This window comes from Schistocerca nitens, chromosome 4, assembly GCF_023898315.1.
Source record: "Schistocerca nitens isolate TAMUIC-IGC-003100 chromosome 4, iqSchNite1.1, whole genome shotgun sequence".
Taxonomy (NCBI): domain Eukaryota; kingdom Metazoa; phylum Arthropoda; class Insecta; order Orthoptera; family Acrididae; genus Schistocerca; species Schistocerca nitens.
The window spans coordinates 469,434,648-469,506,736 of NC_064617.1; positions in this window are offsets into that span (position 1 = coordinate 469,434,648).

The window sequence follows — 72,089 nt, forward strand, 5'->3', positions numbered from 1 at the left end:
AACTTTTCTCATCACAGTTGATTCCTCCTCTGTTGGTGGTAAACAGCATTTTATCAATACAGTCTTGGCTATTTGGAACGTTATTGAATATTGTGTATCCGAGGAACCATTTGCAAGAGGTAATTCGTCTCATATACTCAGCGCTGGAGTAATATATATCAACGATTCTTTCTACTACACTTTCTTGCCTGTCTGTGTGTTAGAAAGCGAATCGAGCCCACCTAGTATTACTTGTGGCCCGATTCCGCGTTTTCGCGGTGACAACTGCTTCAAGGCCGCGCGCAGGCCAGGGCGTGCCTGACCGGCTTGGACATGTTCCAGACAATTGCGTAACCGCTAGCCGGGTAGGGTATAAAAGGCGTAGTGAAACTTTTCTCATCACAGTTGATTCCTCCTCTGTTGGTGGTAAACAGCATTTTATCAATACAGTCTTGGCTATTTGGAACGTTATTGAATATTGTGTATCCGAGGAACCATTTGCAAGAGGTAATTCGTCTCATATACATGCATATTTAAAGCTAGCTGAGGACAAACTATTGTCCGATGTTAGAAGTGGACTTGAATTTATGTTTGAAAGTATAAATGGTGTTTTTGATGTGCAAAAGTGTAGGAGTAGAAAAACGGCTTTGATATATATTACTAAATCGGATGCAGAACCAATATCAAATTGTAATGACTCAGCCTTATCATTCAATGTACGTCTTCGTAGATGGGCAGAACGCACTTACTTTTGCATGTACATATGCAACTATATATGTGTGTGTGTGTGTGTGTGTGTGTTCTTTTGCACATATCTGAAATAACGCTGTGCTGATACGCCGTACAAAATATTAAATCGAGTGACGACAAGCTGGACACAAAACGGAGTATAATGAATATTGTTAAACTTTAAATTTAAACTTTAAATTATTGAAAATATCATACCAGGATTCTGGAAATATGCATGTAATTAATTCTCAGAACAAGAATTTGTAATGAAACGAAATAATAAAAGATCCTTTAAGATAAATGTATAGAATGTATGTAGCAATGTAATTGTTCTTTTACTCGTTGGTGCAAGAAACCAAAAAGACCAGCGTCATTACATACATTCTCTGTTCTTGCCTTGAAGTAAACGCACGCTTCGGCGGCCATTTCGCATTGTAAGCTGTGAATTTTAAATAGTATATTGCAGTTTATGTTAACTCTGCATGTATATAGTGACCTTCATGCACAAGTGAAAATAAGGTTTATTTTCAGCTTTTCAGTACGCTGGATAAACAGCAAGAACGGCCAAACATTCGACCATTCTTGGCAGACATCTTGCGTAGGAATAATTTCATTGCTTTCCGTCGCCAAAGGACGCTTTAAAAGACTCGCATCATATTTTGTAAACACAAGAAAGCTCATCTATTCATTTGTTTGGTTTAAAGCAAAAACTAAAAACTTTCAGTTGAGTACAGACATTGGCCGCTTCTCGGCAAAACAAAGATTATTCCGTTCAAAAAAGCAAATACTTTCTTTAATTCAAAGGTTTCTTTTAATTAATTTCGCTACGGTAAAGATATCCTGCAGCAACATTTTAATGCGATAACACGAAATATAATCCCTGAGATTACGATTACATTTTTGTCTCTATGACCGCTCCACGTAGACATCAATTTCAACAGATTGTAAAAGCGCTTCACGCAATCCTATATTAACAAGACGGTTAGTCGCATGCTGTTAAATAATCAGAGTTCAAGGAACTATTTCACGAAAGTATACATTTCGATCCCCATATTATCGTCATTATTTCTTGTGTTCGCTCCGCCAAGTAAGTGCTCTATTCACGCTCTTGCCGGGCGTGAATATCAGTAAAGTTAGAAGTTAAGATATTCTTACACTCTTTTCGTCACATTCGTTGAGGACACCGTAAATATACTTGACACGGTGTCCGAACCTGGACGGTAGCGGTACAACGTACATTACATATATACATAACTGAGGAAAAGAATGCCAATGACGTCTTCAGTATCAATGTACACGAGGTTAGAACTCTTACGGACATCGGCGAAATATTGTGACTAATAAGAACAATGTGCAAGGGACACTACTTTAGTAATGTGTGGATAAATTCAGGATTTGGGTCTGACAGGTCCTTGCAGTATTGATGACCACTGTGTCCGGATAGCTTAGTGGTCATAGCATCTACCTAATAAGCAGGAGAATCATGTTCGAATCCCGGTCCAGTTCAAACCTGCAACTTTCCCTACTGATTTAAATCAACACCATTCGTAGCCAATGTCTGTTACTGCTTTATGTCTTAACTAATATCAGTGTTCTGCATAACTCGATAAAAGTGTAATTCACTGCATCAGCAATAAAATAAAGTGCACATGGAAGTAGAACCCCTTTCAGAGAGCGAAAAAGTGTTACATTCCTATAGTATTTGTAATCATCTATGGTAAATTCCCTGAAACAATTTACTTGTACCTTACAACTAAGGCAGTCATTTTACTTTCCTTGTTACAGTTTATCAATTAAAACGCCTTACAATGTGGGCTTAAGCACATGTAAGCTGGTTCATCATAAGGTCAACAGATGTCAGGAGCACGCATACGTGCTATAATCTGAAAATGGACAACGGTGGGCTTTAGGCCCTTATGACTCTCAGCGTCTCTATAGGGAGAAGTAGTTATTAAACGTAAAGTAGACAAAGTAATGTAGATAGCTGTTTGCAGATGACATCGCTATTTTCCAAAACAATGAAGGTAATCTCCAAGGATCAGTGTACCAGGTGAACGAAATGTATGTTGTACCACTACATCTTTACACGGTGGTTGAAGCTGTGGGCAAGCCAACACCTGTCGTCACCATGTTCTGAAGCAAGAGGAGTTCGCCAAGCCATTCTTCTGCAACAACCTGTTGACAGACAGGACTTATCGAGCAACAATCGCCGCCCGGGACCATACAGTAGGCAAAGGTGCCAAACATCTAGGTCTCGACACCTACACCAGGGGCTGCCCAGCTCTGACTCAGCAGAAATACGAAAACCAGACTGTAGTAAAGCCGACCAGGCTTACCCAATGTCCGGTCCCTGAGTCGGCTGCCTTCCTGCCCTAGTTGACAAGGAGCGCTGGTTCGGCATTTTAGCCCCGCTGTATCTGTCATAGCCTGCAGCCAGCTGCGAGAGGTACTCCACGTCAGCCATCGATCTGAAGTGGGACATTTTGTTGCTGCTGCTCGACGCCGCCTTCACTAGCTGCGGAACTATGAGCTGTGCCTAAGCCCAATTACCACAGTGTGCTCAAATTGTTCCAGGTGGTAAACCACCTACTAGCTGGCTTCTGTCGACTGCAGGACACCTACCTGGGGGCGCCATGTTTCGTAACTGGCCCGACTAACAACCAACAAACCTTGTACAAACACTCACTGCCGCTGCTGGCTTGCCTTGAGTGGGAACCCAGTTACTTCAACAACGTAGCTTGTTTCTACGACGGGGCACAGCAAAATTATTACCTGTAGTTTATTTCGAACCGTATAAAGTATTAACCATGAGCAGTCACTCAGGCAGAGCAATTAAATTATAGCAAGAAGTGTTTTGACAGTGTTAAATTGAAGTGTCCTTCTCGTCATACCGTTTTCTTCTCTTGATGTATTTTTGTTAGGTAAAGGTTGTGTAATCTCAAAGTCAAAAATACAGGGCATTACCATTGCAGAGGTGCTGCAAGCTTTGGCAGCCGTAATAACTCAGTTGAAAGCAGGAAAACGCAAACAAACAAAAGCGGGTGAAGACTGAGGAGAGGAGACAGGCCTTCGTTTGGTTTACATCCTCCGACCCTAGGTTCAGTTACCGTTAGCCTAGTTAATCATATTGAGAGTTTTATTGATAGAGCATGGCGAAGAAATGGATGGTTGAACGTGGGAGGCAGACTACTGATGAAAGGGAACACTGGTGCAAGCATAATGACGGGAAGACGTTAAATAACTTGACGGGAAGACTTGCGCAAAAGCAGTCAATCAGGATAAAGAAGTTGTAATTGGGAATTTAACTGATGCAAATGGTAGTAAGGCTGCAGAAACTGGAGGAAATAGTGTTGGACCAGCGGCTGCAATACCTTGTAAGAATCACAGCTATAGCGCCTCATAGTTAAATGCGTGTCATACCGGCATTAGCGAGCGTGTGAATTAGGCATTGGATCCTCCAGGAGACCTGTATGATTTAACAACATTGTCAGAACTATGATTCCCAGTAGACAAAAATACATGTAAATTTCGAAAACAGAGTTCTTTAGCGACTTTCAGATGATGAAAAAGGAGGAGGATTAGGATTTAAAGGATCGTCAATGATATGCCACTAGGCTCAAACCCGGTTCTGAGAATAAGTAAGTGGAAAATCGGTCAGGTACATTTCGAATAAAAGTTTCCAGCATTTTCCTGATGCGATTTAGTAAAACCACTAAATACCGCGAGCGAAACGGGATTTGAATCACTGTCCTACCAAACGCGAGGCTACTTCGCTCGGTTTGTTAGTGAGGCGTCATAACGCCTTTTTTTTTGCCTTAAGTCATGAGTCTTCTGCCTGGTTATTCTGTTGCCTAGGTAACAGAGTACCTTAATTAATCTTCTCATGATCATCGATAAGTTTCTCGCTGTTCTAATTTCTGCTACTTTCATTACTTCCGGCTTTCTTCTGTTTAATCTCAGTCCGTTTTCTGTACTGATCACGCTCTTCATTCCATTCAAGAGATCCTTCAAGTTCACTTAGGATAGCAATGTCATCAGCGAATCCTGTAATTGACATATTTTCACCTTGAATTTTAATTCATGAACTTTTCTTTTATCGTATAGAGTGAACAGTAGGGGCTAAAAACTACATCCCTGTCTTACATCCTTTTTAATGTTTGCCCTTCGTTCCTCGTCTTCCACACATTGTTCCCTCTCATTTCTTGTACGTATTGTTTATTACACATCTTCCCTGTATCTTTCCCCATTTTCTTAGAATTCCGAACATCTTACCCCATTTTTCATTGTTGAACGCTTTTTTCTTTCAGATCAAAACATACAATGAACGTGTCTGGATTTTTCTGCGGTTTTGCTTCCATTATTCCGCAACGCCTGAACTGGCTCGCTGGTGCCTTTACCTTTCCTAAAGCCAAACTGATCGTCATCTACCACATGCTCAATTTTCTTTCCCATGGTTCTATATATTATTCTTGTCGGCATCTTGGACGCATGAGCTGTTAAGGTGATTGTGCGATAATTTTCACATTTGTCACTTTTCTCACATTTGTCAACTCTTGCAATCTTCGATATTTAGTGGATTATGTTTTCCCGAAAGTCTGGTGCTATTTCGCCAGTTTCATACGTTTTACACACCGACGTGAATAATCATTTTGTTATCACTTCCCCACAAGATTTTAAAAATTCCGATGGAATGTTATCTATCACTTCTGCCTTATTTGATTTTAATTCTTCCACAGAGACCCTTAATGTATCCTTTCCACCTGTCTGCTTTCTCTTCTGTATTTAACAATGCAATTCCCTTCGCACATTTTATGTTGCCGCTTCTACTTTCAGTTTCACCGATGACTGTTTTGCCTTTTCTATATGCTGACAGGCATTGCAACAATAATTTCGTACTTGATTTCTTCACGAGGTTCATACTGCGATTTGCTTGCCTGCACTTCCTATTTATTTCATTACTAAGTGACTTGTATTTCTCTATTCCTGAATTTCCCTGAACATTTCTGTGCTTCCTCCCTCCGGCAATCAACTGAAGGTTTTCTTCTTTTACCCACGGTTTCTTCGTAGTTAATTTCTTGTACATAAGTTTTCCTCTCGAAATTCTGTGATTGTCCTCTTTATAGACGTCCATTCTTCTTTAACTGAGTCGGCCGTTTTGGCCGAGCGGTTCTAGGTGCTTCAATCTGAAACCGCGCGACCGGTGCGATCGTAAATTCGAATCCTGCCTCAGGCATGGATGTATGTGATGTCCTTGGGCTAGTTAGGTTTAAGTAATTCTAAGTTATAGGGGACTGATGACCTCAGATGTTACGTTCCTTAGTCCTCAGAGCAATTTGAACCATTTATTTCTTCAACTGAACCGGCTACTGAGCTGTTCATTATCGCGGTATCTATAGCCTCAGATAACTATGAGCGTATTTCTTCATTCCTTAGTACCTCCGTATCCCACTTCTTTGCGCATTGATTGATCCTGACTAGTCTCATAAATCTCAGACTACGCCTATATTTTTCACATAGTGATCTGAGACTTTGTAGACCCTGGGTACGCCTCACAATCGAGTATCTGATTTGGGAATATTTGCCTGACCATGATGTAATCCAACTAAAACCGTACTGTCTCTCCCAGCTTTTTCCAGATATATCACCTCCTCTTGTGATTCTTGAATAGAGTATTCGCTATTTCAATCTGCAATTTATCGCAGAACTCAGATAGCCTTTCTCCTCTCTCATTCCCACTGGCAAGCCTATATTCTTCCGTTACCCCTATTCTTCTACTATTCTTCCTACAACTACATTCCAGTCCCCCATGACTACTAGACTTTCATCTCCCTTTAGGCAATGAATACCACTTCAGTTTCCTCATATACTTCCTCTATCTCCTCATCTTCATCTTGCGACGTCGGTATTTATACATGATCTATTGTTGTCGGTGTTGTTTTGATGTTGATTCTGATGAGAACAACCCTATCACTGAACTGTTCACAGTAGCTCACGCTCTGCCCTTCCATCCTGTTCATAACAAATCCTACTGCCGTTACACCATTTTCACTGCTTTTGATACTACTCTCTACTCGTCTGACCAGTAATCGTTGTCTTATTTGCACTTCTCAACACTGCCCCCCCCCCTCTCCCTTTTATTTCCGTTTTCAGATTTTCTAGCCTCCCAGCCACGTTGAAACTTACGACATTCCACGCCCCGACTAGTAGAATGCTATCCTTCCGTTGTATATTCAGTCTTTTTCTCGGTGTCACCCCTCTCTTGGCAGTCCCCTCCCGGCGATCCGAGTGAGGCTCTACCAATAGAGAGATCATCAGGACACTTTTTCAATTACGGGCAAAATGTCCTGTGGATATACGTAGTGTGACTTTAATACAATGATTTCCATTGCCTTCTGCATCCTCAAGCCGGTGATGATTGCTGATTCTTCCTACTTTTAGGGGCAGTTTACCACCCCAAGGAGAAGAGAGTGCCTTGAACCTGTCAGCTCCTCTGCCAGCTTTGACAAGGTCGTTGGAAGAACGAGGATGATTTCTTTATGCAGGGAATCTTCAGCCCCCATAGCTGACGATTTTTGTTCACAATTTACGCAGTGACGGAGTTCTAACCTGAAATTATCACGTAAAAATTTCTAGAAGTAATTTATAGTCATTAAACCTGACTGAATGTCAATACCTTTGTAAATGCTGCGAAAGCGTGTTTATTATTATTTCGCTATTATAATTAAAAAGTGTTATTTATAATTAGAATTTGGGTGGTTCTGGACCACTGAGTATGGTGGAGTCTCCTCAAATAGAATCTGAGAGCGAGTGTATGTTTGGTTATTAAAAGTATCACTGATTGGCAAAAAAGACGCTGTAAAAGGGAGTGATGTGGGTGACGTTTTTGTTGTCATGAGACCGCGAAGAGCAGTTCTAATGCGCTAATCAAGGGTAGTGTAAGAGAAGCTCTCGCCGTATCGCTGTCAAAGGGGGCAGCTCGGTGATCGACCCCACGCCACGGCCCGGCGCCGACCCTGTAAGATGAGGCAGCAGCAGTCTCCCGGATCTCCATTATAAATGGGAACCTGCGCTGGGATCACGGCAGGCCGCCGCTATACAGCGCCGCCAAGCTGTCCGTTGCTCCCTACCTGACGTAGGCAGCGTCTGGGAGCTGCTGTCGCAGAGGCACCATGAAGGTCGCAATCGCAGAAACTAACACTATTACGTCCAGTCAGGTAACATCTCTCTTATCTTGCAGAATGTGCAAAGTACTCACAATTTCACTGAAGAGGCGTGTCTGCGGTAATTGGGTAGCACCACATGGAAGTTACTGCAAAAAATTAACTATTTTTAAAACTACTGGCAGGCAGAATTAATGATGCACTAAAGGCATAATGTAAAACTTTGTGGCGGTCGCTGTCCCCCAGTTGCTGTTAGAATGAAAGCAAGGTGTCCCAGCTAGCAGAAATGGTAAAGACCCCCAGGTCGCCGGGATTCTAATGACGAGCACATTCAGTAGTCGACCGTATGAGGCGTCGGTAACGATCCTACATGTAGGGGGTCGTTCATCAGTGTGGAAACAGAGACACTGGAGGGAAACCTCGTAACTCAAAAAAATCGCAGAGAAGATTTGTTGTATTCTGAGATTATAAATTCACAATATTCAGCTGATGGTAGCTTTCGCTGATGATAAATATAAATGTCCATTATAATTATCCGGGCTGTTATGCCGTCGTCTGTTGATGAATTCTGTGTCAATTCCCAACGTTTCGTCCCCGTCTGCGGAGGACATATTCAAGGGGGTCTGTAGCTCGATGGAAGGTCCGGCACACCCACTGGCTCGCTAATGACTGGGAATTGACACAGAACGCATCAACCGATCACGGCGTAACAGCCCGGATAATTATAATGGGCATGACATTTCCGGTCGTGAAAGTCTACATTTTGATAAATGTAAATAACACGTTAGTACGCAGCGCTACTTTAATGATATATCTATATATCTGACAGGATTGAACTTTTCTGATATTCTGGGCAACAGGGAACGTCTTCACTGTTCTTATGCTTACTTAATGTTTGTTGAACATCTGTGGTTTCACTCAGGTTAGTAGTTGTGAACAGCAGGCAACTACTGGAAACAACTTGACATTGAATTTAAACTTTTTTCTTTCTACAACCATGTTGTAAGGCCCATTACATTCACGACGAAGTCTTCGACTGCACCTGAGGCCACACATTGCTTACATGCTTCTTCTCCCCCACTTGAGAGAGGAAGAGTTACTCTCCCACCTATTTTTCGCATTCGGAAAATTATTAAAGATTTCATTACAACCTGAGGCACCTTGAGTGAACAGCCTGAGTAAACATTGTTGGAGCCTGGTAAGGCGCTAAAAGCATGAGGTATTTTTATGGTTCTTCGCTCGTAGAAACAGCCTGTTGGGAGTTAAAAGCAATTGGTGGCGAGCCCAACACTTAGTAAATCTTGCTGGATAGGCCGATATCCGTACATGGCAGACGTGGCAGCGCCTCGTTGAGACAGGGCTCCAGCAGAACAATATCACGCTATCTGCTGCGGCGCCAGCAGAAACCTGGGCTGGGGCAACGATATAAAGGAACGTGTCTACACAGTGGGGTCATAAACCACGCATTGAGTACAGAGCCACATGTAATAAAAATTTACACGTTTCCATGTTTGTCGATATGCAATTAGTCCAGTAAACCACTCCCCCCGGCTGCCTCTGTTGTATAAGAAAACTACAGAGTCTGAGAAATGTTTAGAAGTAGAATCTTTGTTACGCCTCATAGCTAGGACCAACAACCTCCAAAGCACGGGCGATTTAGATAAAGATCTTTGAGATTGTATCTGTTCGCTTTTTTCTGTGGGAAATGATACGACTTTGGAAAAGAATCATCTGTTCCCCCTCTAAAAATAAAAACTTAAAAAAGCCAGTAATGTGCGGTTTCCTTTGTTTTAGAGACACAGGTTTCTTAACTCTTGCCCTGGTTCGACATGAGTTTGTGTTATCATGTGGGAGTGGAGATTTGTCGCCTCCAGGGCCTTGTGATTGGCTCATGACAGGATGAAGGCGGAATCGTTCGTGAATTTTTCGGGAAAACGGAATTTTTTTTCTGGGGAGTTGGCAAGCACTCGAGTGCAGGACTTTGGTCTGGTAAGCTCTTCTGGTCGAAGCTCTGGCACGTGTGGGTGGTACTTGGGACCTATCCTGAGACTGACTTCACATGCGAATAGTGTAGACTGGGGAGCCTGTGGTGAAGTTTTTAATGTACCGACAGTGTGACTTCAAACGTCTCTGACTACTCATTTGACGAGGGGCACACCTATTCCTTTTTGGTTTACCAGTCTTGATGTTTGGAACCCTTGTGTGCTCTGTCGTATAAGTGAGCCATATTGGTCCTTGGCACGATCAGTGAACGAGTGTGTCACACAAACATAGAATCAATGTTTTACTGGTAGTTCCACTTTATCACAAATGCTACTGTCTATGTGGGAACGAATTGGGGGGTTTTGGCATCGTTTGCACTTATACTGTCGTTGTTGTTCGGCATGCTGGAAGTGACAGATAATGAGGAGATCCGAAAAGAATCAACTCATGTGGACGAGACCATATGCTCACTCTCGACGCTACAGTGACCCTAATCATCACGCTACTCCACCAGACACAGCATACTGTACACTGTACACTTTTGAAGAATTGATACTTGTATAAAATATCTGACGATAGCTTATCAGCCATTCTATTTATTTTTCTCCAGTAATACTGTCCCGTAATTTCGAATGTAGATTTGCCAGAGACTTACGAAAGCTGTAAATTTTACGAGTACATCTTTTTTTTTTTAATTAACTCTCTATACAAGGGCAGGCGGAATAACTGTAGGTATTTCCGATGAGATGTACAGTATTAGTAGAGTGTGGTTGGAAAGTAGAACTGTAGCTTACTCCTCTCTGTCCAGTTTGTATTCTAGTGTTTAAACAGGCGTTTGTAAGATAACATCGCCCCAGATACTTGGATCATATAGTAGTACACATTCCAGGACTGTCTTTAAGGTAGCGTTCACTATATTCGTTGAAATCAGTGCCTGTGTCTTCTCTGTGAGGAGAGGATTACTCCTTGGTATACCATCATCATGCATAAAGCTATTCTATAGTGCTCATTCATGTCAGCTTGCGTATGCACTGGCTTGCTTTGTCAGTGACATTAGCCTCTTGTTCGTAGCACATAGAGGTCAGTAGTAGGGAAGGAAATATTGGGACAGCGCGGGATTATCCGAGCGGTCTTGGCGTTGCAGTCATGGACTGTGCGGCTGGTCCCGGCGGAGGTTCGAGTCCTCCCTCGGGCATGTGTGTGTGTGTGTTTGTCCTTAGGATAATTTAGGTTAAGTAGTGTGTAAGCTTAGGGACTGATGACCTTAGCAGTTAAGTCCCATAAGATTTCACACACATCTGAACATTTTTTTTGAAATTTTGGCAAAGAATAACTCAACCTTAAAGGTGACAGCGTGTATAACGGTACTGTGACCCATTCTTGGGTACTATTCGAATGTTTGGATTCCCCATCAGGTCTAATTAAAACAGACAGTTCAGAGACGTGCTACTAGAATTGTTACAGGGAAGTTCGATCATTTCGCAAGTATTATGGAGATCCTTCGTGAACTGAAAAGGGAATCCGTGGAGGCAAGACGACGCTCTTTTCGCAAGGCAATACTGCGGGCATTTGAGGCCACCTGCAGAACGAATGTTCTGATCTCAGCTTACGTTTCGCGTAAGGACCATAAATGCAAGAAATTATGGCTCGTTCGGAGATTTTTAGACAATCGCTTGTCCCTCGCTCTTTTTGTGAGTGGGACAGGAAAGAGAATGACAAGTCGTGGCACAAGGTACCTTCCACTATACATCGTACGGTGTTCTGTGGAGGCTGTATGTAGATATTAATGTAGATGACATTATACGCCACAAATTAACGATTATGTTCCTAGTAAGCTTTCCTTTCGGTGGTCTTATACGCGATATCCGCAAATCTTTTATTCTTGCATAGAAAAAAAACCATCCGTTCCAGAAAACCAAGGGTTTTCTTTCCGTCTTTTAGCTCTAGTGAGTAGAAATCACGACTATGATTTCTTACGTATAGGTGACTATGCCATTTAGAGTACATTTCCATTATGTTGAGTAGGAGATCCCAGAAGACAGGGTCCAGAGATTGGCCTCCGAATGCACACATGAGTGATTCTTTTGACCACTTTTCAGTTCTCTGAGCACCATTTCACAACATGTCGCTACTACAGGCAAAGAGCCTGGAATTCGTCTAAACGAGGAAGATGTCCAGATCATCAAAGATCGTCAATGGCGCCTGAGCCGTCTATTTTAGAGAAAGTTCTATTTCCGGAGGGCCCGAGCTACCACCTGCTGCTCGACTTTTATTGTGACATCTCCTGAGGAATCAAATATGGCTTCAAACTGTCGCTGACAAAGACCACCGAGTTCCCTATGGGCTTGTAGCCTTCATCTTGAGCAGCATGCTTTGAACTCAAGTGAGAATATACACAATAATTTTGGGCTACTCAATAGTAGCGGCTGAAAACACTTTTCTGAAAATGACTCACAAGAATATTCTTTATAGTGCAATATCTTTTAAGTTATCCCGACACAGATCAGTAATTAGTAAACTATCTCAGTTCTCAGGGTAGTTACGTAATCGTCGATGGTTAATTGTCCTTTCCTTCTTCACCCAACACCACAGATAATATTCCAGGCTCGTGAGAAGTCGTGTGGTTATTGCAGCAGAGAGTATTCCACAAGTCTGTTCGATGTAAACTACTGCAATACGGAAGTTAATATCGTGGTTTTGTCTCGATTCCCCAATATAAGATAAGAGTAGCATCTACAAATGAAATCCTATAATGGAACTGTAATCCTGTGACCAGACGTTTTCTACCTGGGATGTTATCTCGTTATGTAAAGAAAAGCTGCAAGTAAAAATTGTTAAATTATTAACAGCGGCCGCCGGGCTCGTAGGATCTGAAGGATCTCGCAGATGAGCTAAAGAAAAATGTTAAAGATTTCCTAAGATGGCGCCTAGCAATGAAAATCCTTTGTTAAGGCCCATATCTACTTAGAACAATCCAGTTATCAGATTACAAATTGATTGACCGCATACACAAATTCTTTTGACAAAATAACCATTATATTCTTCTGGTTTTAAGTACAACTTACATTATTAGCTGGTACAGCAAGATGAGCTTTACACAAGAACGTCCTCTTACGTCCGAATCCAAGAAGATAAGATAAACGAATGACAAAGGAAAGATAGTTCATGCATAAAAGCGGAAGAGTCCATGGAATAACATGTCCATTTTAGTTCTATCTCTTCTTCCTTGGCTTAACTTGTCGGTTCTTTATAAAATTTATCGTAATATTTGGTTTACATTTTTTTTAAACCCAAGACCACCCAGGAGAAACAGTACATCATTCTCCCTGAAGAGGACCGCAGTAGGTCGGTCGAAACTTTGGCAGTTTAAAGTTTACAATGACGTTGCCCAAACACCTAAATAATTTAATGCAAAATAAAGCCGGTCGTGGGAGCCTATAAACTTATATATCGGAGGTGTTTCCTACGGACAGTCTTCATTGCTACTACTTTCAGATTTCTTTTCATCACAAGCAGCCATCACAATCATAGAGCCTCGATGAAGGGCGAAGCTAAAAACAGGGCGACCTGTAGCGTAAATTTCTGCAAGACTTCTTAAATCTTAGTCATTTCTTGAGCGAAAACGGGTACGTGAAGCAACATTATGGAATGAGTCCATTTTCAGCCTACAGTTGTAATGAGGCTTGCGATATGAAATGTAATTAATATAAACACAATGAAACACGCTTTTAGCGTGGCATACCTAATTCTAAAGATAATCTGATGTTACAATCAATCTTGATAGACATTACAGCTACAGTTCACTATTAGTTTGTATTATGAGATACACGTAACGTTTACTGGTGTTTGGAATACGTCCCTCCGTGTCTCCCAACGCAGACGTACCGATTGCCATTGTATTGATTTTGTGCTGTAATTTATTTAGTGGTTCGAGCACAGCTCCTTACGAATCGATAAGGACTACAACCAATGCGTTGACCCGAAACTCTCTTCCATCACACAATACCGTCAAATCTCACTCACGCAAATGCGTTGGAGGTTGTTTGTGACCATCAGGTTGCCATTAGCTTAATGTGAAATTTATTCACAGAAAAGATCTTTGAGTGGATGATAAATAGAATCAAAGTTTCTGATGAGTCGGAACGATGAGCCACACTAGGATTCTAAGCAACATACTGTTTCACAGGTGGTGTGCTTACAATTTCACCTGGAGCACACGACTCAAGTATCTTCTCCAAGTTCGAAGCGGAAGCCCTCTGTTGATTGCGGAAGGGGTAGAAGGAAACCATTTCAGATATCGTGGCAGAGGTTGTTGCGAAATTTGAAAGGCATCTAGGGAAAACTATAGCAAGCTGGAGCGTGAACAGATTTATAAACGAATAGCGAAATTGACAGCGCGGTGGTCGCGACAAGCAGGTCCTGTTCTGGCACTTGTTACGAAAGTTGATCACACCTTGTGTTCCAGTAACGAGTAGTGCGAAATAAAGTCCATATAATCGACCTTCTTCTGTGATTAATTTAAGACATCGGAAGTACTAGTGAGAGAAAATTATTATAGCCAAAGCGAATAGATTAGTTTCACAAGACACGTGATTGAGATGTCAATTGACATGAAATTCTAGTACAGCCTGGGAAATTCCATGATTTCTGAGCATTTTATGCAAACCAAAATCAGTTCCCGTGAGAGGGAAGAAAGGTAGTTTGGGTCTTAGGTGTCGGACTGGAATATAATCACTTCCTAAATTCCGAACAAAAAATGTCAGGGAAGACGGGATAACAGTATCTAGATACAGTGCAGGCCAATGAAGTTAAACGAAAAGAAGACAAGGATTTCTGTTCAGGCGCATCTTTGGTGTGACGTCATAAGCGCGTGACTGCGTGTGAGATCGCTCTCTAAGTTTTCATCTATTTTTAGGTTTCAGATACATATTTTAACTGTTTTTGTGATAATATTTACTATATAAGTGACTTATTAGTGGTTTCTTCATTCACCTCTGCATTTCTTGTGTTGTGGCCTGATATTTGTGAGTGTTTCGTATCGAGCAACTTAACCTCTTACCCGTGTTTACATTCCGCGCTGACCAGTTGCAGCTGTAGCGGTGCATCGAAAGCTAAGTTCTAATTAATTGTTTGTGTATAGTAGTTTATTTAGGAACTTAAGTAGTCTTCAACCGGTGTTCTTGGTGTTTTCCGGTGAAATAACTTCAGAAGAAATTTTTGCGAACTGCTTTCAGTTTCGTTACTGTCATTAGACGTTTGATTTTCTTTCTGTGTTAGTATTTTGTTATATTCTCATTTGTTGTTGATTAATACTGTCAATAATAATAGTTACTTCCCTTGTAGAGCGAGTTTGTGATTATTGTAGTCAGTTTTTAACATCTTCTTATTGTAGTAGCGGAACTTAGATAAAGTTGTTTTCTTGTTTCAATAATTGTAAAATTTTACCATGAGTGAGAAGTGTGGGCTTTGCCGTAGGTTCGTGAGTAGTGGATTGCGGTGTGAGACTTGTTCGAAGTATTTTCACTGGGGGGAATGCAGTGGGGAAGCCAGTGGGCATTCTGGTGAGATCCTCCCCTGGAACTGTAGGTTATGTAGCAAGAGTAAATTGATAGAGGAGCAGGAGCGTAAGATCTGTGCCCTTCAGGTGCAGTTGAAAAACGCACAGGAGGAGCTAGATAGGATGAGGAGGGAGAAGGGGGTTGGGGAATGGGAGCTGGCTGTTGGCAAGAGATCTGCTAGGAGAAGGAGATTTTCAGATAGTTTTACTATTGGTGTTTGTAATAGATATGACCAACTGTCAGAGTCTAGTGGAGAGGAATCTCTAGTAGCTGTAGATGTAGGAAGTATGCAGCAGACCTCAGCAGTTACGGTGGCTAGGACAGTTGCAAAGTCTAAGAGAAAGAAGAACGTTCTGCTGTTAGGTAGTTCTCATGGTAGAGGTGTAGGCCAGCAGTTGCAGGAAGTTTTGGGGAGTGAGTACCAGGTCACCAGCATTGTGAAGCCTAATGCAGGATTGGCTCAGGTGACTTTTAACATAGGGGGGTTATGTAGGGATTTTACTAAAGAGGATCAGGTAGTGATTGTGGGTGGGGCTGGTAATAGTATTGATAGGGATGGGGAGTATGACATAGATGGTGACCTGGAAAAGATAGCCACTCAGACTGGCAACACGAATGTGCATTTCGTGGGACTGTTTCAGCGTCGCGATCGGCCTCATCTTAGTACAGCCGTCAGGCGTAATAACATGAGACTTGGGGGTGCGCTGATGACAGAAGGCATGAGTCACATTTCAGTGGTGTCGGTGGAGTCTATCAGCCGGACGGGTTTCACTAGACATGGCCTGCACCTCAACAGGTATGGGAAGGGGAGGTTGGCAAAACTTATAGGTTACAGCATAGGTGGGGGTGGTGGGATCACTCATGGGAAAATTCCGGTAGTTGTGGGTGTTAGAGCTGTACGTTTTTTAGATTGAAGTCAGCTGATAGGTATTCCTGCTTAAGGGAAGTCTCTCTAACAAAGAAACCACTTTCTTCAAAGCTTGGGTATCTGATTAATGAGGGAATTAGTATATTTCATCAAAATATACAAGGTATTAGAGATAAAGTTAGTGAAATGCTTATAGATGTTGACTCTGAAATTATTGGTATATCTGAACACTTCTTAAATAAGGAGATAATTCACAGGCTTCCTTTACCAGGATACAGGTTGGCTGGCAGCTTTTCTAGGAGTTCTTTGCGGTGTGGGGGAGTAGCCATGTATGTGAAAAACGGTATCCCATTTGAGTCAATTGATGTTTCAAAGTACTGCACTGAAAAGGTGTTTGAATGTTGTGCAGGTGTGGTTAAATTTAGTGGAGCTAAACTTCTTACTGTTGTTATTTATAGATCCCCAGACTCCGATTTCACAACATTTTTGCTAAAGCTAGAGGAGGTTCTTGGTTCACTTTATAGGAAATACAAAAAGTTAGTTATATGTGGTGACTTCAATATTAATTGTATAAGTGATTGTGCAAGGAAAAGGATGCTGGTAGACCTCCTTAATTCATATAATCTTATGCAAACCGTATTCTTTCCAACGAGAGTGCAAGGGAACAGTAGAACAACCATAGACAATATTTTTGTTCATTCGTCATTATTAGAAGGGCATTCTGTTAGCAAAAAGGTGAATGGCCTTTCAGATCATAATGCACAAATTTTAAGTCTAAAAGATTTTTGTGCTGCAACACATGTTAAATATAGTTACCAACTTTTTAGGAAAGCTGATCCAGTTGCTGTACAGACTTTTGTAAACTTTATCAAGGAACAAGAGTGGCAAGATGTATATAGTGCTGATACAGTAGACGATAAATATAATGCTTTCCTCAAGACTTTTCTCGTGCTCTTTGAAAGTTGCTTTCCGTTAGAACGTTCAAAACAGGGTCCTAGCACAAACAGGCAGCCTGGATGGCTGACTAAAGGGATAAGAATATCTTGTATAACAAAGTGGCAATTGTATCAAAACGTTAGAAACAGTCACAATCTAAATGCAGCAGCCCATTACAAACAGTATTGTAAGGTGCTTAAAAAAGTTATTAGGAAGGCAAAAAGTATGTGGTATGCAGATAGAATAGCTAAGTCTCAGGATAAAATTAAAACCATATGGTCAGTCGTAAAGGAAGTGGCTGGTCTGCAGAGACAGGTCGAGAATATAGAATCAGTGCGTAGTGGGGATGTCCGTGTTACTGATAAGTCGCATACATGTACAGTACTTAATAATCACTTTCTTAATATAGCAGGTGAACTAAATAGAAACCTAGTCCCAACAGGGAATCATATAGCGCTCTTAGAAAAAAGTGTTCCGAGTCTGTTACCTGAAATGCTCCTCCATGATACTGACAAGAGGGAGATTGAGTTAATAATTAAATCACTAAAGACCAAGAACTCTCATGGATATGACGGGGTATCTAGCAGAATACTGAAGTATTGTTCCACGTATGTTAGCTCAGTACTTAGCCATATCTGTAACTTTTCCTTTAGGAGTGGTCGGTTTCCTGACCGATTAAAGTACTCGGTAGTGAAGCCACTTCATAAAAAGGGAGACAGGGATAATGTTGACAATTATAGACCTATTTCTATGCCATCGGTGTTTGCTAAAGTTATCGAGAGGGTTGTATATACAAGGTTACTGCAGCATTTAAATTCACATAATTTGCTGTCAAATGTACAGTTTGGTTTTAGAAATGGCTTAACAACTGAAAATGCTATAGTCCCTTTTCTCTGTGAGGTTTTGGACGGATTAAATAAAAGGTTGCGAACGTTAGGTGTTTTCTTTGATTTAACGAAGGCTTTTGACTGTGTTGACCACAAAATATTACTGCAGAAGTTGGAACATTATGTAGTAAGGGGAGTAGCTTACAATTGGTTCGCCTCCTACTTTAAGAACAGAAAGCAGAAGGTAATCCTCCGCAATATTGAGAGGGGTAATGATGTTCAGTCCCAATGGGGCACTGTTAAATGGGGCGTTCCCCAAGGGTCGGTGCTGGGGCCACTGCTGTTTCTTATTTATATAAATGATATGCCTTCTAGTATTACAGGTGATTCAAAAATATTTCTGTTTGCTGATGACACCAGCTTGGTAGTGAAGGATCTTGTGTGTAATATTGAAACATTATCTAATAATGTAGTTCATGATATAAGTTCGTGGCTTGTGGAAAATAATTTGATGCTAAATCACAGTAAGACTCAGTTTTTACAGTTTCTAACTCACAATTCAACAAGAACTGACATTTTAATCAGACAGAATGGGCATGTTATAAGCGAGACGGAACAGTTCAAGTTCCTAGGCGTACAGATAGATAGTAAGCTGTTGTGGAAAGCCCATGTTCAGGATCTTGTTCAGAAACTAAATGCCGCTTTATTTACCATTAGAACAGTATCTGAAATAAGTGACATTTCAACACGAAAAGTAGTATACTTCGCATATTTTCATACGCTTATGTCATATGGTATTATTTTTTGGGGTAATTCTTCTGATGCAAAGAGGGTATTTTTGGCTCAAAAACGGGCTGTTCGAGCTATGTATGGTGTAAGTTCGAAAACCTCTTGTCGACCCCTATTCAATAGTCTGGGAATTGTGACATTGCCCTCACAGTATGTATTTTCTTTAATGTCGTTTGTTGTTAGCAATATTAGCTTATTCCCAAGAGTTAGCAGCTTTCACTCAGTTAATACTAGGCAGAAATCAAATCTGCATGTGGAATGCACTTCCTTGACTCTTGTGCAGAAAGGAGTGCAGTATTCTGCTGCATCCATTTTCAATAAGCTACCACAAGAACTCAAAAATCTTAGCAGTAGCCCAAACACTTTTAAGTCTAAACTGAAGAGTTTCCTCATGGCTCACTCCTTCTATTCTGTCGAGGAGCTCCTGGAAGAGCTAAAAAATTAAGCAAATTCCAGTGTTACATTCTTGTTTTTCTTTATTTAAACTAACGACTTGTCGCCTGAATATGTTTCTTATATTTCATTTTATCTGTTTCTACAATCGTGTTATAATTTCATGTATTGACTCGTTCCATGACCATGGAGACCTCTCCTAAATGTGGTCCCACGGAACAATAAATAAATAAATCAACAACAGCAGCAAAGTAGGGGCGTCCACGGAGTGCCAGACTTGGCCCGTGTAGCGTGTGCGGGTCGTGAATGGGCCAGGGCCCGACATTTCACTCAGCTTTGCTGGGTCCTACTCGGAAGTACCCGGAACAGCGCGACATTTCATTTAGCATAGCGATATGGTATTTTTCGGTCAGAATAACTCTCTCAGTTCTGCAGAATCGTGCGGTCAGCGCTGTTTAACATTCGCTTTTTTGTGGTAAGAAGTACGTTCACAGGTCCAGTGTCTGTCTGCACAGAAAGAGGCAGTCTAGCGATCCATCGTTACAGTCCTTTAAAATGACAGAAGACAGGGACGAGGATTCTCAGTTCGCGTAAGCGACAGGTACTGTATATTAGCTATGAAACGAAGTTACAATACCATGCAGAAAGAATTTAAAGATTTCATTTAGATTGAAAGAGCAGAAAAATCACAGACGGGATTCATTGTTCTGACATCAAACAGTGCAGCCCTTGAGCATGTGAAGAAATTAGTGGTACGAATAGTAAAATTTCTGATGTCCAAACATAATTCCATTGTTGCAACACTTTTCAGTGGAACTGAACGAAGAGTTTGGAAACTTCGTATCTTACCCCACAGTACGTATGTTAAGTCAAGGAGCAGACCTGGAACGATATTTCGATTCAGAACCTGCTGCTGTAAAATTTATGAGAGGGTAGCGCAGAAACGAAAATTAGAACACCAGGAATGGAGTGCAGACTTCACATTTTTAGTGCACTTGGCTTGAGACTGCCTGCAGTATGGCATTGCAAGCTAACTTCTTTTTGATGATGAGGATCCATTTAAAATGAAAATTTCATTGCAGAAATGACACATTCTGACAATTACAGTCCAATTCCCTATGCTGACTGCCATTAACGAAAACGCAGAGTTTCAGGAATTCATTGTGCCCTTGAAAGAACTATATGGATAGTTCCTAAATGTTCGGTGGATACTGTCAAACTTACACCTGTTTTCGAGCTATTTTCGAGACCGTTCAGCATTTCAGTTGAAAGCACCCCTGTGCACGTGCAGATATATCTGATTAAGGTACAAGGAAATCCCGTTCATTGACGAATCATTATACGTTAAAACTGTCCAGGGCCTATACATTGCTTACCTCAGGTAGAATTTCCAAGTGTCGATAACGTGGTTGCAAAAGTGCTACAATAATTCGATTGATATATTTGTGAAATAGACCTCCTTTCGATTGTAAAACTAAATAAGTCACGTTTACGCGGCAACTTGAGTGCGAAACTTTGTGAAACTGTTTGCGTCTGTACGTATGCCGGCAGTTCGCAACAGATAAGATTATACTTTCAGCGCGACAAAAATAATTAAATAATATCGAAAAATTGTTTTGTTTGTGACCTATGTTGCTGAGAACTGTGAAATATAAAATAAATTCGTACACTGTCCGATTACATTGCCATTTAAATGTGGAACGTCGTCAGTTTTTTCCTCTTCCACCACCTCGCGTTCAGACTGCGTGGCTTGGCGGTGGGGGGAGTGTGAAGGAAGGCTGAGCGCCTTGGCACATGGGACCGAGGATGGATTGCGAGCCAAAGTGGTACCATACGGTGGCTTGCAGAGGATATACGGAAATGTAAATGTAGACAAATTTGTTGTAAATAGGAAAGTGGGGCAGAGAGTGAGCTATGTCAACAGTTCGGTGATTCGGTTGTTCTCATCCGATTCTACATCAAACCAACACTGACAACTTACTAGGGAGTAGGATTCATTATGAATAGAAAAGTAGGATTGACCTACTGTCACCCAGTTCAGTGATATGGTCCTCATCCGACAGCAAAGCAACACTGCCAACGATAGTTTAGGTGTGAATATCGACGTCACAAAGTGAAAAGAAAGAAAAAGACCTTGCGGTATTACACTCGTGGTCTAGAGCTAGTGTCTTTGACTAGTAATCAAAATATCTTCCGTACCAGGATCGAACGTCACCACGGCTGAAACCTTTAATAAAAATTAAAACCAGTGTTGGCCGAAGACTTCCGGTATAAGAAGTCGCCCTTTTTCTACCGACGGCCTTGTTGAAGAGGGCGCAGTAGCGAACAAAAGTTCAGGAACCTATTCTGCCCTTAGGATGGGTAACCTCCCCTAAAAGCCGGAAGAATGACCAATGATCAACGGATGGAGAAGATAATGGAAACCACTACATTAAAAATACATGATGTGTATCCGCAGTACATGTCACCTGTAATCGAAAAAGAGTTATCATCAGCTCTCCATTGGCAAAAGATACCAGAGTAGCCTCCATTCGGATCCCCGAGAGGGTATTGCCAAGGGGGAGGTGACCACGAGTAAAAGTTGGAATAAACGACGAAAGGGTAAAGTTCTACCAGTCGGGGCCTGGAATGTCAGAGGTTTGAACGTGATAGGGAAATTAGAAAATCGAAAATGCTAAGGCTCAGTCCAGATACAATGGGGGGTCAGCGAAGTGAAATCGAAAGACGACAAAGATTTAAGGTTGGATGAGTATAGGACAAGATGAACAGCAGCAGAAAATGGCATTATGGGTGTACGATTCGTTATGAATATGAAGGTATGGCAGAGAGTGAGTTGCAGAGAAAAGTCCAGTGACGGGATTGTTCTCATCAGAATCCAATACCGACAGCAACAGTTTCTGTATACATGTCGACGTCGCAAGGTAAAGATGAAGAGAGAGAAAGTATATGAGGATACTGAAGCTATTCACTACATAAAGGGAGCTGAAAATCTAACAGTCGTGAAGGATTGGAATGCGGTTGTAGGGGAGGAAGTAAAAGAACAAAAATACTCTGTTCAACGATCACAAGAGCAGGAGGTATACTTTGAAAGGATAACTGTTAACACAGCAAATTACTTGAAAGCAACAATAACTAGCCAAACGGTATACCTGCGTCAGTGTAAGATAACGCCTCTATAACGACGGCGTAGGGTCTGAAAGAATCTCTTTGTAATCTCTCTTGGCCTTCCTATTTGGTGTAGTCTTGTGCTCCTTGTGTATAAGATTTCTGGTGCACCTCTTGTGAGCAGGAAATTCAGACTCTTGGTTACTTAACTGAAGCAGTTATTCATGTAAAGCGTACCTGCTCTCTGTTTGGTACTGTTACTTACATGAATCTGTTATTAAAGTAGGCCTGCCAGATTTATATTCGGTAATTTTAGTTAATTGAAGGCGTGGCCTCTTTTTTTTTTTTTTTTTTTTTTTTTTTTTGTAAGTTCTTATGGGACCAAATTGCTGAGGTAATCGGTCCCTAGGCTTTCACACTACTTAATCTAACTTAAACTAACTTACGCTAAGGACAATACGCACACCCATGCCCCTGATGCCCCTGGCGAACGTCCGACGGGAGGGGGGTGGGGGGGGGGCGTGAACCGTGGCAAGGCGCCTGAGACCACGCGGCTTCACGTGCGGCTTTTTATTTCGTAATTTTACTTAACTGAAGGTGTTATTATTCAAGGCCTGCTTGTTTTCTATTTGGTAATTTTACTTAACTGACTCGGTTATTATTGAAGGCGTCCTTGTTCTCTTTCAATTATATTAAGAGCTATTTCATAAATTGGGTTAGGTGAAACTCTAATCAAGAATTAACTTTTTATTGCCCTATTATTGAGATCTGATATCCTAGTCAAGCTACATTGTAATAAAATGAAATTTTGATTGCCAAAGGTCTATGAGTTTCGGAGGTATTTACGTCAATGAGGTAGTAACGGGAAATGGCATGATGGTACATGGGCCCTTACCGTTCGCCTCATATCACTTTATCCATAATTGTAGGTTTAAGTAGTGAATAGTTCATTAGGCATTTCAGTTGAAGAAGAATGGACATCTCTAAAAGGGCAGTCAGAGAAGTAGGAAAGATGAACGAAAGCGGAGGGAGGTAACGGAAGAAATTATTAAATTGAAAGAATGAAGTAGACGATTGTGCACGGAAATTCAGGAATACTGTTTTACATGCCACTTAGGAACGAAATAAATGGAAGTGTGGGAAAGCTAAGACGAAACGGCTGCATGGAAAATGTGAAGTTGTCGGAAGGACTGACTCAGGTTATAAAAGCCAAAACAGCCTGCAAAAGGGGGGGGGGGGGGGGGAGGGAGAAGGCGGGGGAGGGGGCAACATTAAGACTGCAATGCGAATTCCACTCAAAAATGGCTCTGAGCACTATGGGACTTAACATCTATGGTCATCAGTCCCCTAGAACTTAGAACTACTTAAACCTAACTAACCTAAGGACATCACACAACACCCAGCCATCACGAGGCAGAGAAAATCCCTGACCCCGCCGGGAATCGAACCCGGGAACCCGGGCGTGGGAAGCGAGAACGCTACCGCACGACCACGACATGCGGGCGCGAATTCCACTCTCGAATGGAGAGGAGAGACTGGATAATTGGAAACAGTACGCTGAAGACTTCTATAAAGGGCAGGACTTACCTGATGTCGACATAGTGGAAGAAGAAACGAGAGTCGACAGTAAAGCGGTAGGGGATCCAGTTTTAGAATCAGAGCATAAAAGGGCTTTCTAGGACATAAAATCAGATAGGCAGAAGTGATAGATAATACTCCACCGGAATTTTTAAAATAATTGGTGGAAGTGGCAACAAAGCGATCAGCGATCATTCAAGTGTGTAGAATGTACGAGACCGGAGATATAGCAAGAGACTTTAGGAAAAACATGAACCACACAATTATGAAGATGGCGAGAGCCGACAATTGCGAGAATCATCGCATAGTCAGCGTAACAGCTCATGCAGATTAGTTGCTCACAAGAATAATATACAGAAGAACGAAATATAAACTTGAGGATCTGTTGGATTACGATCACTATGGCTTATGGAAAGGTAAAAGCACCAGAGAGGCAGTTCTGACGTTGCGCCTGCTAATTGAAGGAAGACTGAAGAAAAATTAATAAACGTTCGTAGCATTTATCGAGCTAGAAAAAGCGCCCGACAAGGTTAAGTCGTGAAAGGTGTTCGAAATTCTGAGAAAAATGTGGGTAAGCTACAGGGAAAAACAGATAACATACAACATGTACAAGAACAAAGCGGGAAAATTAAGAATGGAAAACCAAGAACGGACTGCTAGGATTACAAATGGTGAGACTGGGGTGTAGCTTTGCGCCCCTGCTGTTCAGTCTATACATCGACGAAGCAAGGGCGGAAATAAAAGAAAGGCTCAAGAGTGGAAATTAAATTCAGAGTGAAAAGATATCGATGACAAGATTCGCTGACGGAATTGCTGTCCTTTGTGAGAATGAAGACGAATTACAGGATCTTTTGAAGGGAATGAGCTGTCTAATGAAGATAGAATGTGGACCGAGAGTAGATCGAAGAAAGACGACAGTAACGAGAAGTACCAGAAATGGGAACAGCGAGAATGACGAATTTAAGGAATTCTGCCACCTGAGCAGCAAAATAACCTATGATGTACAGAGCAAGGAGAACATTAAAAGCAGACTAGCCCTGACAAAAAAGGCATTCCTGGACAAGAGAAGTCTACTAGTGTCAAACATAAGCCTTAATTTGAAGAGGAAATTTCAGAGAATGTGCTCTTGGAGCACAGCATTGTATGGTAATGAAACATGGTCTGCGGGGAAAGGGAAAAAGAAGAGAATCGAAGTATTTGAGATGTTATTCTAGACATGAATGTTGAAAATTAGCATTGAGAAAATTTACCAAGGAATCGGCAAGGAAAGAAATATATAGAAAACACTGACAAGGGTGGTACACATCAAACCAGTCATAACACTGATGACTCAAAAGAAATGAGTATACTGAGCGGGTATTTCAGTAAGCGAACGGGGATAAAAATCGAAGAATTGTGAGAGATTGGATTGTGGTTGCAGGAAAAGGACTGGTTGTAGAAATGACAAAGACTAATTGAGTTCAACAATAAATTTGTATTGGTAATAGTGAATCCCATGTCCAAAAATCAAAAGAGGAAGAGGTATACTTGGAAAAGATACACAGGCACAGGAAGGTTCCTGGTGGATTACATCATGGTCAGACAAAGATACCGTAATCAGATATTAGATTGCAAGGCGTACGCAGGAGAATATATAAACCCATATCGTAATTTAGTAATTATGAAAAACTAAAAAGAATCGTCTCGAAGAATCTCTGTGGAAGGAAGTAACATACAGCAGCATTGAGGAACCATGAGACACACTCGAACTACACTAAAGGTGTTATGACAGCCACTGTGAAAGCAAGACTGAACGCACAACTGGGCCATTAACTGCACCCTCAACGCCTTCGCGCAATAACCGCTCACCTCACGTGAAGGGAAATGCCAGCAAAATAATGTTTAGCTGTGCTCTGTTTTGAAAGGAGGCTGCCCTGGCGCCGAGCGTCTGAAGTTAAACAATGCATTTTATATTTCCAGGATGTGAGAGATAACAGAGATTGTTTTTCGCGAGCTGTGTGCTCACAGAACGCTTGTCCGTAAACATCAGACACCGGAAGGAACTACCATTGTGGGCGGAAACTGCAGACACTTAGAATTCGTCAAAAAGAACGGACTGTTAAGATAACATCTTAGAAAGTATAGTGAGGGCAGAAAGATAAGGGCTCCTTTGAAGATCGTAGGATGCCAAAATCTCGCTCAGATGCGGATAAAAAAAATAGCCAAGGAAATGTAAAAACAGCCACCACAGGTTCACTGAAACAATTTATAAGTGAGAGTAAGGAGTGCAGTTGTGATGGGTCAGAAAATCGGAAGAGAAAGAGACAGAGTACGTTGTACGTTATGCAGTAGAAGAGTATTGTCCAGCATTCGATATTTTTAACTTCTGAGGATTTGTAGAGGCTATGTTATATGCACCAGAAGAGGAAGAGGAGGCTGAGGATGTTTCAGACGCTGTAAAATCTTCAAAAGTGCTATTCACAAGAAGAGCTATGAAGGGGGAGGATACGTACAACGACGATCAGTATGGCTTAAGGAAAGTTGCAGGCACTAGAGAGGCAGTTCTGACTCTGCGGCTGCTAATTGAAGGAAGACTAAAGAAAAATCAATAAACGTTCGTAGGATTTATGGACCTGGAAAAAGCGTCCGACAATGTAAAGTCGTGAATGGTGTTAGAAATTCTCAGAAAAATATGTGTAAGATGTAAGGAAAGACGGATAATATACAAAGTGTACAAGAACAAGGCGGGAAAATTTAAAATGGAAAACCAAGAACGAACTGATAGGGTTAAAAACGGTGTATTCCAATCTTTGTATTGGTTCAAATGGCTCTGAGTACTATGGGGTTAAGCATCTGAGATCATGAGTCCCCTAGAACTTAGAACTACTTAAACCTAATTAACCTAAGGACATCACACTCATGCCCGAGGCAGGATTCGAACCTGCGACCATAGCGGTCGCGCGATTCCAGACAGGTGCCTAGAACCGCTCGGCCACGCTGGCCGGCAATCTTTGTATTCCTCTGCGCTTTTACCCTCTAAAGCTCCCTCTGGTACCATGAAATTTATTAGCTGATACATTAATGTATGTCTCATCGTCCTGTCCTTTCGTCCTGTTAGTGTTTTTCATATATTACTTTCCTTGCCGATTCTGTGGTTCACTTCCTCAATGCTAAGTTTCAGCACCCATATCTAGCATAACATCTCAAATACTTCGAGTATCTTCTTTTTCCGTTTTCCCACAGTCCATGTTTCATTACCATGCAATGCTGTGCTCCAAGAGTACATTCTCTGAAATTTCTTATTAAAATTAAGGCCTATGTTTGACACTAGTAGACTTCTCTTGTCCAGGAATGCGTTTTTTACCGCTGCTAGTCTGCTTTTAATGTCTTCCTTTGTCTGTCAAACATAGGTTATTTTGCTGCTCAGGTGGCAGAATTCCTTAAATTCGTCATTCTCGCTGTTCCAATCTCTGGTACTTGTCATTACTTTCGCTTTTCTTCGATTTACCTTCATTCCACATTCTATCTTCATTAGACAGTTAATTCCGTTCAACAGATCCTGTAATTCGTCTTCATTCTCACAAAGGACAGCAATTCCATCAGTGAAGCTTATCGTCGATATCGGAGAGGAATCAGATACTGATTGTGAATACGGTCTGGGAGGCAACCTATTTGACAGAAATAACTAGACACTCAAGACACTCAGACACTCAGGAAGATGAATAAATTTACTGATGTCCCCTCAAACAAATATTGGACATTGTCAATAAACTAGGGGGTCGTGAGATGGATTAGGTAAAGAAGTTTAATACATAAAAGAGGTTGCAGATTATACACCTGTTAGATATAAAAGCCACTAAGAAAGTGTAAAATTAGTACTGGATAGGATAAGCACAAAAGCTGAGAAGAGGAAGGAAAATCAGGGGGGTCTTATAAAGAAGCTGAAGCTTAAGTGGACGAATGAGATTTGTATCGATGACGTAAATGTTCTAAAAAGAATAGATATCTGAGCATCAAATTCTTTTATGTATTTTGTGGGCCTTATCGTATGGGGAAACGTGCTCATCACAACGTTGTAGAATCATAAACTCTATGAAGCTGCAAATCACCTATAAGGCGCCACACTTACTGTGTCGAAATGTTTAAGGAATGAGAACCCTTGTGTAAATGAGCAGGGACACGACATCCAATCTCAGGTACGTCGTAAGAAGATGTATTAACAACATGAAGCAATCTCATGCAAATGTAAGAATAATGAGTCCAGTCATCAACAGGGAAAGTCAGGAAAATGGTGTTAAAGATATCAAGAAAAGAAGCATTAAACAAATAATTTGTTGTAGTTGTACATTTTTCAAGATATGCATATTTGTTGGAGTTTATTTTTTTATATATTTTCATCAGATGCTATAGAACACTGAGCAAGAAGCAATGGAGCTTGATGATTTGAGTTTGTTGGGCAGCACCGACATGAGAAGCATTTGAGGATAGCAGACGTGAAGGAACACTGTGCTACAAGTTGAAAGTAAAACAATACACATATTTATGTATCTGCTACTTTGATGAGAATATGATGTAAATTTTTGTGTATCTCCGTATACTGTTGACAGGACAGAGACGCTAAATGTGTGAACTTTACACAACCCTGGAAAAAGGAAGGACTGAGGTAATCCTGAACCTCCACTCAGCTGTAGACAGACCACGAACAATTGCGAATGACAATTAAGTAACCGCTGCGATTAAGGAAAGATAAGGTTACACTGAACCACCTAAGCAAATAACTTGTAAAATAACAAAACTTACGATGTAATTTTCAGGTATGAGTAGAGAACCATGTCATGCTTGTGCTTATGTTTCAGATAAGCGATCGCCACAGTTTGGAAAACTCAAAGTGTGAGACATAAAATGTATCTATGAAATCGGGGATAATGGATCAACGGTAACTAACTTGTCGAACTGTGAGAAGCGAATGAAGATAAAAGATGACGGGTAAGCTGGTGAAATGTAGAATGTGTAGGGTGGCCACAGTGGATTTGTGTTACCGATAAACCGTTGTTAGCATGTTTCACTGTCATGTCGTGAATTAAATGAATAAAGATGAGTTTTGAGAAGAATGAACGTCAATTTAAGCATTAAATAACCTATGATACATGATAAAAAGTTGTATTAATGTTGAAATGAGGGGAATCACTGAAGTTAAAATGTTGTGTGCACGCCCTAATACATGTCTAGATGTCTAGTATGAACATACAACTAACTGTACAGTTCTCTAGCACCATGTCCTCATCTGGGTCTGTTGTTACTATCCGCCAGAGGGCAAACACGCATCGTACCACAAATACATTTCATTAGTGCCCCTACATTTCAGATCTTTTATTCCCCTTCTACTACAACTGCTGTTGTGTACGTCCTTCTCCTGACCTGATACATGGCTCACAGTGATTGGTCAAGTTTCACATTCGTCAATTCAGTACAAGTAATATAATTCATTTCGTGTCATATTACAACCGTGACTTAATCTAAGGTCATCAGTCCAGCAACTGGATTGGTGCGACCCGCCACGAATTCCTCTCTTGTGCAAACCTCTTCATCCCAGTGTAGCACTTGCAACCTGTGTTCACAATTACTGGGTCAAATGGCTCTGAGCACTATGCGACTTAACTTCTGAGGTCATCAGTCGCCTAGAACTTAGAACTAATTAAACCTAACTAACCTAAGGACATCACACACATCCATGCCCGAGGCCGGATTCGAACCTGCGACCATAGCGGTCGCTCGGCTCCAGAATGTACCGTCTAGAACCGCACGGCCACTCCGGCCGGCTCACAATTATTCAATCGATGTATTAACCTCTTTGTTGCCATTGGATATTTGCCCTCTAGAACTGCCTCAGTTACTGTTTTTGCTGGTACAATGGTATTACAATGGACGTAATCTCGGTAAACTTTTCTACGATAAATGCCACACGCATTCGGGAGGACGACGGTTCAATCCCGTCCCCGGCCATCCTGATTTAGGTTTTCCGTGATTTCCCTAAATCGTTTCAGGCAAATGCCGGGATGGTTCCTTTGAAAGGGCACGGCCGCTTTCCTTCCCAATCCTTCCCTAACCCGAGCTTGCGCTCCGTCTCTAATGACCTCGTTGTCGACGGGACGTTAAACACTAACCACCACCACCAACGATAAATGCCACAATAAATAAGGTTCAAATGGTTCAAATGGCTCTGAGCACTATGGGACTCAACTTCTGAGGTCATTAGTCCCCTAGAACTTAGAACTAGCTAAACCTAACTAACCTAAGGACACCACACACATCCATGCCCGAGACAGGATTCGAACTTGCGACCGTAGCGGTCTCGCGGTTCCAGACTGCAGCGCCTAGAACCGCACGGCCACTTCGGCAGGCCAATAAACAAGGGGAGCGGCTATAGGGGCAGACTCCTTGACGTTTACCCGGTCACCATTACCTTCACAAATAGCATTGTTGTTAGGTACAACAGTATTGCGTATTGTAGCATTGTATTGCTGAAAAGCCACACAGATTATTTTTCCCTCATTTTTTCCTCATTAACAAGTGGATTGAACTTTGTTTTCACACAGAGACCAAAGGTTATAGTTTCATTATGAAATATACCGAACAAATCACCGCACAATTACTGCAAGTCACATATAAACTGAGGGAGAAAAAAATCGCAGCACCAACAAGGAGTTGTACGATATACACGAATGTTTACAGGTATGTTTCTACATCTGAAGCATGATGTATATGCATAATTTCGCACCAGAAGCATAAGAACAGCGCTAATAGTGCCCTATGAGGACGCAAATTAGGTTTGCTTTAAATACACGTTGTACCTGTCGTGAACGTCAGTTACCTTCCTTTGAGATTGCATATGGTAAGCTGATGAAAGACAACGTTATCAGCAGCTTGCTGGATTTCGTCGAGGTCGTTTAATAAGGCTGCTGGCAAAAGACTTAGCAAGAATGTAGCCCTTGCACGTGACTGCTAGCAGCGGTGGTCACAAGAATTTACGGTCGCAAGAAAGCCGGGTCGGGACGGCCCATGGCACTACCGAGAGGAAAGACCAGGTTGTGCGGGATATACCGTTTGCGCATCGTACTGCATCTGCGTCCTAGACACAATGGACGTACACCTGGAGTGACAGCAGGAGCACTATCGTTCTTATCTCACACGCCCTGACTGCAAATTTGTATGTCAGTCTGGTGAAACGAGCTTCTGTGCTGCCATTCGTTGAACATCACTGCGAGGCACCCTTTCCAACAGGATAACGCTCGCCGACACAGCGATGTTGTATCTCAACATGCCCCGACGTGTTCCCTTGACCTGCTCGATCATCAGATCTGTCTCCAGTCGAACATACACTCCTGGAAATTGAAATAAGAACACCGTGAATTCATTGTCCCAGGAAGGGGAAACTTTATTGACACATTCCTGGGGTCAGATACATCACATGATCACACTGACAGAACCACAGGCACATAGACACAGGCAACAGAGCATGCACAATGTCGGCACTAGTACAGTGTATATCCACCTTTCGCAGCAATGCAGGCTGCTATTCTCCCATGGAGACGATCGTAGAGATGCTGGATGATGTCCTGTGGAACGGCTTGCCATGCCATTTCCACCTGGCGCCTCAGTTGGACCAGCGTTCGTGCTGGACGTGCAGACCGCGTGAGACGACGCTTCATCCAGTCCCAAACATGCTCAATGGGGGACAGATCCGGAGATCTTGCTGGCCAGGGTAGTTGACTTACACCTTATAGAGCACGTTGGGTGGCACGGGATACATGCGGACGTGCATTATCCTGTTGGAACAGCAAGTTCCCTTGCCGGTCTAGGAATGGTAGAACGATGGGTTCGATGACGGTTTGGATGTACCGTGCACTATTCAGTGTCCCCTCGACGATCACCAGTGGTGTACGGCCAGTGTAGGAGATCGCTCCCCACACCATGATGCCGGGTGTTGGCCCTGTGTGCCTCGGTCGTATGCAGTCCTGATTGTGGCGCTCACCTGCACGGCGCCAAACATGCATACGACCATCATTGGCACCAAGGCAGAAGCGACTCTCATCGCTGAAGACGACACGTCTCCATTCGTCCCTCCATTCACGCCTGTCGCGACACCACTGGAGGTGGGCTGCACGATGTTGGGGCGTGAGCGGAAGACGGCCTAACGGTGTGCGGGACCGTAGCCCAGCTTCATGGAGACGGTTGCGAATGGTCCTCGCCGATACCCTAGGAGCAACAGTGTCCCTAATTTGCTGGGAAGTGGCGGTGCGGTCCCCTACGGCACTGCGTAGGATCCTACGGTCTTGGCGTGCATCCGTGCGTCGCTGCGGTCCGGTCCCAGGTCGACGGGCACGTGCACCTTCCGCCGACCACTGGCGACAACATCGATGTACTGTGGAGACCTCACGCCCCACGTGTTGAGCAATTCGGCGGCACGTCCACCCGGCCTCCCGCATGCCCACTATACGCCCTCGCTCAAAGTCCGTCAACTGCACATACGGTTCACGTCCACGCTGTCGCGGCATGCTACCAGTGTTAAAGACTGCGATGGAGCTCCGTATGCCACGGCAAACTGGCTGACACTGACGGCGGCGGTGCACAAATGCTGCGCAGCTAGCGCCATTCGACGGCCAACACCGCGGTTCCTGGTGTGTCCGCTGTGCCGTGCGTGTGATCATTGCTTGTACAGCCCTCTCGCAGTGTCCGGAGCAATTATGGTGGGTCTGACACACCGGTGTCAATGTGTTCTTTTTTCCATTTCCAGGAGTGTATATGGGACATCATCGGACGACGGCTTCAGCGTCATGCACAACCAGCATTAACCGTCCCTGTACTGACCCACCAAATGCAACAAACTGACGTCCGGCAACTATACAACGCAATGTATGCAGGTTCGCATGCTTGCATTCAACATTTTGGCGGTTACACCGGTTGTCAACGTTCCAGTAAATCATATATGCTCATTTCCATTTTACATATGCTCATCTCGCACTTACATATGTTATTTAGACAGATTATTCCCGAAATTCCATATTTTACATTAATTATTTTTTTGGTGTTGCGATATTTTCCGTCACTGTATATTGCTGAAATGTATAAAAAAAACACATTTTGAAATCCGACTCTTATCACTCCAGTTTTTCTTATCTGAATGCGAAAATCCAGAAATGCTGAATTCGAACCTCGTTAGTCGTAAACAGTATTCATGGAAAAATATAACGCCTCTGCACATTTTCGGGAAATGATTACAAAATATCATCCTGCAGGTGAAAGCTGCCTCTTTATGTTCTGGCACGTACCACACCTGGCGTCACCTAAAATTTGTGTGTTTGCTTGCTTTCATAACTTATTCCATGAATATATTTGCCAGGATCGATAAATACGAAAACTGTAGCACAATCAATAGGTTTTGCATCCACGTTGCTGGCAACAATAGCATACAAAAGAATGGAAGAAGACAGTCAAGATGTCAGATGGCGATCGGTTGAGCTGCGGGAAAGGTAAGTCCACCACAGAGGCAAGTGAGGTGCTGCGCTTGACGATGAAGGCAAAACTTGACAAAAATGGAGGTGCCTTCATAGCATATGTTGACCTAGCTAAAGCGTTGTGCGACGAATAATGGTGCAACATATTTTGAATTCTCAGAAAAATAGGTAGAAGACACAGTAAAAGTTGAATAATATGTAATGCGTAGTATAAGAGTCAAGTGTGGGCAGTAAGACAGAACACCAAGAGAAAAACGTTCGGATTAATAATGGAATAAGGCAAGGATGTAGTCTTTATCCCCTATTGTTCAGCCTTTGGTTGGAAATCAAGGAACAGGAGAAAACAAGCGTGGGATTAAGATGCAGGGTGAAAGGATATTACTGATACGACTCGCCGATGACACTGCTTCAGTGAAAATGACGAAGAATTGGAGTTCCTTTTGAATGCAACTAACACTGAAATGAGCACACACTAAGGGCGGGAGTAAGTTGAAGAAATTCGAAGGTAAGAGGAATATCTCACTAGATAATAGCGATTAACCCCATAATTGGGGATCACACTATGAGAGAAGCCAGAACAGAGATGAGATTAGCGACGAATTAGTCATAAGACGGACCACGTTGTAAATGACAGGAACTTGGAAACAAAGTAGCGCTTGATGAAGCAAAGAGGATACAGAAAGCAGACTAGTGCAGACGAAGAGGGCATTCCTCGTTAAGAGAACTCTACTAGTGTTATTAAACAGGTTATAACACTTCCACTCTGCTACTATTACTTCACCATAACCTCAATGCTAGAAACAGGTTGTGACATAAAACTATTTTGTAAAAGCAATTATGGTATAAAGCAGCAGAGCAGTGTTACCCTCTGAGAGGAATTTTGTTGTTTGACCGCGTTGTACCTAACAGAGGTGGCTTATCGGAAAAGAAAGTCAGAATTACGTAAATGTTTGAACAGTAACAAACAAAATTTTGCCTATCTGCACTGTTTAACTGATAATGGAAAACGGTCGCCAGCCTAACTAGGCAAAAGAATGATTAACATTCTCGTTGAAGAAAATAGTTATTAGTAGTTTTAACGGATAACAGAACCTATACTTGGCCACACGCGAGTGCAATGAACTCTGACACACTCATATGGTTACGGTAAGATTGAAACTGACAGTTGGAGCAGCACAAACTATTTGCAAAATTATAACAGCTACCAAAACACACTATTACTTTCAGGGCTTACACAAAGTGAATGGTCTTTATAACATTACTATTAATATGCCCTTCTAATACACAAGAGAGACAAACACTTAGCAAACAAGAGTCTATAACATTTCACCACTGCAGCTTTCTCACTTTTACTACATCGAAACACAATGCTAACAAAATTGCAAGAAACTGGCTCACCTTTTAGAATTTACTACAGATATCAAGGTGATCATTAGCTAAGCAAAACTTTAGAAGCCTCAGTCTTAAGAGCTTTTAATTTTGCAGATGGCAACAGCACTTTAATAAGCAGTTTTAATAGGAAAATTATTTTCAGCAAACAACATTTACTTTAACTCACTCTCTTGCCACATTGACTTTAACTTTCTTTTTACTAAGTTCAGGAGGCATTAATTAGCATAACATTGGTCATAAAAGTTCTTTCAGTAGGGACACTCGGTGATTACTTTAGTTCAAACGGAAAGGAACCTGAGAGGTGTTATGATGAGGAGAAAAATCAAGGTTGGTACATAAATTCAGATATAAATTACCTTATATTTGAGCACAATAACACCTCCATTAAGCTGATTCTTCACTGTACATCGTTATAGTATTACGTTACAGTGATTGCGCAACGTGGTGGCAACTGCACGTTGGTAGGTGGATTCGCAGACTGAATTGCTGGACTCTGTCGTTTCTTTGTGGCGACGACAGATACTAATTCCAGAATAGTTCCAGCTATTTATCCATCCATCCGAGGCATTGGAAAGTAGCAGGAAAAGCCTCTCTCGGAACCAGCACAATATGCATTTTTACATGGCAGTGCACAGACTCGTAGCTCGTCTCCGACCGGTGGCTCGTCCCCGACTCGTAGCTCGCCTCCGACTGACTATCAGTTCCCCCTTTTCCCCCTAGGCCAACCACAATTTGCGCGCGCTACACAGTTCCGTTCCCGAGGGGAACCACACTACCTCTTATACACAAAATTACTAAGATTCCTAAGTGAGGATCAGCAGTTTACATAACAGCAAACAAACGCATTGAATAACACAGAACATTTGTACATATTAACATGTCTACAAAAAATTATTCACACAAAATTACAATTATATACAGTAAGTTTTGTTCCCTCCAAATGGTACAAAGAGTTTAAATGGAAGATATGCTACACAGCATAGAACCAAACCATGACATCAAAGTTTGTATGAAGAAAGGAGTATACAATTTTATGTTATCGATTCTAACAAACACATTTACAGAAGCACAGCAATGTAACATTAAATGAAACAAAAGCAAAATAAATCAGTAGAGCATTAGAGCCATGGTGTTACAAGGTCCCTTAAATCTCTAAAAATATGTGCCTGGTTCCCAGAATTGTTCGGAAGTAAATCATCATGGAATGAGCGGAAACCGGAAAATAAGAGAATCTAAGCGTATTAGACGTGATGTTACAAAAGGATACTGAAAATTTAGTGGACTGATAAGGTAAAAAATGAGGTGGTTCACCCAGAGACGCACTGACGTAAGGAATATGTTCAAATCACTATCTGGAAGAAGGTATAGGGGACCCGTGTTAAGATGTTAGTGAATAGCTTCTACGCTGTTAGAAGGCGCCACAGAAGGCAAAAAGCGTTTCTGTAAACAGACAGGGTAATCCAAAAGTCAGTTAACATTTTAAAATGGACTAATTCGCGGAATAATGTAGTTAGAGAGAGAAAAATTGAAACACATGCCAAAAATTACATGCTTGTTTTTAAACAGATAATGATTAGAAAAACCGGCTCATCGTTCGGTAAGGATAGCATGCTAAGTTATAACTTCCGTCATGCTTGGCCTCTCAGGTCCCCTGACCTCATTCCGTGAGATTACTGGGTGTGGGGTTTCCTTAAGTCTTCCTCGAACATTCGACCTCGTAAGGGATGCCAAAAGACAACATCCGATGGCAATATCTCACCGTACCTACTGAAATGCTGTACAGTGCTGTTCATAACTTTGTCCTTCGACTAAAGGTGCCGTTGATGAATACGCCCGACATGCTGAGCATTTGTTATGACTTACACTGTCTTTGCTCAAAATAAATTTTTATGCCAATTATTGCTTTTGTATCATATAAAGTACCATTTTTGGTCATTTTGCGCAGTTTTTTGTGTGTTTCAATAAAACCCCGTGTCATTTCAAGCATGTGGCTGTCAATTATTACCTCTCTACCAACGTTTTTGCGTGAATGACTGTACATATATAGCTATATTTCATTTATTTCGATTCCAAGAATACGTACGAGAGCGCGCTGAAAAATAATGCTTCCTAAATTTTATGTCAAAGCTCTTAAAGCTTTTTAAGTATAACAAAATTTATTAAGATTCTACACCTTATTTTTCATGTCTTCATATTTATTGTTCAACATAATCACCCTGCCGACGAACACATTACTCACAACGAGAGACCAGTTTGTTGATACCGCTATTTTGTTTACGAAGCCACAACCTCACCTCTAACTGCGCCGCTTCGACGCTGTCAAAGTGAAGTCCTTGAAGGTGTTCTTTAGATTTTGGAAAAAACTGAAAATCGGATGAGGCGAAGTCGGGACTGTATAGGGGATGTTCGACAACAGCGAATCCAAGGCACTGAAGCTATGATGTCGCAGTGTTTTTGTATGGTCTGACATTGTCACGCTGAAGGAGAGGGTGCTCCACGTGTGGATGAACTCCTCTGAGATTAGAAACTCGATTAGACCACGCTATTCCTCGCGCAGCGGCGTAGTTAAGTTACACAACGCCACGTTACACGCCACAATTCGGACTCCTCTAGCGACAGAGGACAGTAAATCGCGCCAGCGAAGCGGGAAAGCAGACCAATATGCGTGACATGCCCTACCTCAACCTATATTGAGAACAGAATAACAAATTGAGAAACATTACTTTTCAGAACGCCCTCGCATTAACTGTACACTTATGGTTCAAATGGCTCTGAGCACTATGGGACTTAACATCTGAGGTCATCAGTCCCCTATAACTTAGAACTACTTAAACCTAACGAACCTAAGGACATCACACACATCCATGCCCGAGGCAGGATTCGAACCTGCGGCCGTAGCGGTCTCGCGGTTCCAGACTGACGCGCCTAGAACCGCTCGGTCACACCGGCCGGCTGTTCAGTTATGAAATATAAAAGTCAGCGAATACATTTTCTGTAATGCTTTTTTTCATTATTTACCCTTCATTTAAATAAATTCGCTCTTTGAGAGTTTTTCTGCCAGCTACTTTCTGCGCTTGGGACAACGAAAGAAATACCGAGTGAGCATCACACCTTACCACGCAGCTATGGCCCGAAATGTTCAGATGAACAACTACAAACTGTTATTCATACACTGTCTGACGGAAAAAAGTTAAGCACCTGTAAGGGGATAAGGGAACTAAACGAAAGTTCACGGACCGAGAGTGTATGTGATTTTATTTTAATGATTACAAGATCAAGTCAAATTTAGAATCAACTTGACTGTAGAAGTCCACTTATCAGTTTAATGTAGCATCCCCTGTGGCCCGGATGCATGCACTTATTCAGTTGGGAAGTAACTCTCCTGAGGCAATCTGGCCAGCAACTGTTACTAGTATCTGTTGGTACATTACGGCCAGGGGACATCGGTTGGTATGTACTTTTCAATTCAATAAACTTTACCAACAGCCGTAGACTTTAAGATGTTCTTACACCGGCAACTCTTTCGGAATTATGGATGACTATGGAGGCATCATGGCTAAAAATTTTGTAGGGGACTTGTAACGACTTGTTAAGCCCTTCCCACGTCGAGTTGCTGCACTACACCGAACAAAAGAAGGTCTGAAACGAGATTAGGAGATATCCCGCGACCTTTGCCAGTTCAGCGTCTGTTTTTACATTTAGTCTTTATAGATTAAAAACAGTGTGTAACATGCGTGGGAGTACAAATGGGGGTGGAGATCCCTGAAACTGTCATTTCAATCGTTTCTTGGTTGACCGTGCGGCCTGTCCACGCCACGTACCTGGTAATACCGCCGCGGTCGTACTGTTCTGCTCCACACTGCTGCTGGCTTGCCTGAAATTATTTATTGAAATATGCAAGCGAATAAGGGGAGCCACTCAACGTTAAAACACAACACTGTTTGACGTCTGGTATGAACAACTACACTCCTGGAAATCGAAATAAGAACACCGTGAATTCATTGTCCCAGGAAGGGGAAACTTTATTGACACATTCCTGGGGTCGGATACATCACATGATCACACTGACAGAACCACAGGCACATAGACACAGGCAACAGAGCATGCACAATGTCGGCACTAGTACAGTGTATATCCACCTTTCGCAGCAATGCAGGATGCTATTCTCCCATGGAGACGATCGTAGAGATGCTGGATGTAGTCCTGTGGAACGGCTTGCCATGCCATTTCCACCTGGCGCCTCAGTTGGACCAGCGTTCGTGCTGGACGTGCAGACCGCGTGAGACGACGCTTCATCCAGTCCCAAACATGCTCAATGGGGGACAGATCCGGAGATCTTGCTGGCCAGGGTAGTTGACTTACACCTTATAGAGCACGTTGGGTGGCACGGGATACATGCGGACGTGCATTGTCCTGTTGGAACAGCAAGTTCCCTTGCCGGTCTAGGAATGGTAGAACGATGGGTTCGATGACGGTTTGGATGTACCGTGCACTATTCAGTGTCCCCTCGACGATCACCTGTGGTGTACGGCCAGTGTTGGAGATCGCTCCCCACACCATGATGCCGGGTGTTGGCCCTGTGTGCGTCGGTCGTATGCAGTCCTGATTGTGGCGCTCACCTGCACGGCGCCAAACACGCATACGACCATCATTGGCACCAAGGCAGAAGCGACTCTCATCGCTGAAGACGACACGTCTCCATTCGTCCCTCCATTCACGCCTGTCGCGACACCACTGGAGGCGGGCTGCACGATGTTGGGGCGTGAGCGGAAGACGGCCTAACGGTGTGCGGGACCGTAGCCCAGCTTCATGGAGACGGTTGCGAATGGTCCTCGCCGATACCCCATGAGCAACAGTGTCCCTAATTTGCTGGGAAGTGGCGGTGCGGTCCCCTACGGCACTGCGTAGGATCCTACGGTCTTGGCGTGCATCCGTGCGTCGCTGCGGTCCGGTCCCAGGTCGACGGGCACGTGCACCTTCCGCCGACCACTGGCGACAACATCGATGTACTGTGGAGACCTCACGCCCCACGTGTTGAGCAATTCGGCGGTACGTCCTCCCGGCCTCCCGCATGTCCACTATACGCCCTCGCTCAAAGTCCGTCAGCTGCACATACGGTTCACGTCCACGCTGTCGCGGCATGCTACCAGTGTTAAAGACTGCGATGGAGCTCCGTATGCCACAGCAAACTGGCTGACACTGACGGCGGCGGTGCACAAATGCTGCGCAGCTAGCGCCATTCGACGGCCAACACCGCGGTTCCTGGTGTGTCCACTGTGCCGTGCGTGTGATCATTGCTTGTACAGCCCTCTCGCAGTGTCCGGAGCAAGTATGGTGGGTCTGACACACCGGTGTCAATGTGTTCTTTTTTCCATTTCCAGGAGTGTATATTCTGAGACGATTAAAGGAAAATCGCAGGTTGCACTGTTTGCATTCCAATTCAGAAGTGTTATCCCAATTAATGGATGATTAACAGTCCACAAAATATCATTTAGACGAGCGTACGCTTAACCGACGCGACGCGGGTGATTGTTGATGATGCGGAAGCCGAATGGTCGAACGAAAGTTCTTACGCTCGTCACACATTCTGATACCTGGTAATAGTCCTCCTTGACACCAGTAATGATATAACACGGTTCGTAAAGTTAATTTTTCAGTTCTCAGTTCTCACTTGTACGAGCGTGCGCGTAACCGTCGCGGCGCGGCTGATTGCTGATAATGCGGAAACGCATTGATCGAACGCACGTCCTCACGCTCGCTACAAGACACTGGCACTTGACTGCACTCTTTTATGGTAACCAATTTTTACTGATTCACATTGGTTCATTCTGCGAGACCGAACACGAAGCAGATGATCGATGCTGTGCGACACGCAACGAGAGGATACATAAATACGTTATTGACGGCACTGCTCAGTTTTAATTACTTCTTGACGCACTTTCCTTTGAATCACTTCCATATTTCATCACTTTACTGTAACAGCACTTGTAGCAACACTTCAACCTGAATACTAAAAAAGCCTCTACATGCAGAGCTACACACTACACAACATAACAGTACCGTGTCCCGCGCTCGACTCTCTGGGCGCGGCTGCTCGCAAAGATACTCCACAACTAAGCCAGCGATATGACAATACGCTTACAAGTGTTTCCTTAAACATCTGACGTTCAGTTTTACCTATTGCATGCCGAAAGGAACATTGTAAAATATTCACTACTGCCGGTTTTCGCCTGTTTTGAAGCCACGTTTTCTTACGCTGAATTGGAGGAATTTCCACTGCATCCCACTTCGAAAAAATTTCAGGAAAGAACTACAACTATTTCGCTTATTTTCAGTACTCAGTACAATGTTTATTGGTATGATTTCAGTTACAGTGAGAGCGTTGCCAACTATGAACGCTACATTTTTTTCTCACATTCGAGCACGCTCCAGCCTGCAGGCGCGCAATAGGTAAAACTGAACGTCAGATGTTTAAGGAAACACTTGTAAGCGTATTGTCATATCGCTGGCTTAGTCGTGGAGTATCTTTGCGGGCAGCCGCGCCCAGAGAGTCGAGCGCGGGGCACGGACACACACACATACACACACAAGCGCGCGCGCGTTTGTGTGTGTGTGTGTGTGTGTGTGTGGGTGGGTGGGTGGGTGGGTGTGTGCGTGCGTGTGTGTTGGAGAAGTGGACAGAGGGGGAGAGAGAGACAGAGAATGTGTGTTTAAGTGACTAAAATGTCGGAGATGTTTAGCAGGAATATGAGTGAGGGACCACTTGCAAGACACGCTGAAAATGTTATTATGACAAAATTATAAAAAAAAACAGAGAATAGAACTATAAGAAACAGTACAGACGCCTAGCTATTACCAACTCAGTGATAGATTCCTGCCGGCCGCGGTGGTCTCGCGGTTCTAGACGCTCAGTCCGGAACCGCGCGACTGCTACGGTCGCAGGTTCGAATCCTGCCTCGGGCATGGATGTGTGTGATGTCCTTAGGTTAGTTAGGTTTAAGTAGTTCTAAGTTCTAGGGGACTGATGACCACAGATGTTAAGTCCCATAGTGCTCAGAGCCATTTGATAGATTCCTACACAAACGAACATACAAATCACAAGAACAGGATTCACACAAACTGAGGCAGAGAAATAAAACAAAACATGGTACACAATGACCTATAACCATAAGCACACACGTCCAATCTAATACTTCCGAGGACAAGCGTAAAAAGAGGTCTCCAAACCAACATTTCAAGTCAAAAAAAGCCGCGCGGGGTACCCGCGTGATCTGAGACGTCTTGTCACGGTCTGCGCGGACGTTCGACTCCTCCCTGGGGCGTGGGTGTGTGTGTCATCCTTAGCGTAAGTTACTTTAAGTTGGATTAAATAGTGTGTAAGATTACGAAACGATACCTAAGCAGTGTGGACCCGTAAGACATTAGCACAAATTTCCAGTTTTCTTCTGCAAGACAAAACTTCTTTCCAAAAGCGATAGACAAACCCGATCTATATCAGATATCAGGAATACACCAACTAAAGTGTAATACATATTGGACGATATATGTCAGACTAGAAAATTTGGTACAAAATACGAAGTGCATATAAGCTCTTGGAAGTACAGGACAAATAGTTCAGCTTTTGCAGAACACTTACACAACACTCATCACAAATTTACCACCACACACACAGCCATTGAGATCATAGGGATAAACAACAACAAAAAAACCCTTTTCATCGTACAAGAAAACTGCCATAACTTAAGAAGAAATTCATAAATGATCAGATCAACTTGGCAAACCGCATTACAAAATTTTAAATGTAGACATATGGACATCCATGTTTTATTAAGTGCAACTGTGGTCAAGGGGTAAGATGAAGAGAGCCAGCACAGTAGTTCAGTGTTTTCGATCAGAGGGCTGGCTGACCTCTGTAATAATAATAATAATAATAATGTATTCAAGGATGAAACTGAAAAGGGTTATGTAACATCCAACCAGATGGGCTTGCACCTAGCCACTACTTAAAGTTTGAATATATCAGTAATATCATTCTATATGCCGAAGAAGCATTGATGTAGACAAAAGAAAGTTTAAGGAGTGGGATGAAAATTCAAAAAGAGAATGATATCAGTGATAAGATTCGCTGATGGCAACGTCAGCAGCGTTGCCATGCTCAATGAAAGTGAAGAAGTATTTATTACAGGATATGTTGAAAGGTGGCTACACTGAGTCACAGCGCCAGAGATTGCGCCAAAGATTATTATTCCGCCGCCTCCACTGGTGCAGTAGTAGTTCAGAGGATGTCGAGTGCAGTTGTTGTTCTGTTAGGTAAGAGAGTAGATGCTGTTCGGTTGGTGTAATGTATAGATGGAAGATGTTGCAATTATCTCAGTGTATTTGAGAAAGAAGAGGGGCTTTGATCTATGGTGCTGGTGTAATGGAAAATTTTCGTCAATATATATTGAGGTAAAAAGGTATTACAGATTTCTTTAATAACAATGCCTCTTGGTCACAGGTACAGTCAACAAAGAATCTGGCTCGTGTTCATGTATTAAACTTGTAATTCTGGTTTCTATGTACAATTATAGTATTTCTGGTTTTTCAATTAGTTCATTGTAAATGGTGTTTAAAATATTTTGTCGTTTTGAGAAAGTACCAAGCCAGATACATGTACGTTGAGTCACACTACCACACACAGAACAATTACACTTATGCTTTATTGTTTCGTAGCTTTTCTTTTTAATTAAGCCACCATGCATGTGGCGACCGCTGCTTCGGACCCTCCCTTGGAATTCTTTTGATAGTAAAAATAGCAGACAGTAGTAATTTGTAGTTTAGTAATTGTAGTCTATATTACACGTATAGATTTTCTAATTGAACATTGTAGTTGTCTTGTCATTCTTCTAATGGTAGTTTTGTAGAATTTAATTTTTGATGAGTCGTACACGGGTTTGACAATTTTGTGCAATTGTGAAGGTTTTAATAGTTCGTTAATCGTGTTTGTCGGGAAGCATTTCGTGTGGATGGTATTGTTGGTGATAAAGTGTTATATTGTGTGTAATTTTCGTATAGTGACGAGTTTTGTATATTTTGTAAATGATTACGCGATCGATGAAAAAGGCAAAACTGATGGATAGTCAGAATAACGAAATTGTTGACATGGCGAACTCGCCAACACAGGAGAATATTATGATGAATAATGAAGTAGAAAACAATTCAATAAGCCGGGGAAATAGTCCGGAACCAGTTCAAAATTTTTCACAATCAAAAATTTTCAGAATACGAGATTAACGACAGAAGATTCTGGAATAGTATCGAACACAGATAGCTTTACAGCTATGACGAAGGAAGTTAGTTTTACGGGAAATGTTAGGGGTGAAAAGAATTTCGAACCAGTTAATTAGGAGCAATTGATGAGTGCAATGTTAAACTTGGGATCTCAAATAGGAACAATTAAATCTGATATGGGAACAATGGAAACATGGTTAGACTCACGAATAGGGACATGTTTTAAAAACATGAAAGATGAATTAAAGAAAGAAATTAGAGGAGAAGTACAACCGATTTCGATTGCTCACAATAATAGATTAACTTCAATAGAAATTAGACAAAAGGAAGAAAGAGATCGCGTAATAGTACAAAAATTTTCAGAGTTCAATTAACAATGTGCACAAGATAAGGAAGAAATATTTGAAAGACTCGAGGAAATCGTACCAAATGACAGAAGAAATAACCTAACACAACAATATGAACAGTTAACTACTAAATGTGTCAATACTGAAACCCGAGTCGCGACACTTACGGAAGACGTAAATACACAGAAAGAACAAATAGGTGACTTATCGGAAAGAGTTGAGGAGATTTCAGATAAATTGACAAGTCTTAGTTTAAATGGGGACAGAGATTCAGATGATACAGCTCCATTGCCATTTGCAGAAACAGAAGAGTACCATAATATAAATAAACATGTTGAAAATCAGGGAACATTTAATGAACGCGTTAAAAGGGAATTTGAGGCGTTACGAAAGCAAGTTAAACAAATTGAAAGCGAAATCGTAGGAAAAGATAGTAGAAGAAATTTAGAATCAGCGATAGCAGCGGGTTTTGAGGAAAATAATTTATTTCATTTACGAGATGCAACAAGAGAGCGCCAGGCGCGTGAACTTGACAATAATCGACATTCGGACTGGGACAGACGCGGTAGGTCTTTGTCGCCACGAAGCGAAAACTTTGACTGTAAACACTTTTTAACTGTTCGGAAATTTAATATCTTTCGCAATTCTAATAATGACATACACCCATATTCATGGTTAGATCAATTTATGTACGCACTTCCGCCAAATTGGCCACTAAGTCACAAACTGGAATTTATGTGAGGATATTTAGAAAACGAATCGGCGACACGCATGCGCGCGCTTATTAGAGATTGTAATAATTTCAATGATTTTTATCATGCATTTCTATCGGCATATTGGTCCGAAAACGCGCAAGACAGAGTCAAACATAGTCTTACTATGCAGCGTAATTTTAAACAGTCTGAGTTCCGCATACTTTGAAAACATGATTCGAAAGAATCAATTCCTTTCCAACCCTTATAGCCCGACTGAATTAATTCGCATTTGTTTAACAAAGCTGCCACAATCGAAAAGACACAATGCTTTAGCCGGAAGATGTAAAGACGACATTGAGACTTTTAAGACTTTGCTACAAAAACTTGGGTATGACAACGACGACGGAACTTCTTGTAATTTTTTCAGTAACGGTAATCACAATAGATTTTCGGAGAAAAGGGATAATGATCGGAACGGACGTTATATGGGTAATTTTGAAAATGACAGACGAAACAGACAGGACAGTAGATACCAGGCTTATGACAATAACAGACGCTCTAACAGATATTACACAGACAATTATAATAACAGAAATTCTTACCGGAATAATCAATCATACGGAAACAGTAATCGGTATCATCAAGACAGAAATTATTCATACTATAATAGAAATTCTTACTACAGTAATTACCAGGGTAGTAGACCTAACAATAATTTCAGAAGTGACAGTCGAAATTACACAAGAAGTAGTCATGCAGATAGCCATGAAAATAGAAATTTCAATAACAGACACAACCAAGAATTTATATCTAACAGACAGGAGGGACCTAACTGGCATATTCCACGTGACAGAAATTCAGAGAGACAAGTGCAAATCGTAGAAATTGATCCGCGAAATGACGCGAATAATCAAAGACGTGACGCAAACAATCGACAATGACTTGTAGCTTCGGCTTCTGGCAGCAATATAGACGGTTGAGAAAGTAATGACACTACGACTTCACACTACGTACGCTTGGAAGACATGAGAGATATTTTGCTAGACGAAAAGGAAAATAATGTAGACGCATTTTTACATCCTGTTATTGAAGTATGCGTGAGTAAGAATAAGTTCACTGCGGTTTTAGATTCTGGGAGCCCATTGAATGTTATTGGTGAATCAGTTTTTCGTATATGTGTAAGAACTATTGCTTGTCCTGTGTTACCTGTTTCTAAAACTACAATTCGAGGAGCTATTTCTGGAAAAAGTGTGGATGTCAAACAACAGACCAACTTAAATTTCATTTGTCAAGTATATGAATTTTCTGCTAATTTTATTATTGTTCCATTACTCAGTACACAAATTATATTAGGTATGGAGTTTCTTAACACATATAAGGCAATTTTAAACTTTAAGGAAGGAAGTATGAACTTGACTGTTGTCGGAATGCCGAGATGTTTCAAATTTTTCGAGTGTGCAACGAAATCTGAATCAGACACAAGTTGTTTAAGGTTTCTTACTTCTGATGTTTTCACTGAGTATTATGACGACAATGTGTTCATTCATGACAACGACAATAGGTACAGAGATGCGATGGATGATATAATTAATAGTGAAGAATTAATTAACGGAAAGGTTAACAAAGCTGAAGTGACAGATGACGTTGCAAGAGAAGAATTGCACCAGATTTTGACTTCACATGCTACAGTATTTAGTCATCACACAGGAACTATACAAGGCTTACAATATTTATTTAAAGTAAAGGAACACACACCATTTCGGGGAAAAACGTACGCTATTCCTTTGGCTTATAGAGACAAGGTTAAGAGTGAACTTCAACACATATTAGATCAAGGCATTATTGAGCCAGCAGTCAGTCCTTATACCAGCCCATTACATGTCGTTCTTAAAAAGGATGGGTCAATTCGTTTGGTTCTGGATTCCAGACAGATAAATAATATCATCATTCCTGAAACTGACCGTCCACAAAATTTAGATGAACTTCTTCAACATTTCCATGGAATTAAAGTTCTATCCACAGTTGATAGGCGCGCAAGTTTTTGGCAAATAGAACACCACCCTGATTGCAGAAAATACACTGCCTTTTTAGCCTTTGGTAACTGTTATCAATTTCGGAAATTACCGTTTGGACTTTCAGCAGCATCCAACCGTGGTTTAAACGAAATTTTACCTGTTTATCTTCGTAACAAGGTATTACTTCATATGTTGACGATATTCTTATTGCTAAACGTTATTGGATTCATTATTACGTATGTTTGCAAGAGTTGGCATTACCGTGAACTTGGAAAAATCTGAATTTGGTCGTTCTCAGGTGAAATTTCTTGGTCATATTATTTCTACAGAAGGTAATCTTCCTGTTCCAGAGAAACTAGACGCTATTCGTAATTATGCTGTTCCTACTACTAAACGTGATGTTGGTAGTTTCCTTGGTGTCTGTAATTTTCTTAGACGCTTTGTTAGATTGGACAATTTGGCCACACCTCGTTTGTGTGAACTTTCTGGAAAGAATTCTAATTCTTTTTGGGATGAGGAAGCTCAATTAGACGTTGAACAACTTCGTGATGCTTTAGTTGCTGCTCCACATCTTTCACATCCGGATTTATCTAAAGATTTTTGTTTGGCGACAGACTCATCATACGAAGGCCTTGGTGCACACTTATTTCAAGAGATAGAAGAAAACGGCGTTGTCGTACAGATAACTATTGCATTTGGAAGTCGTGTTCTCTCTAAATCAGAAAAGAATTATTCGATTACGGAACTTGAAGCTTTGGCTGTTGTTTGGGCTTTCACAAAATTTCGCATCTTTTTGTGTGGCAAACATACTAAGGTTTACACCGATCATGGAGCTCTGAAATTTCTTATGTCAACAAAATTAACACATGGAAGATTATCACGGTGGGCTCTGTATCTACAGGAATTTGATTTTAGTATTGTTTACATCCAGGGTTCTTCAAATATTATTGCTGATGCTTTATCACGTGCACCAATGGGTTTGAAACAAAGTGATGAGGAGGACTGCAAAGAAAAGAACTATTGTTTGATGTATATTCAAGGTGTTGCGGTTGAAAATTTTATTTCGTCTTCGCTGCAGGACATCGCTAAGGAGCAAAACAAGGATCCAATCTGGAAGGACATTAAGGAGAAGTGGAGGAGAAAGGAAAGCGTAGCAATTAGGCAGTATTATTTTGTTCGCAATGATATTCTTTTTAAACGAAAATCGGTTGACAACTCTGTTTGGTTAGTTTGCATTCCTGATGAGTGGGTTAATAAATTGATTTGGTATACACATTTCAGTTATGCACTTTCTGGTCCCAGAAAATGCTTTCATAAATTACGAGAAAATTGCTACTTCAGGAATATGGAAAAACGTATTCGATTTGTTCTTGCCAAATGCAAATTATGTCAAAAGGCTAAGCCGCAAACTATTTCTCACAGAGCACCGTTCTCTCCGATTATTCCAGCGAAATTAAAGGAGATGGCTGCAGTCGATTTGTTCGCTCCAGTGGTTCGTTCTACTAATGGTTTTCGTACATTTTGGTAGTAGTGAAATTGACATCAAAATATGTGTACTTTACACCTTTACGCAAAGCAGCAGCTCGTTCAGTATGTAATGCTTTCATCAAACATTTTCTTAAAGAAGTGGGTCATGTTGATAATGGATCACAGTTTCGCTCTAAAATTTGGCTTCGTACTCTACGGCGTCGTAAGATTAAAGCAATTTTCATTTCACTTTTTCACCCTCAATCTAACGCTTCAGAGAGATGGATGAAGGAAATCAATAAATTGTGTCGTCTTTATTGTCATCATAATCACAGAACGCGGGATCAGTATCTTCATATTTTTTAAAATATTCTGAATGAACTCCCTAATGATTCAACTTCTTTACCGCCTATATTGATATTAAAAAATAAAGCACCGACAAATCGCATTTCTAAAATCGTTCCTTTTCCGCCTACACGGAAACTGCGGCATTCTGAAGTTGTCAACCTGGCTCTACAAAATATTACATCTGCGGCTGCTAGAAGAGAGAAATCAGCTAAACGTCCTGGTCGTTTAAAAACTTTGTCAGTTGGTCAAAAGGTGTTAATTAAGTCTCATCGTTTGTCTCACAAAGGAAAAGGCTTGTGTCGCAAATTTTTTCTGCTTTATAACGGTCCATATAGAGTTCGCAAAATTATTCATGGTAACACTGTTGAAGTAGAAACTCTTAAATCTCGGCGCTCTAAGGGAATACATCGTACATGGAACGTTAAAATTTTTGTGGAATGACATACCTTTGAGAGATTAACAGTTACACGTAAACACGCAGAGAATACAGGGATACCGCGCCGTGTTCTAGCGGCAGCACAAACACAAAGCGACAGTCAGTCCGCGCGCCGCACAAGGTAGCCGTTGACCGCAAACAATTACTTCCACGTCACGCTTACCTACAGCTGATCGAGCGCTCAGTGCGAATGCACTGACAGCCGTATACAAATACACAGTCTAATTTCTCCGATTAAATTCAGTATAAAGCTATAGTGCCTTGATAACTTATGTTATTAACGTTCAGTTTTTCCAGGATACAGTTGTATAAAATATTTAAGAACTTCAGGTAAATTCTGTGCATGTCCGACGTTAAGAGGACTTGCTATCGAGAATATTTCAGGAAGCATGTAATTTAGAAGAAGAAAGTAATAAACTAAAAAGGTAACTATTAATTGAGTTTATTTTTCAGGTAACATATTTCTACTTAGGTATGTACTTTATACGTAATTTGCTGCTCGCGATTACCTGATTTATACTTTGTGTTAAATTTTATGTTCTATGAATTTACTTGTGAAGCGACATGCTTGCGTACATTTGCTGATTCTTACAATGTTTTATTAATGAACAGTGTTGTTACTTGTGTTATTATGCATCTCTTGGCTGCTATGCTTTTTCACTAATGTCATATTTTTTATTATGTGCCTGCTGTGCCTATTTATTTAAATTATAATTGTCACCTGATTAGTTGTGCTGATATGGGTATGTATGTAAGTTATACTTTGTGATTTATCTGCTTGCGCCTTCATGTTTACTTATTAAGATTACATATGAACATTTATTTGCTTATGCTGATATGATGCTAATGACCTATTTATTATGTAAGATATATACTTGCTGCTTTGCATATGGATTGCATATTTACACATTTCTGTTTTGTTGTAATAACTACTCTTTAATTTAGTATAGAGAAATACTTATATACTGTGTATGAACATAGAGTTTAGGTCACACTGTGGTATTAATTATAGATTGTTCGCTTGGCAGAGCCTCGTTGTAGGGATTGTGCTGCATCCACTTGTTGACATTCTGCACTCTACTGGTATATTTACTCAGTACTGCAATTTTCCTTACGCTCAGTGCTTTACATTTTAAGATAAGAAAATGAACTGCTATAATTCTACGAACTACATGGGTACAAGAAACTCCATTGAAGTCACATGAACTGGAGGTTCTATGGAAGCTGCATTAATTCATTATAATAGAAAGGAAGCTGACGACTTGAAATACCAACACTAGCTTTAGACCATTGACAGTTATTACACTGCATTCTTGGTGAGCAATTGAAATAGCAAGTGACACTTGACACAAAAAATACTACACATGTTTGTTTCTGTTTTGCCATGATTCTTGAAGTGGTGTACACACTGTGAAATATTACGGTTTATTTATTCAAATTCTTATGTGATCATTAATACTGTGTACTCGCACCTACTTACTGAAAGTTATTTAAACTGAAGGCTGTTAATGCATTTCTTTTATTTTATGATGGACAAGGTAACCAAAATGTATTTTATAATTCATAATGATTAGAAGATTTGGCTCAGGTGGATTACACAGAGGTTGTGTGTGGACACTGTGTCTTCAGATTGTATGGGATGATGAATTGAAGTTTGCACTAGGATTTTATCTGTACTTGTTCGAGGAGGCTGACTAGAGGAAAGAGTTGTTATGGAAGTGAAATGATATTGGTGATAAGGTTTAAATGTATCGACATATTGAAGAGGTATTACTGAAGTATTGAGATTGTGTGATGTTGATGATTATTAGAGTTTTGGTGGATAATAGGTAAGGTAAACGATATTGGTGATAAGGTTTATCGACGTATTGAAGAGGTATTATTGAAGTATTGATATTATGTGATGCTGATGATTATTGGAGTTTTGGTGGATAAGAGGTAAAGTAAGTGTGGAGCATATTTTTTTTGTTGGTTTATATGGAACAAGAAGGATGAAGATGGCAGACTAGAACACTCCAGTGGAAGGAAGATTGTCTACACAAAAACTTTGTTAAATCAATAAGCAGTATATACTTCTTTTTGGAGAGAGGAAGTATTTGCATATGTTGGCACACTGGCTTGGCAAACATTGGTCTTGACTTTATGACTATGATGTTGACTAACTATTATTGACTATTATACACTGCTGCCACTACTATTTGATACACATGTTGAACATCAAATTTTGACAGAATTGCATTTACACAGTTAACAATATTCAATTACACAGTAGTACTTAATATGTGGATGAAAGACGAGTGAGTGTGTTTTGTGTGTTTTCCTTTCTTAATCAAAATAATTGGTACCGACCTACCTCCTAAATATTAATTTAGTTGTTTGTTGTGTCTTGCACTGACACCCTTAAATATTATAGGATTACTGATATTTGTGTATTTGTAATAGTTAATATGACAATTATCTGATATCATTTGAGTGTTTATTATAATTTGCATGTTTAGTGTAAGAGCATTGATAATAATTTTGTAAAAGCAATTGTGTGTGCATTCAAACTGTTGTTCGTGCTTACACCTATTATCATTGATGGATGCCACTTGGAAATGTTTAATTTCTGCTGATGAACTGTTTAATTATTGCTGGTGAATATTATGGACTGTTACCTGCACTTGTTCAACATTACTGGGTGCCACTGTTGGAACTGCTCAACCACTGATGAGATGTCACTTGCTGGTGTCTGCACCTGCTCGCCATTGCTGGGTGCCACTGTTGGAACTTCTACTATTGATCTGATGACACTCATTCCTGCCTGCACCTGCTCGCCATTGCTGGGTGCCACTTTTGGAACAGCTGCTGCTGAAATTATGTCACTTGTTGCTGTCTGCACCTGTTCAACATTACTGGGTGCCACTGTTGGAAACGCTCAACCACTGATGAGATGTCACTTGTTGCTATCGGCACCTGCTCGCCATTGCTGGGTTCCACTGTTGGAGCTGTTCAAATACTGCTGATGAAATGTTATGGGAAGGCTATTTGCACCTGTTGACCATTGCTGGGTGCTACTGTTGGAACTGTCAACTACTCTGAGGAGTGCTACTTGTTTATTGAACTATAAAAAGATTTTATGTGAATATTTGTGTAAACTGATTTATTGTGTATTTACTGTTTATGAAATGTCATGAGACTCTTATCTGCACCTATTCGTCATTGCTGGTGCTATTGATTGAAGTGTTTAACTACTCTGAGAAATGATACTTGCGTAAACTATTATGTAAAATCACATGTATGCAAGCATTTGTATTCCTTACTGTATTTTTAATATATTATTTTATTGAAGGGTCAGTGCAAAGCCAAAATTTATTCAGTTATGTGATATTTACATATTGATATCATCTTTAATTTTTGTCTGTGCTTTTTGGACGAATTTGGTGGCAAAAATACCACCAAATTCTAGCCCGTGGAGGTGGGGAATATGAAAGGTGGCTACACTGAGTCACAGCGCCAGACATTGAGCCAAAGATTATTATTCCGCCGCCTCCACTGGTGCAGTAGTAGTTCAGAGGATGTCGAGTGCAGTTGTTGTTCTGTTGGGCGAGAGAGCAGATGCTGTTCGGATGGTGTAATGTATAGATGTAAGATGTTGCAATTATCACAGTGTATTTGAGAAAGGAGATGGGCTTTGATTTATGATGCTGGTGTAATGGAAAATTTTCGTCAATATGTATTCAGGTAAAAAGGTATTACAGATTTCTTTAATGACAATGCCTCTTGGTCACATGTACAGTCAACAACGCATCTGGCTCGTGTTCATGTATTAGACTTGTAATTCTGGTTTCTATGTGCAATTATAGTATTTCTGGTTTTTCAATTAGTTCATTGTAAATGGTGTTTAAAATATTTTGTCGTTTTGAGAAAGAACCGAGCCAGATATATGCGCGTTGAGTCACACTATCACACACAGAACAGTTACACTTGTGCTTTGTTGTTTAGTAGCTTTTATAGTTGCAGGGGACTTAATTAATCAATTGTGTTAATGTAAATTCCTTGTCATTCTTTATTTTTATTTTATGCAGTCAGATTGCGTGCTAATAGTAGTCAGGGCAAACCGGTTACGAGACTTGGTAACCGGTCACACAGCTACTAAAATTATTGCATCTTATTCTTTTAATTAAGCCCTCATGCAATCTTCAATGGAATGAACAGTCTAATGACCACACAAAATAGACTGAGAGTAGATCGAGGAAAGATTTACCAGAAATTACCAGAAATGAGAATAGTGAGAAACTTAACATTAGAATTGAAGATCACAAAGTATACTAAGTTAACAAATTCTGCTACTTAGGTAGCAAAACAACCACTGTAGCAAAATAACAAATGATGTCCGTCAACCTCAATGCATTTGGAAATACGTGTAACGACATTCCTCTCAAAAGCGAGTAGTTCGCCTTTCGTAATGTTCGCACTTGCAATGCGCTGACGCATGTTGTCAGGCGTTGTCGATGGATCACGATAGCAAATATCCTTCAACTTTCCCCACAGAAAGATATCCGGGGACGTCAGATCCGGTGAACGGGCTTCGACGACCAATCTACCTGTCATGAAATTTGCTATTCAATACCGCTTCAACCGCACGTGAGCTACGTGCCGGACATCCATCAAAACCGACGTTTTTGAGATTCCCGAGCCGCGCGGGATTAGCTGAGCGGTCTAGGGCACTGCAGTCATGGGCTGCGAGGCTGGTCCTGGCGGAGGTTCGAGTCCTCCCTCGGGCATGGGTGTGTGTGTTTGTCCTTAGGATAATGTAAGTTAAGTTATGTGTAAGCTTAGGGACTGATGACCTTAGCAGTTAAGTCCCATAAGATTTCACACACGTTTGCACTTTTTTTTTTTTTGAGATTCTCGATTATCGCGCAATTTGACTGCTACTGATGTGCGGATTAGCACCGACAGCAGCTAAAACAACAACTTGGGCATCATCATTCTTTGCAGGTCGTGGTTGACGTTTCACATGTTGCTGAACACTTCCTGTTTCTTTAAATAACATAACTATCCGGTGAACAGTGCGGACACTTTGATGATGTCGTCCAGGATCCCGAGTAGCATACATAGCACACGCCCGTTAGGCATTTTCATCACATTAGCCATACATCAACACGATATCGACCTTTTCCGCAATTGGTAAACGGTCCATTTTAAAGCGGGTAGTGTATCACGAAGCAAATACCGTCCGCATTGGCGGAATGTTACGTGATACCACGTACTTATACGTTAGTTACTATTACAGCGCCAGCTGTCACGAAGCGAAAAAAGTGGTCCAACTAAAACATCCATATTTATTTACGTATTACACGAATATGTAATAAAAAATGGGGTTTCCTATTTAAAAAACGCAGTTGATATCCGTTTGACCTATGGCAGCGCCATCTAGCGGGCCAACCATACCGCCATCTGGTTTCCCCCTTCAAGCTAGACGAGAGTCGCTATTTGTAGTTTTTCAGTTTGTTGCTTATTTCTTGAGATATTTGGCCCGATCACTATCAATGGACCACCCTGTATTGTAGTGAAACATGAACAGAAGAGAATCGAAGAATTTGTGATGTGGTGCTACACAAGAATGTTGAAAATGAGGTGGTCTCGTAACTTAACGAATGAGGAGTCACACTGCAGAATTGGCCAATAAAGAAACATGTGGAAAATAATTAAAAAGGGACAGGATGATAGGACATCCGTTAAGAAATCATGGAATAACTTTCATAGTACTAGCGAGAGCTGAGAGGGTAAATAATGTAGAAGACCGAGATTGGGTACTGTCACAACCCTCACCCCTCAATTCGAGTCACTTCTTTTGCATCCATGCCCCACCCCCAACACTCACACCTCAGCTGAAAGTCTAAGACATTTTGAAAAATAATTTACACTCCCTCTCTTCCTCCCTCTCCCTCTCCCCCCTCTCCCGCTCCCTCTCTCCCCCCTCTCTCTCTCCTCCCTCTACCTCTCTCCCCCCTCTCTCTCTCTCCCCCCTCCCTCTCTCACCACCACCCTCTCTCCCCCTCTCCCTCACACACACAGTTCTGTTGAGAAGTTTTGGAAAGCAAAGTGAAATGGAAGTAACGCCAATGAAGTGTAAGAAGAAATGTCTTCAAGAAAGGTGAAAAATTGGTAGCAGTGTTACCTTTCTAACGTGCATGTGTAAATGCGGAAACGTGAATTACGACGATGTTATTACCAAATGCGTCCAATCAGAACCAACGTCATTTTATTATTTTCTTTTCTGGACTCTGAAGGACAATGGTAGACATCCATCAGAGAATGAAGAATATGTATGGGGGAGGATATACACTCCTGGAAATGGAAAAAAGATCACATTGACACTGGTGTTTCAGACCCACCATACTTGCTCCGGACACTGCGAGAGGGCTGTACAAGCAATGATCACACGCACGGCACAGCGGACACACCAGGAACCGCGGTGTTGGCCGTCGAATGGCGCTAGCTGCGCAGCATTTGTGCACCGCCGCCGTCAGTGTCAGCCAGTTTGCCGTGGCATACGGAGCTCCATCGCAGTCTTTAACACTGGTAGCATGCCGCGACAGCGTGGACGTGAACCGTATGTGCAGTTGACGGACTTTGAGCAAGGGCGTATAGTGGGCATGCGGGAGGCCGGGTGGACGTACCGCCGAATTGCTCAACACGTGGGGCGTGAGGTCTCCACAGTACATCGATGTTGTCGTCAGTGGTCGGCGGAAGGTGCACGTGCCCGTCGACCTGGGACCGGACCGCAGCGACACACGGATGCACGCCAAGACCGTAGGATCCTACGCAGTGCCGTAGGGGACCGCACCGCCACTTCCCAGCAAATTAGGGACACTGTTGCTCCTGGGGTATCGGCGAGGACCATTCGCAACCGTCTCCATGAAGCTGGGCTACGGTCCCGCACACCGTTAGGCCGTCTTCCGCTCACGCCCCAACATCGTGCAGCCCGCCTCCAGTGGTGTCGCGACAGGCGTGAATGGAGGGACGAATGGAGACGTGTCGTCTTCAGCGATGAGAGTCGCTTCTGCCTTGGTGCCAATGATGGTCGTATGCGTGTTTGGCGCCGTGCAGGTGAGCGCCACAATCGGGACTGCATACGACCGAGACACACAGGGCCAACACCCGGCATCATGGTGTGGGGAGCGATCTCCTACACTGGCCGTACACAACTGGTGATCGTCGAGGGGACACTGAATAGTGCACGGTACATCCAAACCGTCATCGAACCCATCGTTCTACCATTCCTAGACCGGCAAGGGAACTTGCTGTTCCAACAGGACAATGCACGTCCGCATGTATCCCGTGCCACCCAACGTGCTCTAGAAGGTGTAAGTCAACTACCCTGGCCAGCAAGATCTCCGGATCTGTCCCCCATTGAGCATGTTTGGGACTGGATGAAGCGTCGTCTCACGCGGTCTGCACGTCCAGCACGAACGCTGGTCCAACTGAGGCGCCAGGTGGAAATGGCATGGCAAGCCGTTCCACAGGACTACATCCAGCATCTCTACGATCGTCTCCATGGGAGAATAGCAGCCTGCATTGCTGCGAAAGGTGGATATACACTGTACTAGTGCCGACATTGTGCATGCTCTGTTGCCTGTGTCTATGTGCCTGTGGTTCTGTCAGTGTGATCATGTGATGTATCTGACCCCAGGAATGTGCCAATAAAGTTTCCCCTTCCTGGGACAATGAATTCACGGTGTTCTTATTTCAATTTCCAGGAGTGTATGTCGAAAACCACCGTTGGGGAATGGTTCACCAAGTTTGTTTGTTAATCGATCTGGGAGGCCAGCCGCATCCAAGTGAAAGATAAACGAGCACCTGCTCTATAGTCCTGACCTCCCTCAAATGTTCAAATGTGTGTGACATCTTATGGGACTTATGATAAGATCATCAGTCACTAAGCTTACACACTACTTAACCTAAATTATCCTAAGGACAAACACACACACCCATGTCCGAGGGAGGACACTACTTAACCTAAATTATCCTAAGGACAAACACACACACCCATGTCCGAGGGAGGACTCAAACCTCCGCCGGGACCAGCCGCTGACCTCCCTCCTTTGGTCCCTTGAAGAGTAGACGATTCCTGTCGAGCGAGGATATGTAACAGGCAGCAGGACATAGTGTTTTAGCAAACGGTTATCTTCAAACTCTTACCTCGGTGGGATGATTGCATCATTGCTAACGGCGGTTCCGCTGATTGAGATTGGCGCTTCTGAACTGTATGGCTTTGGAAAGGAAACTTTTAGATCACTTTCATAATTGCGGAAGTGTACCACGCAGAAAATATATGAATCTAAATCTTGTAGACACAGTGACTGTCCAAACCTCGGAAGAAAAACAAGGAACAGGCCTAAAACGCTGTGCGTGTCGGGAAGCGTTCACCAACTGAAGCACGGTCACCGAATCTCAATTTGGCAGTCAGAGGGTTACCGAGAAATGTTCATACTTGGTTTATAAAATTTGAGAGATATGAGAACATCGCCAGTCTATCTCAGAAACAGACGACTCCCGTGTCGTGGAACAGTGAGCTGGGACTGCGCCCCCCCCCCCTCCCCCTCCCACCCTGTGCCGGAGGCGAGTCTGAAATTGACTGCCGGTCGGCGCGTCGCGGCGGGCCACTGAGTTACTTGGCCAGCCAAGAGCTCCGCAAACTGGGTCACCAGCCCTCTGCTGCCGCACCAGCTGCCTTCCTTCCACAGCTTGGTGGAGGAGTGGCGCCGGATCACCACCAAATGAAAACAGCCGCAGCCAGCGGCGTTTTCTCGTAACATCTGTGAAGCACCGACACTCCCCAAAGTTTCCCATACCACTCCGAGCAGCTTACTTCCTGTTCGTGACGTCGGTATCTCCTTCATCACTTTTTGTCTGCGGAGGTATTTTGTATCGATACTGTGCAATGTAAATGTTATTTTTGCTGAGGAAATGTTATTCTTCCAGAAAGGTGTAACAACTCCCCTTTTGTACGTACCTTATTTTGAGCATGATTTTGATGTTGGACGATGGATTCCCAAGTAGCGACCTGGTCACGTATGTTGATGGATCTAGAAGTTAACAAGGCAGCGTGTTTGGAAATTTTCATCTACGCAAGACGCCTACGTTTATCAGTGGCGCGAAATGAAGGAGATATATTGCTCTAGGACTTGGTAACTAACAGCCGAATCTATAATCGACAAGTAACTTTAAGGGTTTCGTAACAGTGCAATTTTCTTGCTCAGTAACTAACAAAAATATTTTCACAGACAGTTATAATTTAAGATGTGCTTAATTTTAATTGATGCTGGTGAACTTGGCCGTGAGGTAAGTTAAGTTGGCCAATTACCTCAGGTGCAGGGAGGTAAGTAGTGACGCACCTATGGAATTAGAAGATATAAGAGGGGGAGTGTTTCATTGTTCGTCTTCCAGTACCGACAACCGAAGACTCGTACCAATCGGCTGCTATGGTATAAATTTTGACACAGGACTAACATGGTTTATGGCTGAGATTTACAGAGACGGTGATGTTAAAATGCGGTACATATTTGTAGCAAGGAATATGAAATCAAATTAAGGCTGTTGTTATACAACGCAATGAGTAGAAAACTTACATTCGAAACGTTTAGTAAACATTTTTAATCGTATCTCATGTTGTACAATGCATTTAAATATGAGTACTCTTATTGTTATTAAACAATCAGTCATCCGCTCACACAGTCAACACAACAAAACTTCGACAGGTAATTACAGTGTCACATCTTTGGTGTGTCTCAGGGTGACAGCTGTCTCAAACAGAGAACAGTCGACACGAAGGGCTCAGAATTTCGCCAACTTTTAACGATCAGTACTTGAGGGCGAGCACCCAACTTATCGTGCTCTTCCTATAGCTAGACTATGGAGAGCTTATAAAAACTAATTTTTAAGAATTTCACTTAGTGATAACATTGGTACATATGCGTCCCGAAATGCCTCACCACAATGTCATCATAGACTCTTGAGCGAAATAGTTTGACGACAACAGTTCTAGAGCGTTTGCGTATCAGCCTTATGATAAATAAAGCGTAAGTGCCTTTAACCTCACAATGTTCGTCGATCTCTTTAGACATTTAAGTTCAGACTCGGAGAAATAATTTTCGTAAGAAATTTTAAACACTAAATTCCAGTTACTTCCCGAGCGTAATGTAGTATCCTTCCTGGTGTTGGAATTTTAATGTCTGCCAGCATACACAGGCTGCGGATAACTCTCTTCTCAGTATGGAATTAAGGAACCGAAATAAATAAACATATTAAATCGTTGATCACCTTGTTATGTGTTACTAATTTTAAGAATTTTTAACATGTTGCAGCCCAGTCAGCAACTGTGATAATTTAATACGTCAACGATTCCCCTCAGTTGTGAAAAGTTACTGGTCTTCATCCAGGTGTCAGCTAGAGTGATCTAGCCTTCGTCAGAAGCAGAAAATAAACTAATACATGCCAGAGTAAGGCACGGTCAAACATAAAATGCTAAAGTACCGTGGTACCATGTCAAGCTACTTTACTTAGCTGAGGAACAGCACCGGCCCCACTTCATGGAAAGCTAAGTAACGTTATGTTGTAACAGCATGCGTTCTCAGAAATGATAAGTTCATAAAGGTACATGTATCACATTGGAACAACCGAAATAAAATGTTCAAACGTACCTACGTTCTGTATTTTAATTTGAAAAACCTACCTGTTACCAACTGTTCGTCTAAAATTGAGAACCATTTGTTTGTGACTATTACAGCGCCATCTATCACAAAGCAAAAAAGGAGTCCAACTAAAACATTTATATTTCTTTACGTACTACACGAATATGTAATAAAAATGGGGGTTCCTATTTTTAAAAAAAATGCAGTTGATATCCGTTTGACCTATGGCAGCGCCATCTAGCGGGCCAACCATTTGGTTTCCGCCTTCAAGCTAGACAGGTTTCGTTATTTGTAGTTTTTTCGTTTGACGCTTATTTCGTGAGATATTTGGCCCGGTCACGATCAATGGACCACCCTGTATATTGGCAGCCATTCAATTCTAACACCAGGATGGTTAGTAAATGACGAAATAGCACACTGTAGGAACAACACGTGATTAAATTTGTAAATAATTTTGGGTAAAATGTGCGCGAAATTTAATTCACAGCACTCGGAACCCGGTCGGCTATGGAGTCGATCAGAGCTCGGATGGCAGTTACGCACAAGAAGTTGTGTGTTCCTTCGGTTCTATGCCAGGGATCATAAATTTTAGTGGCTGGAGAGTATGGGGTTGCCAATCTTTCGGTAATCCGTAATCAAGTGATCTCAGTGTGGGACAGGCGTGGAGAAAGTGGTCACAGCAGTGGTCGGAGACATTCTCTGTCGAGGTAGAGCAGGGCGGTGTGAACAACGTGCGGTCTTGCATCATGTTTTTTTGGTGAAATATAACGTGACGGACACCTCATAGAAAGGACAGTGCCACTTGCATTAGCAAGTAAGAAATATAACGGCTTCCGTTTAGATTAGAGGCTATGGAAATGAGAGCCTGTCGTGCTGTATACCCAACTGTAGCCCATGCCACACGTCGGATCCCAGTCTCGTATGATGAATAACAATGCAGTCTGGCCGTATTCGTTCTTTTTAGAGCCTCCACACACAGATACGTGAATCGTGAATGACGACGTGGAAGCACTCTGGTTGTCATTGGACGTTCCACTGTGAGTACACTTGTCTCTGCCTCCGCGTCTAGGGACGCTTCAATAATGTTCACATGGTGACAGTCTGTGCTACTCCCGTCGTCGTCGCACTGCCCGTGTAGGCAGACATTTATCTCGCTGCAAGGAAGCCTGTTTCATGAAGACAGGGACGTGATATTGCGGTAAGATTATGCACCGCCGAGCAAATTATATGCATACCACCTGAGTACGACTACACTGAACCCAACGATACGATAACCACATGATAGTCGTGAGACACAGACCAACGAGAGCAGCAATATCGCAGTCTCGATAGAGCACGAACCAGTCCCACACTTGCTGCCAGACGTTACTCCTTCTTACACGACCTCTATCATGAGCTTTTAGTTGACTTTAGGTACAAGCCCATGCAGTCACCATGACGCTTGAAATAGGGCTCCAAATTTTGTTTTGACAATGCTGAGTATGGATCCTTTTAAGCTGTACCCCTGGTATGAACTTATATAGGTTTAATAAAGGACAAAAAACTAATTTACATCCACAGTATACTGAAACAGGTAAACAAAGCAAATAGTAATGGGATACACAGAGTTAGTGAGGTATACAAAAACTATTGGAAACACAGTAAAAGATTAGAAAAAGCCGTCGGTACACATTAGGGATATCATGATCCTCTGACCAATAAAGTACTTTCAAATGCCGTTCCTAAATGAGAAATATGTTGCGTAGTCTTTCATTATGTTCAAACTGTGGATGTTTCTCCTACCTACGTTGTGTGGTTGCACTGAAATGTTAATCATCTCCATACCCGGACGTGTTGAGCATTTTATGCAAATTTTGTTTCATGTCGATGCCATTTAATTGTGCACACCACAGTTAAATTTTCAGTGCGTCTGCGAGATTACTTTGAGGATCAAATTTTAAAAGTGACAAAGCACTAGGTACCCAGCTTCGGGTGCATAAAAGTGGAAAAGTAAAGGAAGGGTCGAAGTGTTTGAGATAAAACAGAGTACCGGATAACTTTGTAAAGTGTTGCGTGTCGCCGAGGTTTCAGTGTACCGTATATGGCTAACGGCTCTATCCAAAATGGTCGCGGAGGCAACTGTGGTGTACCAGGACCATAGATGACAGCGCTGGCCGACGGCTTCGGAGATGTGTAAGGCCAAACACACTGCAACTGTTCAGCAACTGACAAGGAACTACAGTGTCTTCTCAACGACCGTTAAACGAAAGTTACAAGCGCGTACACTCACGCTCGTCGCTGTTCCATCAGCGACGAAGGCTGGAATTTGCAAGCCAGTATCGTAACTGGACGTTCACTGACATCGTGAGATGAATTACGTTTTCTTCTCCATCGGACAGATGGCCGTTGGGTTTGCGGAACCTCTGAAAGCATACACATTACAAGCAGTATGGTCTGGGGAATGTTTTCGTGGCCTTCTGTGGCTGATCTCGTCACTGTGGAAGACACCATGGATCAACAGAAGTATGCATCTATCTCTGGGTTCTATGTCCACGTCTACGTGCAGATCGCTTTTCCTCGGCGCAATGGCATCTACCAGTAGGACACTGCAACGTGCCACTCAGCTTGCAGTGTACACGCGTGGTTCGAAGAGCTCCAGGATGAACTTACTGTACTCCTCCGGCCACAAAACAGCCCGGATTTAACCCCAATCTGTGAGACCACCTCGCTCGGACTGTTCATCCCACGCATCCCCAGCCGAGAATCTTAGTGCAGCTGGACAGGCCACTGGAGTCTACATGGTTCCACACCCCCGTCGGTACCTCCCAGAACCTCACTGACTCTCTTCTCGCACATATTGCAGCTGTCCGTGTGGCAAAACGTGTTTATTCAGACTTCTGACGGATATTCACATTAATGTGGCTGGAGAGTGTATGAACGCCTCTGCTGGAAACAGTGGTTAGGAAGAAGTTCGTTGTTTTGAGAAATTGCACGGAATAATATCGTAAATTCTATCCAAAACTTTACTCTTAAAAACATATCAGTCGTTACATAACACTATTTACTTGCAATCTGAATGCAGCTAACATCAGTTAGCGTTGGCTTACCGTTGTTTACATGTTGTGCGAGTTAACGTAACATTACTGTGAAACTTGTCAAAAATACTAATTTAGAAGGTCCGCATTGATTCAGTCCAAGACACTAAGATTTGCATTACCATATTTTGAAATATTCAAGTTTAACAAATTATAAAATTAATGTGCGTTTCAGAACGATGGTAAGGATGGCTCTTAACATTTCTGCCACCATACTGCCACGGAAATTCACATAAACAATGGTGAGGGACACAATTTAGCAGACTTTACCGGATGCGGCAAGATTCTACTGCACGCCACGTCAACAGGGCACCCTAGGCAAAGGTTAGCAACCAAGAGGGAACCTGAGGACACTACTTTATCCTCTCATTCAGATGTTGAACGAAATTTGCTTGTTTGTATTGTATAAAGTAGATTCAGCCTGTGAAGATCAGGCTATTGGAGTTATATATTGTATCTCAAGTGCTTTGGTGGCTGATGTGCCGGCTTAGCTAAATTCCATGTCTTGGATGTTTTTGATAAAGTGGTCATTGCGCCTAATTACAGAGTTCAAGTTATTGTCATTGTGTAGTGCCTATTGTGCAGCGATCAAATTCAAATTTAAATATTTGGTAGAGTGGCCATTCAGCCCATTTAACGTTCAAACTGTTGTTCTGATTATTGTATGTTATTGCACCGGTTGTGTTTCAGTAAAACTAAAATTTCGAAAAAAATTTAAGAGTTAATTTTTTGGTAAGCTAGACGTTAGGCCCTACCAGTAAATGTAAACTGTTTCTTGTCAAATTCAGTTTTAAAGTTCTTTGTTAGAGTGCCCATTGGGCCTAAGTATTTATTTGTTTTAATAAAAACGTTTCTACTCACGTATGCCTCGGTTACAGCTACAAGTTTTGAAGCGCATTTGGGTCATTAGGATCTTTAACTGTAACGTAGCAACCCACTTCATCTTCACATTGGTAGTAATCACGACTGAACCGAATTTTCTGGAACGAACGCCGTACACGTTGCTACTACTACCAGCAGCAATCTTTTTGACACTTACCACCCTTAACATGGATACGTTCTGAAAAACTTTCTATTAGTGAGAATATGTAATTAAAGACAGAGCTGCCATTCCTTAGTGTAGCGTGGAACTATCAAATAATATGACTGGGACACATCACTTTCTTCCGACGTATACAATGTTCACACAACTTACGGGAATGCAGCCGGGTGACGTCGTCGACAACCGCCAGTAAACTGAGGTATAAAATTCCCTTGCGCAGTGGTTACTTGTTGCAGTTTTCATTAAAAATGATAGGGTGTGCTCCTGTTAAAATACCGGCGGGATTTCAACAAAAGCACACCATACCATTTTTAATTTAAAACTGCACAAAGTAGCCACTGTGCAAGGGAATTTTATATCTCAATTTTCAGATAAATTCCGGAAAGGTAACACTCACACGTACCGTAAGAACTACCGCCATCACAAACTTAAGATGATTGACGTCAGAAGTCATCGATAGTGAAATTAATAATCAAAGGGTGAGGTAGCATGAACTCTGTCTTTCTTTTCTTTTTTCTGTCAAGGAAGAGAGCAGTATCCACGCGAATTTAAACAAAAACCATCATCTGTATTTGTAAGGTAACTTCTTAATTTAATTTCGACCTCTTCCTTAGTAAATGTATCCAAATAACTGGAAGTGCATAAAAGTATTAAGAACTCGGTGGATTTCTTACGGCGATTAGAGGGAATGAGTTTGAATAAGTCTGTCATTCTAGTAAGCTTTGAAGTGGTCTCTGTCTCTGTCTCTGTCTCTCTCTCTCTCTCGCTCTCTCTCTCTTCACTCATGTTCCTCTGTCTGATTCGTTACAGTTGACGGAGGATAGTTTTAGACTGAAGAGCATGACTGTCTTCCCTACCTTGCTGTGTTGGTTATGAGGAAGGTGGATGGTACGCTGGGACATGCAATTCATAGTAAGCCCACTCGTACTGAATTGTATCTTCAGGCTGATAGCTGGCAGCTGGCACCACTCGGCTCTTCGTGAAAGGGTACTTCGTACAATTGGTTCGCAGGGCCCATGTCAACTCGGGCCCTGAGACTCTGTCAGCTGAATTAGTCCGTCTCGAAATCATGTTTCGTCGTAATGGTATTAGTGAAAGACAGAGTAGATGGGCTTTGCACCTTTTTGTCTTACACAGGGATCATTTAGAACAGGACTGATCGTATTTTGAGGAAATATGATGTGAAATGTATTTTCTGATAACCATCTACGATCAGAGTCATTTAGGTTCCGTAAAGGATGACCTTCATTTGCGTAAGGCAGGTGTCTACCGTAATCCTTGCAGTTGTGGCATGTCATATATTGGTCAGACTATCAGGACAGGACTGTACAGGACTGGTGTACTGAGCGTAAGCTGCACACACACGCTTAAACAACCAAAAAAGTCATTGCGAAACATCGCCTCGGTACCGGTCATCCTATGGAATATAACAAGACGGAGATTCTGGCGTACACTTTCAGGTAGAATATCAGAAACGGAAGTTTTTGTTTCAATTCTGCGCAGAGTGCTGCTCTCCCCCTTATCAAAAAGTGGAGGTAAAGAGTTTGTGGCGTTGATTATTAATTTCGTTGTCGGTAACTTCTGACGTCATCTTTGCTCTGTGACGGCGCTAGAGTTCGCGGTATGCGAAAGTCTTATTTTCCCAGAGTTTCTCTGAAAACAGCGCTTTAAAATTTCCGTTGACAGTGGTTACTTGCTGCAGTGTCCGCTTCCATAATTGAGTGGTCAGAATGCCGTGAGAGGGATCCGGGTTGGATTCTTGTCTGGGTCGGAGATTTTCTCCGTTCGGGGACTAGGTGCTGTGTTGTCTTCATAATCACACCATCTTCATCGACAAACAAGTTGCCGAAGTGTCGTCAACTAAGAAGAGTTGCGCCAGGCGACCGGTCTACCCGACGCGACATGCTGCAGTTTTGCCTTGAAAATAGCAGGGTACGCTCCTGTCGAAATATCAGTGGTTGTCAACGACGTCACCCGTTTGCATTCTCGTGCATTATTTGAACTTCACCTAACACGTTTTACACGCAGTAACTCCGTTTCTCATCGAGTGCTCCTTATCACTGTTTACAGCTGAGATCTTTATTTTCGCTCCTCTCATTTTCCTATAGTATGCATATTGATGATGCGATACCGTAAGGGAACGTAGGGAAACTGTAAGATAACATATTTTCGATTTAGAAAAAAGGTCTACTTGCTGTATCCTATAAGTGGCGTCAGATATTTGCAGAGGTTCAAATTACAGAAGCCCATCTCCTAGTCCAGTTGACATGAATTCTTCTGGTTGCTAATATCAATTCTCTGTTTACTTGGAGTCTTTTTTGTTCTACGTAAAGAACTCATAGAGTTGAGTATACCCTCCGAGCGTCTTTACTGCTTCAAGGAAGTACTATGCCACTGTTATAACCTATATGCGACGGGGCTGAAAGGCTTAAATCGACAGTGCCCATTATCAGATACAGATCTAATTGCGAACACCGTCGTAAAGAACACACTTAATCCATAGGTGCATTTTAATGGCTGCTAAAGCCGAAAGTCTATACTGTTGCATCTGCTCGACCACACAAACCATTGCAGAAACCCTACACAAACCACGCCCCCTCCATCCTCCTCACCCCCCACAACCAGAGAGAGTGTGCTTTGCTTTCTTTGATAATGTAAGCAAGAAGAAAAAGCATAGTATACCACCGTGCCCTTTGTGCTCATGGTAGTCGTGTCGCATGCTCAGCATTAGCCTGTCACAGTACTCGTATAGCCAAGAGTGCTGCACAGCCTGCGTCAAAAATGCAAGACACACGATCCACTCAGTGGCTATATACGGAGGTAGGCGGTTATAACTCACTCGCTGGAGTGACAGTTGACTATTTTCAATCAAGCTCAAAGTTAACAGCAACACCCATTTCAACTGATACCTACATCTGTTAAGTACCATGAAGCTCTTGATTTGTGGCACACACTGATGAGGCAAAACATTATGAACACCTGTTTGATAGCTTGTTTGTCCAAACGACTGGAACGAAATACATAACTGATTCTGCATATCAAGGATGCAACCGTTTGTTGGTAGGTTTTTGGAGGTATACGGCATTAGATGTCTACGCACAGGTCATGTAATTCACGTTAACAGGCCGCAGGTTTGCGTACGCCCGATTGCGACCCAAATGGTTTCCAAAGGATTTACATCAGTCGAGTTTTGTTGTCGATAAACCAACGTGAGTTCACCATGATGCTCCTTAAAACACTGTAGCACGGTTGTGGCTCCGAGGAACGGACAATTATACTGTTGACGGATGACAGTGCCGTCGGGAAGACATCACGCATGAAGCTATGCAGGTGGTTCGCAGCTGTCAGCATGTCTTCGATTACTACCACAGGTATCATGGAAGCGCAGGAGAATGTCTCCCATAGAATAATACTGCTCCCACCAGCCTGCGTCATTGACGTGCTCCACGTTTCGAGCCGGTGTTCACCTCGATGACGGGGTTTGTGGAGACGACCATCAATCTTATGTAGCGTAAATATGATTCACCCGAAGAGCTCACACGTTTCCAATGATCGACGGTCGAATTCCGATGGTCCCGTGCCCATTGCAATTGTAAATGACGATGTCTTTGGGTCAACATGTGAACACAAAGGGGTGGTCTGCTGCGGATGTCATGTTCAATAATCTACGATGAACAGTGTGCTCCGAAACATTTGTGCGTCGACCAGCACTGTTCTCTTCCGGCAGATGCCACATATCACCATCTATCCTACTTCACTGTGCAGGCAAGTCTCCGAACCTCACGTTCTACGAAGAGTCGTAGACGTCCAACCATTTATCGTCTCGTGACTGTTTCACCATCTGTCTACCGCTTTCAGTAGATGCTCGCGACATTTGCACGTGAACATTCGAACAGGTTCGCCGTTTTCGAGGTACTGATTCACAGACTCAGCATAGCAATAATCTGCTCTTTGTCAAAGTCGGTTATCTCAATGGATTTCCCTGTTTCCAGCTCATATCTTTGCTAGAGTGACCCCCTGTCCGTGACTACTCCGCTTACCCACTTTTCTTATCGTGTCACGTGCCCGCAACGCCACCAGGAGGCATCCATGGTCACGGTGGGCAGTGGTCATAATGTTTTGGCTGATCAGTGTATTTTGATTGGTTAAGGACAGCCAACAATTCATAACTTAGGTGTCTGGAAATGCATTGATTAAGGTCTGTTGCGGTCGTTAAATGTTGTTCTATAAATATATCGGCTGGAATCGTACAACAGCAGTAGTTGTTCCGTTCAGATACGTACTACAGCCAAAGGATGCAGCGTTTGTCTGCAGGTTCGGTCACGAGCTGTTGATGCCCAGCAGAGTTCCAAAGCACCTAAGCTCAGTCACGACGGTGACGTTAAATCCGAAAGAACTGTGCAGCACCGTATACATCAGATACATCACATACAGGTCTCCCGTTTTATCACACAGTGTGTGACACGAACATTTGAGGCACGGAGGAAGGGGGAGGGGGGAGAAAGGATGACAAAAACAGTGAGTTGGAGCCCACGTGGCGGATCGCCCTGCCACAAAAATATTTGCCTTTCGAAATGAAGGAAACGTGGAGGACCTGCAGCATGAGCAGCTAGATCACTACGCCTCAATCAACTTTGTTTCTTGTTATGAGCTATCTGAAATTCCTAATTTAGTTAGAATTCGTTTCAGAAAGGCTGCTCATACGCAGAGGGCTACTTCACAATCAAGGTGCTAATTGAGAAGAAAGAATTAATTCTGGAAACGTATCTGGAATTTACTGATTTTAAGAAAGGTTTCGATATTGTTGACGAAAGGCAATTTTCGAAAATCCTGGTAGAAAGTGACACCTCATCACACATTATAAAAGCAACTCTGTACATCTACAGATTAAAGTCAGAACCGGACAATAGTTGTATCTCACAGCTTCTGTTCGACATATGTAAATAGAATCACCAGTCAATTCAGACAAAAACCCATTATTATCATTATTATAAACATCTTTTCCTATTCCGAAACGAAGAAATTTGGAGCTGATCGCATCATCTTCTTCGTTGTCGTCCTACCCTTCTTCTAGCTTTGAGTCTGTTGGGGTTTTTCTTCGTGTCTGGCTTCGAACCATAGGTAGCAGATGGTTATGCCGTTCTATACGGTTGGATCTTTTTGCTATTTCTGTAACATGGACATCCTCTCTTAGCTGACTGCTCCTCTCTCATCTCACTATCTCACTTACTTCATTACCCTTGCGTTAAAATCCCCAACTATTCTGGTAACGCTTTCCTTGATCGGAATGTATGAATGTATGTCCTTGTTAAGACCCGTTTTTAGCAATGTAGTAATGCAGGACATTCTCTTTTCTTATATCCACTCCACCGAAAATCAAAACAAAATCTTTCCGTTCAATAGACCCTCTTTGTTTCTTTTTTACTACGGTTACTACTGCTGTATGATTTTCTTAATTAAGTTGTTTGCTGAATAGACCCATAACATTCCATGTGACAGTCTTCAATAATTTACTGCTCCGATTATCTTAGTCCCTTTTCATTGTCCCGGTCGTCATATTAGTCACAGTCCGACTTTTATTTGCTTGGTTGTGATGAGTAATGATTTATTTTCTCTGTTACAGGTTACTGACCCTGTAGCCAGGATAGCTACGTGGTGGACCTCTCACCTTTTCGTGTTCTAGCACACCTGTTTTTCTTTGGTATAATCTCCCTTAGATGGCTGCCATCACTACGCTATGGCTCTGTCTCTCCAGGTTTTGTAGCGTGTTGTACCCCGTTTTACATCAATGTTGTCTCCCCAAGAAGGGTCGGCTTCCCCGTCCCTAAGCGTTCACACCTCCATTACCCCCCTATGTTTTTTGCAGAATCCGGAGATGATCTAAAGAGATCCGTGTGTAACATGCACAGAACAGAAAAACTGTGCAACATGGAAACCTCCATCAATAAAATTGAAACTATACCCTTCACTGGATAGACCACAGTGGAACGAAAATTTCAGTAGGCACCACAACCCTATAGCAAGTATCAACGTTCAAAGGCTTAGGATACAACCTCAGCTACTTTCAAGGAAACGATATGAGACACCAAGCAATAAACTACACGAGAGCCGCTTGGCTAATAAATAGGATCTTTCACCATCCCGCGTTCAGCAGAATACCAGACTCAAGCTATACAGCTCTCTGGTCAAACCTATCCTCTTGTACGCCAACGGAGCTTGGACACTCCGCAAAGAAGACGAACGGTGACTAATCAGCGCCGAGATGCGCTTCATGAGAGCGACATCTGGCCACACACTCTGTGACAGGGGAAGTGTGATGAGATCCTTAACGACGTCAAAATAAAACCAATTCTCAATACAGTTCTGAACTTTTAACATATTATTCCTGCCATCATCAAAATGCGACGCTAAATGCAATACGCTTGTGGCACTGAGTTTAGGTATACAGACGTAATGGTCGGGGTCAGTAATACATCTAATACATTACTCTTTATGTAGGACATGCTAAACAACGTTCATAAAAGGTAGGAACTGCAATACGCAGCTGTATTTGTTTTTATTTTGATTACCGATGTCGATCACGTTCTGACCATCCTCAAGCCGAAAAACTTACAGTTGTTGTTGTTATTGTGGTCTTCAGTCCTGAGACTGGTTTGATGCAGCTCTCCATGCTACTCTATCCTGTGCAAGCTTCTTCATCTCCCAGTACTTACTGCAAGCTACATCCTTCTGAATCTGTTTAGTGTATTCATCTCTTGGTCTCCCTCAACGATTTTTACCCTCCACGCTGCCCTCCAATGCTAAATTTGTGATCCCTTGATGCCTCAGAACATGTCCTACCAACCGGTCCTTTCTTCTTGTCAAGTTGTGCCACAAACTCCTCTTCTCCCCAATTCTATTCAATACTTCCTCATTAGTTATGTGATCTACCCATCTAATCTTCAGCACTCTTCTGTAGCATCACATTTCGAAAGCTTCTATGCTCTTCTTGTCCAAACTATTTATCGTCCATATTTCACTTCCATACATGGCTACACTCCATACAAATACTTTCAGAAACGACTTCCTAACACTTAAATCTATACTCGATGTTAACAAATGTCTCTTCTTCAAGAACGCTTTCCTTTCCATTACCAGTCTACATTTTATATCCTCTCTACTTCGACCATCATCAGTTATTTTGCTCCCCATATAGCAAAACTCCTTTACTACTTTAAGTGTCTCATTTCCTAATCTAATTCCCTCAGCATCACCCGACTTAATTCGACTATATTCCATTATCGTCGTTTTGTTCTTGTTTATGTCCATCTTATATCCTCCTTTCAAGACACTGTCCATTCCGTTCAACTGCTCTTCCAAGTCCTTTGCTGTCTCTGACAGAATTACAATGTCATCGGCGAACCTCAAAGTTTTTGCTTCTTCTCCCTGGATTTTAATACCTACTCCAAATTTTTCTTTTGTTTCCTTTACTGCTTGCTCAATATACAGATTGAATAACATCGGAGAGAGGCTACAACCCTGTCTCACTCCCTTCCTCACCACTGCTTCCCTTTCATGTCCCTCGACTCTTATAACTGCCATCTGGTTTTCTGAACGAATTGTAAATAGCCTTTCACTCCCTGTATTTTACCCCTGCCACCTTCAGAATTTGAAAGAGTGTATTTCAGTCAACATTGTCAAAAGCTTTCTCTAAGTCTACAAATCGTAGAAACGTAGGTCTGCCTTTCCTTAATCATTTTTTTCTAAAATAAGTAGTGAGGTCAGTATTGCCTCACGTGTTCCAACATTTCTACGAACAGTTAACTATAACTAATCATTATTGAAACGTTCTACTTAGGTATACCATGTGATATTACATTGACACTGGGAGACGAAAGTTCATGTTTGCAGTCAAAGTATCTAAACATCGCTAAGTCTTGACC